This window comes from Hyperoodon ampullatus (assembly GCF_949752795.1).
Source record: "Hyperoodon ampullatus genome assembly, chromosome: 16".
Lineage (NCBI taxonomy): Eukaryota > Metazoa > Chordata > Mammalia > Artiodactyla > Ziphiidae > Hyperoodon > Hyperoodon ampullatus.
This window is the reverse complement of record NC_136929.1, coordinates 73,081,173-73,152,699: the sequence shown is the minus strand read 5'-3', so window position 1 is coordinate 73,152,699 and position 71,527 is coordinate 73,081,173. Positions and strand designations below refer to the sequence as shown.

General features: G+C 49.4%; 2 protein-coding genes across 2 annotated transcripts; one reads left to right on the top strand and one right to left on the bottom strand.

Annotated features, from left to right (window-relative positions):
• Nucleotides 1-15,889: 15,889 nt before the first annotated feature.
• On the top strand, nt 15,890-20,284 carry PDX1 (pancreatic and duodenal homeobox 1; the record flags this gene model as incomplete). The annotated part of the gene is made up of 2 exons (XM_079721693.1): nt 15,890-16,304; nt 19,839-20,284. The coding sequence occupies 2 exons, from the start codon at nt 15,890-15,892 to the stop codon at nt 20,282-20,284; spliced, it is 861 nt and encodes a 286-aa protein (XP_079577819.1).
• Nucleotides 20,285-58,940: 38,656 nt separating this feature from the next.
• On the bottom strand, nt 58,941-64,349 carry CDX2 (caudal type homeobox 2; the record flags this gene model as incomplete). Its single annotated transcript, XM_079721981.1, has 3 exons — nt 58,941-59,171; nt 60,112-60,257; nt 63,812-64,349. The coding sequence occupies 3 exons, from the start codon at nt 64,347-64,349 to the stop codon at nt 58,941-58,943; spliced, it is 915 nt and encodes a 304-aa protein (XP_079578107.1).
• Between the last annotated feature and the right edge of the window lie 7,178 nt (nt 64,350-71,527).

Genomic DNA, 71,527 nt, shown 5'->3' with positions numbered 1-71,527 from the left:
AATTTCTCTTTAAATCCTCACAACAACCCCATGAGGTATTATTATTATTATTATTGTCATTTCATGGGTAAGAAAAATGGTATTTGTCTCTTTTCATTTCCTAGGGCTGCCATCACATATTACCACAGACTGGGTGGCTTAAAACAACAGAAAGTTATTCTCTCACAGTTCGGGAGTGTCAGCAAGGGGTCAGCAGGGTTGCTTCCTTCTGGAGGCTCTCAGGGAGAAACCGTCCCCTGCTTTCTGCTAGCTTCTGGTGGCAGGCAACACTCAGCAGTCCTCGACTTGTAGACACATCACCGTCTGAATAAATCTGTGGTAATCAGCCAACTTTATCTAAAGTTGGAAACATAGCTTCAGCCCACATGTTCTCTTTTTAGCAAATCTTCCATCTTAGCATCACCTCCATGGTCAGCAGCCTTAATTAATTCTTTATCAAGGTCACCAGATTCTGGAGTTTCAAATAATTTCTTCAGGTGTTGGCAGAGCCGTTCACCAGATGTATTATTGCTAATGGCTGACCGTGCAGATGCGATGGTGGAAACTCCAGCTGGATTATACGTCCAAGATGTTCCACACACGTCTGTCTCTAAATCACCGCCTATCTCTCTTTAGATCACAGCCACTAAGTAGCAGGGACAAGTCTGAAATGCAGATCCCCTGGCTCTAGGTGCAAAGCGCCATTTCAGCTTCTCAGTTTTCTTAGGTTTTTCAAGTTCAAGTCCAGTGGCACACTGTGTGTGCTGGTCTGCTATGGACCCATCTTAACCACCCATCCTGGGCTCTAGAAAACAATCAAGTAAGAAATCTGCCAATTCATCACATGGGAGATTGGGATTGACATATATACACTAATATGTATAAAATGGATAACTAATAAGAACCTGCTGCATAAAAAATTAAATAAAATTCAAAAATCCAAAAAATAAAAACCCAATTAAAGCTCCCACCACCACCACCAAAAAAAAAGAAATCTGCCTGTTCACCATCCAGGACTTAAGGACACATCCTAAGGTTCAGAGAATGCAGAGGGCATGTGCCACGTGGACAAAGGCCTGAGCAAAGGATGAGGAGGACAAGTGCTGATCGTGACAAGAGGCAGTTACTCTTCTCAGATGAGAGGACAATGGAAACAGAGAGAAGAGCTCTTCTGCGGACATCAACATCCCAGCAATGAACACAACCTGAGAAACCGAGCAACAAAGTACAAAAAAATAGTGGCTCTCCTTATGCCTTTTTCTTACAATAATCATAATCACATGGATCACAGGTGACTATTCCTCATTTTGAATTCGGATCTAGTAATATTTTCTGCTTCATCACAATGTCCTTTCTATGCTACTTGCCATTTTGTTGGCCTTCGAAGGACAAACGGAAGTTTGCCAGGATGGAGCATGGAAGAGGGCTAATCCCGGCAGTAGCTGGGGGTTTCTCGAGGGCAGGATGCCCCCCAGGAGATGCTGAGAATGGACATCTGATGGAGTGGGTGGTGTCTGGGGAAGTGAGGATTTGTGAGAAAGGCAGCTTGAAGACAGGGTTGGTGCCAAGTCAAAGGACTCACTGGGCTTTGCTAAGGGGTTGACTTTATAGGCACTGGAGAAAACAGATTTTAGATTGAGAAATTATAAAATTCACAGCGTAAGAAAAATAACCCTACTGGTAATGTACACATGCTGGGTGTGAAGAAGCAGCATCAGGGAGCCTGGGTGGACACGTCACAACTGCCCGGTGAGACCCAAGCTTCCCTGAGGCAGTGCCCAGGGCATTAGGGAAAGACCAATGCAAGAGCTAATTAAGAGGAAGAAAGGAGAGAAACTGGGAACCTAGTGAATACGGGTATAAAGCAGAAGTCAAGGACATGAGACACATCATGGTAGTTGCAATGGGATGAGATGGGTGAACTACTCTTAAATGACTTTCCGGAATCAGGATTGACAACCTAGGACCGGCTGTCCTGTCACACTTTTCCATCCTAAAGCACATGTACTATTTTCCTACCAAATAACAGTCCCATGAACCTTCCTTGACTGACTTTACTGATTTCCCTCTCCCTTTCTGCCCCCTAAGTGGGGATATCCTCAAGAATTTATCCATGGCTCTCTTTCCCTTTTACACTCAATCTTTCAGTAAGCCAGTCAACACCTAGGCATCCACACGCCCAGCCCTGTTCTCTTACTTAGTTCATCTCCAAACGCCTGTAAGTCCCTTTCATTTACATTGCCCACCTTCATCCCAAACTCAGCATATTCTAATAAGACTAATCATTATCTTTCCCTGAAAATTGGTCCCCTCTCTCAACGCCCTCTTTTCTGTCCACCGTAAAGTTATTTTTTCAGTGTCCCAAACTAGCAGCCTTGAAGCCACCTTAGCAGTAAAAGAGCATAGGTCTTGAAGTCAGACAGATTCTGGGTGAACATATATGACCCATCCAACTGCTAATCATACAACTTTGGGCAAACCAATCAGACTTTCTGACCTCTGCTTCTTCAATAGTAAAATGGGGGTAATAATATTTAACTCAGAGGAATGTCATAAGATATAAGATGTCCAGGGAATTCCCTGGTGGTCCAGTGGTTAGAACTAGGTGCTTTCACTGCTGGGGCCTGGGTTCGATCCCTGGTTGGGGCATTAAGATCCAGCAAGCCACGTGGTGTGCCCAAATTTAAAAAAAAAAAAAAAAGATGTAAGATGTCTGGATTTTTCCCTTTTTCTCCTTTCCTGTTATGACTCTAGACTACACATTTTCATATCTCAACTAATCTTTAACAGCATCTGAACTGGTCTAACGACTTTAGTCTCTAATATTCTGGTCCATAATCCACGTTGTCATGTTCATATTCCTAAAACACTGCTTTCATCCTGTTAGACACACTTGGCGTGCACAACTGGGTCCTTACGTATGTCTGAGACACGTGTGTACATGTATGCGCACGTGCCTCTTCACTCGTTTTCTTATAACTTACATGAACAGATCTTCCTGCTGCCTTGCGCTCCCCTGGTATCTTCCTACAGAGGTGAGCTCAGGGCTCAGACAGTGAGACTCAGTCAATGCCATTTAGCCCAGTCATTAACAAGCCTGTTCCTAGAACATTGCTCAACTTACAGCCATTTGTTTTCTGGAAGACACAAAGTTCATGAATTCAGGGCACTCCAGAAAACAGCAGTAGCAATGGAAAGAGAAAGGCAGAATTATTTTAGAGGAAAGTCTCCAGCTGGGTGGAAGCCATGATAGGAAACAATATCCCATTGACATTCACTATAATGGCAAACCATTGAGAAATTAACATGATGAAGAACTGGCATGAAAGTTATAAAACCCTGTAAGGTAGTTGCCAGGGACTGGAGGAGGGGGAGGGGGATTGTTGTTTAATGGGTCTAGAGTTTTCAGTTTTGCAAGATGCAAGGAGTTTTGAAGATGGATATGTAACGAGGTGAATACACTTAACACTAGTAGCCTGTACACTCAGAAATGGTTAAGATGGTAAATTTTATGTTACGTGCTTTTTAACACAAGTTTTTAAGTTTCTAAGAAAAACTCTTGAGTAAAATCCTAAAGGAGATGAAGGTGTGCTTCTCAGCTGGGGAATTAATAAAGCAGGAAGGAAAGCTTTAGACTGGGGGACGTGCCCTTGCTGTGGTGCTCCCACCACAGCCTATACTTGTCTCTATCAGAGAGATCATCTCACTGCATTTCAATTTCCTCTCTAGTTGCCCGATTCCCTACTAGACTACAGGTTCTTTAAAGCAGAGACTACTTCTTTACTATGGCATCCCCTGTACTTATTAGCACATGCAGGTGATCCATAAATATTTGTTGAATATGAATGAATGAGAGCTAGACACTCTATTTGTGTGTTCTTTTTGGAATGCTTCTCACATATTTATTATTAACTCACAGGGTACAATTCTCTGTGGTAGGTACTATTGTTATTCCCATTTTACAGAGGGGGAAACTGACACACAGCGAGGTTAAGGCACTTCCTCAAGGTCACACAACTAGTAAGTAGTTACACTGGATTCAAACCAGGACAGTCAGTCCAGTCCAGCTCCAGAGTCCATGCTGTTAACCACCCGCCAAGCTGCCATTCGGTAGATGAGCAATTTGAACCCTGGTCAGCTGAAAGTCCAAAGTCAAACTGTTAGTAGGTGATGGGGCCAGACCATACCCTACCTGCTTTCAGGAAATAACTGAAAACAGGGCCCCACAGGAAAGCCGAGTGTCTCTCCAGGAGTAGTGTGTTCACCAGCTCCCAGTAAAAGGTAGAAGAACCACACTCTCAGGGCATCTGGAGTTCTTTACTGTGTGTGTGTTTATGAGTTTGCTTCCTTCCCAGCACTGGAATCTAAGACTGGATCCCAGGGATCATGTGTTATTCTGCTTTATCCCCAAAGCCTGCCACAGTGCCTGGTACAGAGTAGACATTCAGACAAGAGTCTACTGGAAAGAGGGAAGGAAGAACAATCTTAAGCCCAGCTACCATCTATGACAACAGATCAAGGTCACAGCTCAATGTATCTGTAAGTCTATGAATTCCTGATAAATCTTAGAATTATAAATTCACCTCCTCCAAACTCACCATTTGACCTCATCATGTTTATTATCTTCGTGGAACAGGTGACTACAGTCAGAAAGTTGAGTAATAATTATTTAATGTATATGGGGCTTCCCTGGTGGCAGTGGTTGAAAGTCCGCCTGCCAATGCAGGGGACACGGGTTCATGCCCCGGTCCAGGAGGATCCCACATGCCGCGGAGCGGCTGGGCCCGTGAGCCATGGCTGCTGAGCCTGCGCGTCCGGAGCCTGTGCTCCACAACGGGAGAGGCCACGGCAGTGAGAGGCCCGCGTACCACAAAAATAACTAACTAAATAAATAAAAATTTAAAAAAATAAAAATAATTATTTAATGTATAAGTCCTCTGTACGTAGCATGAGTATTCAGGCAAATAAACAAACAGTGATCATTGTGAATATTTACAAGGAAGCAACGTTTGCAAAGGTCCAGCTAGTGCACTGTACCATCGACCCAAATTCCAGAAATGGGGATAAAAAGCAAAAGTCGGGCATGGACTGGTTCCAAGTAAACCTTGCCTTGTGAAGGATGGCAGTGGACAGGGCTGGGGAAGCAGGGAGTTATGAATTTCCTGAAATCTCATGCAGAATTTTGTGTGCTTACACACTTGTGCCTTCTTCTGGGGAAATGATCTGTGACATTTATTACAACCTCAAAGAGCTACTTGACTAAAGCAACAAAACTGGAACTATAACTTCAGTATCTTTGCTTACTGATTGTAAGTACAATGTTTTCCTTCCAGCCAACAAGTGAGAAAGAACTACAATGACGCCTTGGTATAAACTGAAGAAGTGCTTTAGGGCCCCTTGTGGATGGAGAGGGTGAGAGAATGGAGATGCAATTTGTGAAACATTTAGTAACCTGACAGATGTGAAGGCTGTGTGCAAAAACTGGTGCTAAGGTGCTAATTGCTTCTATTCCCCTAATTAGCGATTTTCTTAAAAGTTGAGCAAAATTGAGTCTTTTCAAGTACATTTCTGAGAAAAAGGAGCTTGAATTAGATGAAGAATGAGAAGCTGGTCTGGCCATGTGCCTATCTACTTGGTTTCGAGACCATTCCTCCGCCCTTTACCCAACATACTGGTCAAAAAAAAAAAAAAAAAAACTCGTTGAAACACCACTCAACTTTGTTAAATTATTTTTTCAGCTGAAATGTAGATAAACCATCTCCAGTTCTTTTCTTTCCTCATGTCAAGCAATAATCAGAACCAAAGTCCTAAAATGTTATAAAGAGTAGATGGAATAAGATCAGTATTCTTTTCAAAAAAGCCCCTGGGGGGCTTCCCTGGTGGCGCAGTGGTTGAGAGTCCGCCTGCCGATGCAAGGGACACGGGTTCGTGCCCCGGTCCGGGAAGATCCCACATGCCGCGGAGCGGCTGGGCCCGTGAGCCACGGCCACTGAGCCTGCGCGTCCGGAGCCTGTGCTCCGCAATGGGAGAGGCCACAACAGTGAGAGGCCTGCGTGGGGCGGGGGAAGAAAAAAAGCCCCTGGGGCTTGAAGGGATGAGGCTCATAAGGAAACCAGCAGGAGAAAAGGGGGAAATTTGAATGTTTCCCAGTAAGTACTTTTCCTTACTGAACTTCTCTAGTTATTATATTTAAGTTTGGCTACTGGTCATATAAATACAAAAAAGGTAAATAGTGTCACTCCAGTCTCTTGAGAAAACTCCAAATTCTGTGTAATTACAGGCCAAGAGACAGATAACCCAGGTTAGGGGCTAGAGACTGTGTTTGCCTTTTTGTTATCACCTGTCACAATTTGCTGGGAAGGTAAGAAAACACTGCTGTTTATCTGGATTCATGGCAATCTCTAACTCCAACTTTTAGAAACTTCAAGGTTTGACTGTGACCATGTTGGCAGAGTCTAATAAATTGCTTTGTAAATGAAGCAGACAACACTGATTGATTATGTTTTACAATACAGCATTAGTAAACACAGAAAAGATTTTCTTCTCCTAAACTGAATTTTAGGTCCATATGTATGTGCCTCTTTCCCAAAAAAACAAATAGAAATTTAGGTCAGTTTATGTATAGGCTGGTCATAAAATCTGACATACACAGATAAAAATTTTTTTTGTATTCATGGAATACAAAATGTCATGTATGGTTGCTTGTGTTCAGACTTTAAGGACACGCTATATAAGGTGTTAGAATGACAGTGAAACGTGAACCAATTGGGTCTGTTCTGAAAGCTTGGCATCCAAGTGACAACTCAGGTGTGAACTGGAGCAGGAAAAACAGACTAACTTGATAATTTAAGCCCCTCAGCTTCTACTCTCCCTTCAACTGTCTGAATGAATCAAGCCAGGAGAATCTCTTTGGCCTGTGTTATCATTAGTTAGTTGCTGTTATGAATGCCTGCATTGTAGGAGAGATGGCTCTCTTCAAACCAAGAAATATTTCTTGACTATTGAGCAGAGTCATAAATATTTACATGCAAAGAAATAAACATGGAACACCCAAATCAAAACAGGCCCACTCCCTGCTGTTTTATTTAGATAGATTGTTCAGCAGAGCATGTCCTGACTGTGAAGACTTGGGTGTGAATTAGGAAAGCTCTCTGAAAAGCACGCGTGCGTGCACGCATACACACACACACACACACACACACACACACACACACACTGGCATGTACTGATGCAGGAACGAAAATCAAGTTGACCAGAGGATTCAGACATTTAAATGAGAATTTCACATTTAAGGTTTTCAAAATTCAAATAATTGTACAACCGTTGATGTTTTATTAAACAAAAAGAAGAAATAATATATATTAGATTTAAAGACCCAAATTCCTTCCCATGTTTTAAAATATCGCGTCTAAATGATTGGAATTTGGCATGGTTCCTACCTTAGGCACTTTCTCTAGAAACCTAATCCATTTAGAAACATTCTGTGAAAAATAATTTACTATCCAGAAAGTTTTCCTGTTTCCAAGATAAGAAAGCCTGTTCTGCCATCCCAGCAGGCAAGGGTTGTTTAAGTTACTAGATAACAAAGTTGTTATTGATTCTATTATTTTTACTCTTCCTGATTCCCTGCAGTCCAAAGGGAGTTTGTCAGACCAAGAATGATTTTATAAAAAGGAGTAGTTGTTATTGTTGTAACTGGCCTCATTGTGACAGATGGGATCCTAGTGTTTTCTCACTGCTCTTTACTCAGGAGCTAGGAGAACAGAAAGCAAACAACCAAGAAACCAACACACTCATAGTAATCTGGATTTCTCAGCGCTGAGCCAGACCACTTGGAAATCAAACACTAGCCACCTCCTGAATGCCCCTTTTAGCCTGTGGTTATTGACCAGCTTAACATTCCCTTATCACATGCTCATGTGGGCAGAATTAAATGGAATTAGCTGCAAATTATATAAAATTCATTTACCTTTAAAGGAAGCTATTTGGTCATGTTCAGTCTAGGGAGCGTATGGCATTAAGACACAAGTTAATGGTACTGCCTGGAGATGGATCCATTTGTTTTGGTTTTATCGTCTCCCTTTATTTGCCCTTATGTGTTAGCTGCTGTGGCTGGAAATGCCCAGCTCAACCTCTCTGAGCCCACGCTGGAGCCACATTAACACCCCAAGGAGAGTGCCACTGTTTCTAAAGAGCTCAGTGGTACGTGAAAAGCTGCTCAGCATCACTAATTATTAGAGAAATGCAAATCAAAACTACAATGAGGGCTTCCCTGGTGGCGCAGTGGTTGAGAATCCGCCTGCCGATGCAGGGGACATGGGTTCGTGCCCTGGTCTAGGAAGATCCCACATGCCGCGGAGCGGCTAGGCCCGTGAGCCATGGCCGCTGAGCCTGTGCGTCCGGAGCCTGTGCTCCGCAACGGGAGAGGCCACAACAGTGAGAGGCCCGCGTACCGCAAAAAAAAAAAAAAAAAAAAAACAAAAAAAACTACAATGAGGTATCACCTCACACTGGTCAGAATGGCCATCATCAAAAAATCTACAAACAATAAATGCTGGAGAGGGCGTGGAGAAGAGGGAACTCTGTTGCACTGTTGGTGGGAATGTAAATTGATACAGCCACTGTGCAGAACAGTATGGAGGTTCCTTAAAAAACTAAAAATAGAACTACCATACGACCCAGCAATCCCACTACTGGGCATATACCCTGAGAAAACCATAACTCAGAAAGACACATGCACCCCAATGTTCACTGCAGCACTATTTACAACAGCTAGGTCATGGAAGCAACCTAAATGCCCACTGATAGACGAGTGGATAAAGAAGATGTGGTACATATATACAATGGAATATTTCTCAGCCATAAAAAGGAACGAAATGGGGTCATTTGTAGAGGCGTGGGGACCTAAAGACTGTCATACACAGTGAAGTAAGTCAGAAAGAGAAAAATACATATCGTATATTAACGCATATACGTGGAATCGAGAAAAATGGTACAGATGAACCTGTCTGCAGGGCAGAAATAGAAACACAGTCATAGAGAACAAACATATGGACACCAAGGGGGGAAGGGGGTGGGATGAACTGGGAGACTGGGACTGACATATACACACTATTACATATAGAATAGGTGGCTAATGAGAACCTGCTGTATAGCACAGGGAGCTCCACTCCACTTCGCTGTACAGTGGAAACTAACACAACATTGTAAAACAGCTATACTCCAATAAAAATAAATAAATATTCTTTTAAAAACCTTATGTGAAATATATGTAAATTCCCATTTATCTCATGAGATTTCGTGCATTTCTTAAGAATAAATTCTTCTGAAATGAAAAAAATAATAAAGAGCTCAGTGGGAGAAAACACGATAATAAAGTAAGAGCATGCCGATTCTTTCTCTTTAGTCACGTAAAGAAAGAACGGATGTGTAAGAGAGAAGGGGAAATCTACAAAGATGTATGGGATTTGCATGTGTGTTGTCCACACAGAGTTTCAAATAACATGCTTTCTGCACTGACTTGGGCATGTTTCCATGCATTTCCTCACTTTAACCTCACAACAATCTTAGGACATAGAGGTATATTGTAGTTTGAATGTCTGTGCTTCATGCTTGTTCTTTAAGAGTATCTATGAGCCTCCATAGAGCAAATAAATTATAGTTTAAGTGTTTGTTGTTGTTGTTCTCAATTCATAGTGTGCATGAGAATGACCTTGGGTGTATTTGTTTTTTATTTATTTATTTATTTTTGGGCTGCATTGGGTCTTCGTTGCTGCGCCGTGGGCTTTTCTCTAGTTGCGGCGAGTGGGGGCTACTCTTCGTTGCGGTGAGCGGGTTTCTCATTGCGGTGGCTTCTCTTGCTGCGGAGCACGGGCTCTAGGCCCACGGGCTTCAGTAGTTGTGGCACGCAGGCTCAGCAGTTGTGGCTCGCAGGCTCTAGAGCGCAAGCTCAGTAGTTGTGGTGCACGGGCTTAGTTGCTCCGCGGCATGCGGGATATTCCCGGACCAGGGCTCGAACCCGTGACCCCTGCATTGGCAGGCAGATTCTTAACCACTGCGCCACCAGGGAAGCCCTTGGGTGTATTTAAAATGCAGAATCCCAAGTCCCACGCCACCCCCCATATGATTATTCAGTTGGTCTGGGACTGGGCTCAGAAATCACATGTTATAAGCAACCCAGTGATTTTGACACATACGGTTCATGAATCACATTTCCAGAAACACTATGAACCCTTGTGATTTCATTGATTGGTAGGAGTCTGTACCTTTGTGGGATTTGCCTAAACATAAATGTGTTGCAATATCTAACTGGATAAAACAAATGTATTCAAATACAGCTTATCTCTGCACGAGGATACACTGATAAGCCAAATCTACCATAGGAAGAATTACCAAGGGGAAAACTCAATGGGGTTGAGACCACAGTCAAATAACGAGCCTTTACTTTATAATCTCTGCAAAAGAAGGCATGGATCCACCACAGAAAACCAAGAGTGAGAGTCTCAGCACTGCCGTTCTGGGTTTGGAGCTGCCTCTCCCACTTCAATCCCCAGAGATTGGTAACTTTAACACTCTTGTATGGGTCTTAGATTTGGGTGACACACAGAGGAAACACTTTGACAAGGGTGTTTCTACACCCTCACAAAGAAGACCAGGGTGGCAATGACCACCCTTGTGACCTGGAAGAGGCAGGAATGGAGCAGGATTCCAGCCCTGCTTCAGCCGGGACAGTAGAATCCTCCTCTCCTGAGCCATATGAGGGTTTCCTCTGAGTCTGTGATGACAGCTTCCTCTCCAACCTGGAAATGGAAGAACCATGGGAAATGCAGTGGGAAGGGTCTCTGGCTACCAAGATGGGCTTATATGCTGCATTCCTCACCTATGGGGGGGCGGGGAGGTCATCCCAGTAAGGATGTGATTGGCTCAGGTCTTTCTTTTGGGCTTTCCTGGATGTAGAGAAGAAGCCCCGGATCTCCCCACCCTTGTTTCTCTCTGTGTGGTGTGGTCAGGGCTGGCTGGAGAGGGTGCCACCCGGCCCTCCCCTCCTCTATCCCCTTTAAGCAGGGCCCCAATTTAGGGGCATATTCCTGTAAAACACAGGCATATATCCACCCAGTGCTTCCTCAGTGTTCCTGAATATTCCTTTCCAGGCCTACCTGTCTGGGAATGTCCTCAGACATGGGCTTATGGTAAGAGCTCTGTGGCTCTTTGGGCTACAGCAATTACCAATAGTTAAATGCTGTAGGTGCATTAAAAGCAATGCCAGGGAAGCAAGGAAAAGATGACCATTTACTGAGTGCCTATGAAGTGCCAGGAACATTGGACATTTTGTCTCATTGAAATATCACAAAAATAATAAAAAATATTTCTTGAGTACTACTATATAGCAAGATAGTATGATGTCATGGCCAAGAGAATGGATTCTAAAACCAGACCTCCTCAGCTTGGATCTAGGCTCTGTCACTTATTGGCTGTGTGATTCCACAGCCAGTAACACCTCTATGCCTCAGTTTCCTCCACAGTCAAATGGGAATAATAGCATCCACCTCCTGGCGTGTTAGTGAGGACTGCCGTATGTAAAATACTTGCAGCAGCATCTGGCTCCACGTGTTTGCTGTTATTACTACCCTATGCGATGGGTGTATTACATGGAGCAGTGCCATTGGTTTCATTTTACAAGTAAGAACAGAGCGGTTTCAGGGACTTGTACAACTTGCCACGGGACACAGCTTGTGCAGCGCAGATTTGGAACACAAGTAGATGCAACTCCTAAGACCTTTCCATCATATACCAAAGCCAAAACAAATCTCTACTACGGCATTTGTGTCATCAAAGACATAGCAGACAGGTACAGTAAGAGCTATATAGGTGTTTGACCAATAAATTGAAAATACTCCTCCTTCAAACCAATAAGCCAAGCGAAATGCAGAACGGCTCAGGAAGGCGGCTGGAGTGACCAGGAAGTGTGGGTCAAGGCTTCTCTGGGCTCCAGCAGGAACCTGGAGGTAAGGAAAGGCCCCCAGGAGAACAAAGGATTAGTCAGGAATCGGTGATGGAAGGGGCGGTGGAGGGCTAAGAAAGGGAACCTCAATGGAAGCAAGAAGCTGGTTATCCAGGACTGAGATGAGAAGGGAAATGACAAGGCCTGGGGTTTCTAGAGACTGCATATCTGGATGACAGGGCACAGATGGGCGCCTGGGTGAGGGCCGGGATGAGCCCAGAGCTGCAAGGGCAGCCACAGGGATGCTGGAGGAGGGGCGAGCTTAGACCCTTTGGAGTCTGGACTTCCGTTCCCACTTTTCCTTTCAGCTGCAAAGTAAACTGAGGGCCTCAGAAGGATTCAACAAAAACAGGAGGAAAGGGTTGGTGTCTGGGGGGCGGGGGCAGGGGAGAAGCACTAAGCCCAGTCCTGGGGTGCAGCCCCCCATGGGCCCCTTCCACTCTTCTTTCACCATAAAGAGAGCCAGTGAGGTAGAGAACAGACAATTGTCCAATTAAATTAGATTTTTAGGCTGCATTTATCTATATGATGGGGGTGCTGAATTACCTGGAAAATAATTTCAACTCTCCACTTAATTTTGCTCGATTATTTTGAACTAGGAATCAATGGAAAGCCTTTGATTCAAAGTCTGAGGTCCTTTTGCCTGAACAAATTAGGTTTTCCTTGGCCTCTCTCAGACCTGGGTACCAGACTCTGAGGAAATCCCGGAGTAAGAAAGATGACTACCCTGGGGGGACTAAAAACCGGGTAATCCACCAAAATTCAAAGTACATTATGGAAGGAGTATTCTCATTCCATACATCACACCGTTACCTTTAGTGCTTCAACTCAGGGTCTAATTTAATTTTTATTTTAAACAGCAAATTAATTATAAAGGACACCCTCTAATAAATTCCACACAAATTCATCACAAACACAGCCTCAGAGTTAAGTGATGTTCACATATTGTTTTCCCTTTATAATGGAATACAATGGCTTAAAAATTCTCATCGCCAAGCCAAACTCAGCCCTTGGCGTGCTTGTGAAACCACCGAGGAAGACTCAGCTACTGACCGAGAACAAGGTACCCTGTGTTCTCCACGGGCAAGCCTCGCCTCGGGGAGGGAAGGGGGAAGAGGGCAGGCGAGGACCTCCAATATCAGCGAGGGCCATCAGGACGTCCTGCTAATAAACGACTTTTTCACTGTCCACACTATAATTGGTTTACAGCCTTTTTTGTTTATTTATCCATAAGAGCTGCTGTTAAATGGCTCGAGAAGGCTCTCGCCTAATGGCTCAGTATCGCTCCCGGGCCTGTGCGAGGCGAGAGGGGCGCAGGCGTCCGCGGGGATTCAGAGCGGAAATGCATTTCACCTGTAATGGACTTGGCGCTTTTATGATACCCTGAGCTATATCCACAGAAGAAACACAACACACGACCTTGCTCGGTGGCGGGTATGTGTATGTACGTTATAATTAGCCAATCCAAAAATCTCCCTACCTTCGTCCCACCTATAAGAACAATAACAAGCGGCTGTTTGGCCGTGGTGTCCTGGGTCACTTTTTTGGGCAGCCAGCCTCAGAAAGTGCTCACTGTGAGGGTGGGGAGGCCTGGGTGGGCCATCTCCAGCCCACACCGCCCCCCCCCCGCGTGTTGTCATGGTTCAGCCCGGGGTTCCCGGATTTTGCCAGCGCGCGCAGGGGGCGGATTTGCTTTCTGCTGAGTGCCTCTTTTCTTTCTGCAGGGCCGAGCAAAAATATTAAATGGGAGCAAATGAAGCATCGAAATGGGAGACCAATTTACAGAAATGTGCAATTAGACGAGAAGTGCAAAGTAAACACTCTGGATCTGGGGGGAGGGGCGGGCGAGGCCACAGCAGCGGAGGGGGAGGAGGGGGCTGCTGGAGCGCCCGAGTAGAGGGACCGCAGAGGAGGCGAGCGAGAGGAAGAGAAGAAAGAGAGGGGGAGGGAGGGAAAAGGTGGCCGATCTTTGTCCCAAGCGGTGCTACCGCCCGCTCATAACCACGTCGCCAAGTCAACCCGCGGCGACTCGGCAGATTATCTCCGAGGGTCAACACGCCGCGGCCCGGCAACCCCCCTCCAGCCCTGCCCTCCTGATCGATGTGGTCGCTCGCGGCCGGTGATAGCGGGTCCTCCGCGGACGCCGCGAACAATGGACTCATTGACGCGGGCGCGGAGAGATTAGGTGCGCGGGTCCCACGGCCTTTCGCTCCCTGGCCCCCTCGGACTGCAGGTGGCCCTTTTCCCTGAAGAAATCGCCGGAACTCCCCCACGCTGCCCAGCCGCTCTCAGCCTGCCCTTTGGCGAGAGCCGGTGCCCCGACGATCCCCCGGAGCTGCGCGCGTCCCCACCGTCGCGGGGACCACTCGGTGCCCAGCGCTCATCCCAACACAGATGTTGACACGGCACCAGCATCTCACAAGACGAGGAATCTGCAGAGAAGTCCAGATTCCCAACTAGCTTTTGCTTTTTAATGAAAACGAGGCGTATTTCAGGGTAGCGCACTCAATCCGTATTCATTCGTATATTTCCACCAGGAGGAAACATTAAATCTACCTCGTAAAGGACTGGATGTAGTTTGCAGTTTAGGAAAGTCAGTGCAGTGATTTCCTCTTGCTGGTTCCTTGTGGTTCACGCTCCCTCTTGCCCAGGCTTTTCTGCTATGGTGTCCAGTTTTTCTAAAACCCTCGTGGCGGTTCGAGGACTGTGGTCACTTCGGCAGGACGCCTAAGGCGAACCGGTCGGCGGCGTTGATCCTGCCTGGGTCCGAGGTTGTGTGCCAACGCGACCCGGAGATAGTCCGTCTGCACCACTGGATCCGAAAAAGCGTCTCTATTCAGTGAGGACCCCAGAGGGCCCAGAAGTTACCGAATCGGTGGGAGCCAAACACTGACATTGTCATAAAAACGCTGCGCTTTTATTTCTTTTCTGAACGCTCCTCTCCCAGGCCTGCCTTGTTTCAGTCGGACGCGGGAATCGACGTTCTGCAGCTGACGGACTCCGGCCAGGTCTCGGGATCCGTGGGGAGCCATCAAGGATCTGGAAACCGGGTGCCAACCCCCTGCCCCCCCCAGACACAAGAGGGGACGCTACTTCTTTTCCCCCTTGCCCCTGTAGGAATCTGCATTCTGAGCTGGCCAAATGAGCCCTAATTTCCCCAAATCAAAAATTAATAATGCCTTTCCCTTTTAAAAAATTTAGAAGCCACTGTGAATGCTTCTGAAGTTATAGTTTACACTCCAGAAATCCCCGGAGCACAGCCACAGGCAAAAACATACTGCGACTCCTGGATCTTTACGTGCCAGTTCACTGACATCACTCGTGGTTGTGTACAAGTCTGATAAATAAAATAGAACCAACTGCTTCCGACCTGTAGAGCTGGGGTCCTCAAATTTTTTGACCTTATTCCCTAACAATTTTTTAAAAGTCTGTGTACAACCGCAACAGATGTATATTTATAAATTATACCAATGAACTAATATGTACATTATGAAACGTACAAGGAAAATAGACTGTTTAACGTATGAGGAAAATATGTTTCTATAAATGAACAGAAGGTCTAATAATCTTATTCGTGCCCCACTTTGGCGGGTATTGCCAACTGCACATACAGGTGTAGTAAACTCGGCTGAGAGAGAAAACTGAAACGTTCAGGCGCTCGTGGGTACCTGGGCCCGGCTTCTTAAGGCAGCCAGCCAGGCCAATAATGGCCTCAGGCTGAGCCACGTGGGGCACAGTGGAGCCTATGGCGCGGCGGCCGCCCGCCCGTCCCGCCGGCACCGGGTCACCTCTCCGAGCGGTGCCGAGCTGTCAAAGCTGCAGGGGTGCCTCCGGGAGTGGGAGCGCCGCACAGCTCCAAGTCCCTGGCTCCAGCCCCCTTCTCCTGGTCCCCAAGGCCGGGCGGCAGCCATGAATGGCGAGGAGCAGTACTACGCGGCCACGCAGCTGTACAAGGACCCTTGCGCGTTCCAGCGGGGCCCGGCGCCAGAGTTCAGCGCCAGTCCCCCGGCGTGCCTGTACATGGGCCGCCAGCCCCCGCCGCCGCCGCCGCCGCCACCGCCTCCATTCCCCGGCGCCCTGGGCGCGCTGGAGCAGGGAAGCCCCCCGGATATCTCCCCGTACGAGGTGCCCCCGCTCGCCGACGACCCCGCGGTGGCGCACCTCCACCACCACCTCCCGGCTCAGCTCGCGCTCCCCCGCCCGCCGGCCGGGCCCTTCCCGGATGGAGCTGAGCCCGGCGCCCTGGAGGAGCCCTGCCGCGTCCAGCTGCCTTTCCCGTGGATGAAGTCTACCAAGGCTCACGCGTGGAAAGGCCAGTGGGCAGGTAAGCCTGGCTCCCGCCCGCTTTGTCCTCACCCTCTCTCCGCCCGGCTGCCCCTACCTCCAAGCGCTTCCCAGGACTCTCTCCCAGTTTGCGTCCCCAGACTCTATGGATAACCTAGAGTCGGACTAAAGCATACAGGGAGCTAACACGGCCATTTTGCAAAGAAGCGCTTTTCTGGTCCAACTTGGAGCGTCTTTCCCACTCGGCTCTCTTCCTGGCAGCCTAAAGTCCTTCCTTCCCTGTCCGCTGAACTCCAGGAGCCCGCGCGCTCCCTGCGAGCCTAGGCCTGGCCGAGCTCAAGGTTTCGGACCCTCCAATCCTGCCCCAGCTGGGGGTCCGCCCGCCCAGGACTCCCGGGAGTGCGCGTCGAGGGAGCCGAGCAGGGCTCTGGGATGCTCCCGGCCCGGCCGGAGCGCGCCTTCGGAGCCCCGGGCCCCTTCTCGCCTTGAGCACCGCCCCCAACCCCCGCGGGCGGCTCCAGTAAAGAAAGCCAGGCCGTCTCAGGGGCACTAAGTAGGTGCAGAAAATCAGGGAAGGAAAGCCGTACCCAAGTGTGCAAAGGTGTCCAGCGGCCGGGGCTGGGGGGTCACAGCAGGGCCGAGGACTGGTCGCTCACCCTCGAAGCCAAGCAGCTGGGAGAGGCGTCTGCGATGCTCATTCACTTTTGAACCAACGGAAGTGTTTGACGGGCTCTCCCCGCGCTGCGTCCCTTTCAGTCCGTTCGAGGAAGGAGATGCCCTCTGGCACAGGCGAAACAGGGGGCCCCGGGCGCCGGCCTGTAACGGAAGGTCTTCCCAGCCCAGAGCCGGCGGCGAGTTCTGGCGCGGCCTGTGCCGCAGCCACACAATCTTATCGCTTCCGTGCCGAAGCCACTTCTAGTCACACCTGCACTGCAAATAGTGGACTTTTCTCTTCCTTCCAACTAACAGTCGGGAGTCAGGGGAGAGAGGCTGGAGGTGCCCGCGCCCCCCGCCCCGGGAATCCTCGGCCCCCGTCTGCCGAGTCTGGCTAGCCTGCCCAACTCTGCCCCTGGCGCAGCCAAGAGGGGCTTGGGGGGATCCGGGCTCGTCCCCGGGGCTCGCCTCTCCCCACTCTCTCGCGAAGGCTGTGTGGGGACCGGGCAGGTCCTGAGGCAGGACAGGGTCCAAACTCGGCCGCGATCTTCCCCACCGCCGGCGAAACTCCGCACGACCCTTACTCAGCCCGCGCGGCCGCGGCCAAAGGCCTCGGAGCCTTGGCAAATGCGGGATTCTTGGGAGGCGGGAGGCCGGCGTCCCCGGGCCGTGGGCGCGGGACTCCCAGTCCGTAGTTTCCTGCCAGGAGCTGCCTCCCGCCCGGGCCCCCTTCCCGCGGCGTGCTGGGGGCGCGCATTTCTCGAATCCCCGGCCCTCCTCGCGGCTTCCCCAGGAAGAATGCGAGGGAGGATCTGAAAAAGCCTTTCCGCGGTGGGGTAACTACCCACCTCCCGGGGGTGTTACAGCTGCTCCGGTGGAGCTTGGACCCGGGCGGACCGAAAGAACCGGAAAGGAAAACCCGAGGGAAAACCGGCAGCCTTGCCGGGGCATGGGGTAGCTTCTGGAAGGGTGACTTCCTCGGGCTGGAGGGTCGCGGTCGGAGGGGCCTTTGCCTGCGCCCTCTGACCCACTGCAGGCTCAGCCCGCCAGGGGCTGGGGGGCGGGAGGCGCCCTCCGGGCAGCTGCCTGCAGGATGCTGCTGCGGCCAGGGCCGTCCTCCCCGGAAACTCTGGAAGGAACCAAACTTCAAGGGTCTGGGAGCCCGCCTGCCCGCTCTTACTGATGTTTCACACCCCTGGAGAGAAAGAAGTAACCAAAGGGCCTTTATACGTAGATCGGATATGCATACTAGTAACAACGGGAACTTCCAAAACGCTCGCCCTAAGAAATGAACGGCGGCTGCCTTGCTGGCGGGCTTGCCCCTATACGCCTCCCCGCTGCGCCTTGGAGAACAGTGCAGACTGGGGGCCCTGACGTCTTCCCCAAACCACCAACAGCCTCCATCCTACGCCTTCGCCCCCTGCCAACTCGTCCTAGGCACAGCACCCCTGGGCTAGTGGGCCTTGAGCAGCCTCTCAGAGCGCTTTGGGGAGGCTGCTGAAAAAGGGCCAAAGCCCCGCGAGGTTGTGGGTTGAACTTACGAACTTCAGAGGACCTTTTTAGATGTTCTTTTAAGGCTCCCTCGTTTCTCTCCCAAGCCAAGGAAGGCCTGAAAGTGTTCAGACTCCGAGAGACGCCCCCAGCAAGCAGGACTCTGCTGACTCGGACAGGAGCCTCTGCCTTGGCTTCTGGGCACCTCCTTTTGGCCTGGAGGGAAACCCCTGGTGGGTTGTATTCCAGAAACACACACACTAGCTTTTGAACTCTAGCCAACAGTCACAGGAGAAATGTCACATACCTCTGCCCTACCTACACGCCGATTTAGGCCTCTTCCCCGTGTTTTGCTGGAACTTAGTGCCCCAGAGTCCACACCCTGGGCGCAGTCGGCATGTCACCCAGAAAGGAAAAGATCAGGGCCTGGAGGTGCACAGCCACAAACACCGGGTGAGCGGTGCTAATCTACCAGGCCGGGCCTGGCTGTCGCTTCCTCACCACCCGGGCTCGGGGCTCCTCTACCCTGCTCGGCTCTCAGCTCCCCAGTGGGGGATCCAGCCCCGAGTCTCCCCTCCCTAGCCTCCCCTCCTGCCTTGGCCAGCATTTGGGGCCCAGGACACAGAGGCTGGGGTTGACCTTCTCCGGGGGCTCAGAATGGTTTCCCTTCTCGTCCAGGGCAGGTGCCCAGCCAAGGTTAGAATTACAATTATAGAGAATTTACCAGTTCTTGAGTTGGGGCTGACTACAACAATATAACTTGATAGAGAGATAATATATGGTCAGATATGACAATATATGTCATATCCTCGGGAACTTTATTAGCTCAAGGTTTTTCAAACTGAAGGTTGCACCCATTAGTCGGTCGTGAAATCCATTTACTGGGTTGAAACCTTGTTTTTAATGAAACAGTAAACAATAGGAGAAATTAGATAGCATCATAGGTGGTAAAGTTTGGTTTAAGGTCCTAAATTTTTTTGTGTGGCAGTTATACATATCAGTGTGTGAACTGGGTGATGATTTGAAATGTATTTGTTACTGTGGGTCATCGTCAGAAAGTTTTTTTTAAGTACTGTATTAAAGACATTTTTTTGCCTTGGTAGAATCCAGTCGGTTTAGATATTATGTGCATTTTAATCAGCACCAACCCAAACAGTGCTTAAGTGAACACATTCTAGAACCACTCGTTGATAGAGCCACGGAAAGAACCCATGCAGCTTTGACCTCCAAGAAAAGACAAACCTTACTAGGGAAGGGCTGCGTGCCCCAGACTGGGCTCTCGGATAGAAGGCCTGAGCTCGGTGGCCGGAGCGGCTGGGAAGGGGCCAGGGCTCCTAGGACTGGGGCAAAAGGGTTGGGCTGCACGGGTGGGGACAGGCAGGAGAAGCCAGGGATCAGGGACCACATTCACGTGCTGTGTCGCCCGCAGGCGGTGCCTACGCAGTGGAGCCGGAGGAGAACAAGCGGACGCGCACCGCTTACACTCGCGCGCAGCTGCTGGAGCTGGAGAAGGAGTTCCTGTTCAACAAATACATCTCCAGGCCGCGCCGGGTGGAGCTGGCCGTCATGCTGAACTTGACCGAGAGACACATCAAGATCTGGTTCCAAAACCGCCGGATGAAGTGGAAAAAGGAGGAGGACAAGAAGCGCAGCGGCGGGACCGTGGCCGTGGGCGGTAGGGACGCGGAGCCCGAGCAGGACTGCGCGGTGACCTCGGGCGAGGAGCTGCTGGCGCTGCCGCCCCCGCCGCCCCCCGGGGGTGCTGTGCCGCCCGCGGTCCCCGCCGCCGCCCGAGAGGGCCGCCTGCCGCCTGGCCTTAGCGCGTCGCCTCAGCCTTCCAGTGTGGCGCCTCTGCGACCGCAAGAATCTCGGTGAGAGATGGGGCTCCTCCCTGCCGGGTGGCATCAGCCACCCGCAAAGGAGGGAGGAGCGGACCCAGGACCCCGGGTGTGACCACCGGTCCAGGCCGTTCGCTGGGGCAGGAGCTGGGCGGCCCACCCCAGACTGGAGGGGAGAGCCCGGGCTCTGAGGCGCCTAGTGGCAACTGGGGCGCGGTGGGGAGACGCTGGCCCACCTTCTGGAAGGAGAAGAGACGTTTTCTGAAATATCCGGGGCCTCTCTGGGTGATACTGTTGGATTGGCAACGCCTGTGCTGCCGTGCAGGTGCCATCACTCCAGAACCGTGGACCTCTTTAGAGAAGCCGGCTCTTCAAAAGACAACAGAAACTATACAAACTGGAACCGTCCCCAACACAGCAGGCAAACTGGATGGAGCGCCTCAACCTGCCCAGGGAACAGAGCCATTTTTACTCCAGCCTCTGCCTTAACGTTTAGAAATAACTGAAAGGAAACATCTGAAGTTTCAAAGACCTAGTGAAATCAATGCCCATGGAATAGAATAATTCCTCCTTCTCCTCTTCTTCTTTTATAATCTTTTTAGCAGAACCACATCCTTCACCAGTGCACATCCTTCAGCCTCCACCTCTTTCCTCTGAAGAAAAGAACATCTTGTAAGCATGGCTAGGTGGTGGCAGGGCTGGGGTGCAGGGGCAGCGGCAGCATTGCTGTACACCCCCGTGTGCCAGAACTCCCAGAGACGGCAAGGGGAGATGGGCCTGGAGCGAAGGTTTTGGGGAAGAAAGACGGCCCCTGAGCAATCACTACACTGAAGATATTTGGAGCTTTCTATTCCGGATGGGGATTTGGTTACTGATCTCAGGGCGGGGAAGACTGTGTGGGGACAATCAGGGTGGCCTGACCCACCTTGGAAACTATCCACAGGGTATGACTTCCTCATCCTTAGAGATGATGAAAATGTATGTGGTTGGGGAATCTGAGGCAAGATGGTTATTTTTATTTAAAGTTTTTAAATTACCTAACAGTTCTTTGCAAACAGGTCTGTGGTTTCCAGGTCAGTTGCTTGTTTCAGGGTCTGAGCCTCGTGTTCAGGTGATGTTTGTGGAAAACGCTTAATAAATACAGATAACGTGGAAAGAGAAGAAAACTGATTCCGCTTGCTTTGTATCAAACCCTTCTTGCAGTGCAATGATTCCAATTCATTTAAAAAATTAAAGCAGCATTTTTTTTTTTTGGCACTAACCAGGGAAAACCTAGACACCACGTTTGGGTTTTAGGTTGGGAAAGAGTATCAGCAGGTGGATTTTCGGGTGTTTTGTTTTGTTTCATTGTAAATTTAGGAGTCACTTCTGAAAATGAATTAATTTCTTAGGCAGTAGAGCCCATAGGCATGGGGGGTTCGGAGTGTGGCGGGCTGTCGATGAATAAGCGCAGAGCCGGAGCTGCCACCCGGCCCCGCACCGAGGGCGGCAGAGAAACGCCCAAAGCGGCCGTCCAGTCGAGGCCTTTTTCGGGGGCTTCTCCGAAGGAAGTGTTGCTCTGGATGAGTTTCCACCCCTGGAGCCTGAGGGCCAAGAGTGTCTTGTGTTAGGGGCACACAGGCCCCGACTTAGTGGGCTTCCAACCTCCGGGCCACCCTGCTCCTCCCCGCGGCCCTTGGACGGGCAGCACAGCCCCAGCGCACGCCTGAAGGCGCCTCCCCAGTGTTTCCACCGGTTCCGAGACAACGGCTCACTCCCAAGAGTCGCCGCTATTATCTTCGTTTGCAAAGAGATGCAGGGTTTGTTTTTGCTGTGTTGGTGGTTTTTGCTTCTGCTTTTTGGGTTTTGTTGTTATTGTTTTTTGTGCGGGTTTTCTTTTCTTTTCTTTTTTTTTTTTTTTTTGCGGTACGCGGGCCTCTCACTGCTGTGGCCTCTCCCGTTGCGGAGCACAGGCTCCGGACGCGCAGGCTCAGCGGCCATGGCTCACGGGCCCAGCTGCTCCGCGGCATGTGGGATCTTCCCGGACCGGGGCACGAACCCGTGCCCCCTGAATCGGCAGGCGAACTCTCAACCACTGCGCCACAAGGGAAGCCCTGTGCGGTTTTCTTGAGAGAGAGAGAGAAATCGAGTCATAACGCCCCTCCGAATAAAAGAAGAAGGTTCTGTGGATCAGAAAGGAGAACTTCCTCATCAGCGAGACGTCTCCCAGCTGCTGAGGGCTGTGAGCCCCTGCAGGCTCTGCACACCCGCCTGGGCTCTGGAGTCTAGCAAGACTGCGTTCAGACCTCGGGTCCCTCAAATACCAGCCGTGACCCTGATAAAATTACTCCACTTCCCCCTGCCTGGGTTTTCTCATCCGTATAGTGAAAGTGGATACCACCTCATAGACTTGTGAGGTTTAAACCAAAGAATACATGTAAAGCGCTTAATTCAGTATCTAGAAATAGTTATCCCTGCACAAATATTGGTTGTTTTATTATCATCATCATTTTCGGAAGCAGCTGGGGAATCGCAGCTGCAGAGGCTTCCCGAGTCTCCTGCAGCCCCTCTCCTTTGACAAACCTCCTCTTGTTCATACAACCACTGATCTTTACTGAGCGCGTCCTGGTTTTAACGCCGCCCTTCCTCATAAACAGACTGCCCACAGCATCCTTCACCAGGAGAGGCTGTCCTCATCTGGCACCAGGGAAGCTGATGCTGTGGGGTGGAGGGAGGACCTACCTGCTGGAGCTCGGCCGCCCGGTTGGTGGAGGTGCGGAGGCTTGTCCTCGGAAGCCAAGGAGGTCTTCAGGGCTCCACGCGGAAGCCGCCGCCCTCTCCGAGGCTCCGGGCCTCCCCGCGCGCCGCGGCCTCCCCGCTGGGGGTTCCAGGGTTCGCCAACCCGAGGAGAAGAGGCGCGGGCCGCCCGGGGCCGGGCTCGGCGGCGGAGGCCGCGGTCTGACTCCGGCCGGCGTGCGGCTCTGCCGCTCTGCTGGGCTGGGGACCCGGCCGCCGGGGCTGGTGCCTCCGCGCAGAAGAGGCCCGGCTTTCGGTCCCCCCACCCCTTAACTACGCGGGCCCTGGAACAAATCCCTGAATTCTGCGTTTCCCTTTCCATAAAATGGTCTCAGCACAAGGACGAAATGAGATGATGTCCTTCAAATGTATTACCGGGCCTGGCGCACAGTCGCCAGGACACGTGGTGGCGGCGGCGAAGTGTAGTTGCCATTAGAGGCCGGTCTCCCAGGGAGACCCAGGGAGGCGGCGGAGAGCGGAGCCCGGCTCGCCAGATGGGCCCGGAAGAGAGGAAAGAGGGCGACCGAGCTCGGGCCGGAGCCACGCGGGGCCTCACCCGAAGCGGGACGGAGCGCGTAGTCCCGACCCCTCCGGCCGCTGGGTCCAGGTCAGGCCCCACCGGGCGACCCGCGTGCGGCTGGACGTGCGCGTCTCCGAGTCTGCTCGGCCACTCTCGGCGGACGGGGCGCTGGGGCGCTCGGACCTGCCAGCTGCGCCCACGCGCGCGGCCCAGACTCTCGAGTGAGGAGTCCTGAACAGTGAGACCTCCCTGGAGCCCGAAACAAATCTGCTAGCCCGGCCTCTTTCGGCCACTCAAGCTACCGCCGGGCGCCGGAACCCGAGGTGACCGCGGTACCCACCTCCGCTGTGGGGCTGCTAGCCTCCGTCTGCTCCTCGGGCACGGCGCGCTCCTCGGCCTCAGCGAACAGACGCACACGGCGAACGCCCGAGAAAGCGGCCTCGGCGCGGAGGGAGACGGGGTTTCGGCCAATGCAGAGCGCAGCCGCAGCGAGCGCGCGCCGGCCCGAGCGCCGCAGCATCCCCGTCTCGCCGCCCGCGCCTCCACGTCCGCCACTCCCCGAAGGGCATCCCCGCTGGACCATGAACCCCACCGTTCCTCCCGGAATCTTCCATCCGCGGTGAGGTACGATCGTGGAGCGCCGCCGGGCGCCGATGGCGCGCGCAGACCACGCGGCTGCAGCACTGTCCGGGCTCAAGCCCACGACTGTAGTCCCGGGCTGCGGAAGATCCCGCGCGGGCTGCGGAAGATCCCGCGCGGCCGCCGCGCCGCGGAAGATCCCGCGCGGCCGCCGCGCCACACACACATCCAACACCAGGAGCCACGGGGAGCCGGAGCCGGGGTCAAGGATCCCGGGCCTCCTCGTGCACAGCGTCGGGTCTCATGGTGTCCGGCCGCAAGAGTGCCCGACAAAGTCCCCCTTTCTTTCGCGATAAAGTCCTTCCTGTTGTTTTGCTTACGGTTACTCGAAGACGTTCTCACCTTAAAAGCCAAATTCATACCACGCAACAACAACGTCTGAGTTGGTGGTGATTTCAGGTCCTGCCTATTGTTTTCAACGGGTTTCGCATCTGCAGTTCACTTGCCCCTTTCGATCCGGGACTGGCGCCTGAATGCATCCAGCAAGGTTTACTGGGCTCTTACTCTCTGTGCCGGCCACCTCTGGAAGCCGTACAGTTGCTTGCCTGATGGTCGTCCCAGTCGGAGATTGGACTGATTATCGGTGAATTGATCAGAGTCCATAGGAGCCACTCAGGTTCCCCAAATTTCTCCTTTTGAACCACAAAGGCTGCTTTGATTTCCCAGGTTAATCTTGGCCCTGCGTCCAGGGCCGTCACTCTCTCCATATCGTCCCCTTCAACTAGTTCCGTTCAATGCATTTAAGTTTGAATGAAATCTAAGTATGGCACTGCCCTTTCAAGTCGGTGAAGTCTGCCTGTTCTTCCATTCCCATTCTCTTCCTCCTTCTCTTTCTCCCCAGATCTGGGTTTCTGTGTAGGTGTGGGTGTGTCTTAGGGTGAGTCTATCTTCGTGTGTCTGGTTTTGTTTGTTGGCCTGTGTGCATTTGTGTGCATGTGTTTAGGGTATGTCTTATGTGGATTGCAGTGGTGACAATGATCAGTGTGTAGGTAGGAACCACGGACACCTTACTATATACTCTTTTTATTTCCCCGCCCAGCGCAGCCATCTCCCAAGGGCCTGATGACATTGCTGCTGATGAAAACTGTCCACTCAGGTAACTGTCTCAATTCTTTGTGTTGACACAGTGTTTGCAGGCAGGAAAAGCTGTCTTTAGAAGAACACAAGTTGGAACTTTGGTAGAAGCTGGCTGATTGCTGAAGTATTGCACGATTGCATAAGGAATTAAAATTGTTTTTCTAAGAAAAAAGTTCACAACTGAGGTCTTTCACACTTCAGCAGCATCACCTAGAAACCCTCCTGAAAATCAAGTACTTAGAAGGGTCAGAAGAGGGAAGTTCTGGGTTAACACTAAATCAAATTTTACTCAAAGCCATTCTGACAAGCTAGATGGGGGAGCAATAAACCTAATGGGAAACTGAGGCAGGGCAGCAGGAAGCAGAAAGGCTTCCCTGAAAAAGAACTGGGAGTGATGAAGCCACTCAGCTGGCAGCCAGCCTTCAGGAAATTGCTACATGTGGACAGCTTGTAGCAGCTTGTGGACAGCTGCGGGGAAAGGATCTGCGGGTGACTCCGAGTAGGAAGAAGAGGTCAAGCTCTACAAATAGTAGCTACCAGTAGATGTTTAGAGAGTGAAAGTAACTGATACAGGTCTTTTAGGCTACCTAGTGATTACCTGCCAATGCCAGGTTCCCATATTAAAGTATGCTACATTTATATATCATGAGATAGAATGGACAATAAAATTTTATTCCTTTTTAACTAAAATTATTTTTCTCTATAAGTGAAATGCTATGGCTTTTGAAAGCATAGATAGCTCTAGCCTTAAGCAATATTTTATAATTCACTTTCAAGTTGAATTGTTTAGTCTTTCCCTAAACACAGAACATATAAATACCTTAAATATATGGTGTTTCATCAGCATACAGTCAAGATTCTTGTCTGCATTAAAGAATACACTGAACTCTCACATCTAGTCATAATTACACATACAAAATTGTAAGTGTTTTTGCTGTAATTTATATCATTTGAATAAATTCTAATATTTTCCTGAATTCTCAATTAGTCTTATGTCCAAGGTAATGAGAGTTTGAAAAATCATTTATCCTACTTATACATGCTCTAAAAAATTCAGAAGTTTCACACATCTGGATATGTCTGGATATACTGCCAATTTGAAATTGCTATATTACATGGAACTATTTCCACTTCAGTAGTTCTAGAAACACAATAAAATGTACAAAATGATCTCCAAGATTTAAAAACAAATCGAAAATACTGTACAATTGAATTTATTGCAATAAATAAATGCAGGTTTATTTTAATTTAATGTTGAAAGTCTAATTTTCTAGACCAGAAGTACAGATTATTTCTCCTCTAGATGAGGAGACACACAAACACGCAGACTTTGTAAAGCACAAGCCAACTTTCATGACGCCTGTTGTCCTGAGATCCAGTGGAGAAGAGAGAGGAGGATCTCTGGACAAATACAGAAATTAACAGTGCTGGTTCTCAGCGCTCTGGGAAGGGTTTAACTTCTCCATCCGCATCCACTATTTATGGCTCTTCTGAACAAGGGCAAATAACTTAATCCCTCTGAGCCTGTCTACTCGCCTGTGAATTACCGGAAATGGGATCTCATGTGATTGAGTGAGGGTTAAATACAATCATGTATGTAAGAGCACATACACGGGTGGGTGGGGCGGTTCCTCCAGAAACTGAGGTCTTTCTCGTCTCGCTAGAGCAAGGATAGCACTTCGCGCAGAAGACCTCAGAGCTGACAACAAGTGACACAAAACTGAGGTCTTTCTCATCTCGCTGGAGCAAGGACAGCACTTAGCTCAGAAGACCTCAGAGCTGACAAGTGACACAAAACTGAGGTCTTTCTCATCTCGCTAGAGCAGGGACAGCACTTCACACAGAAGACCTCAGAGGTGACAACAAGTGACACAAAACTGAGGTCTTTCTCGTCTAGCTAGAGCAGGGACAGCACTTCGCTCAGAAGACCTCAGAGCTGACAACAAGTGACACAAAATGAATGTGTGCCCTTTTGGGTCCTCAGATCCTCCCTCTGATGGGGGTAGCTAGGTATTGTCCTGTATCTTCACAAGAGAGTGTCTGGGCTGAAAAACCACATTGGTGCTGACCTAGCAGGAGCAAAAATAAACTACTAACTCCGTCAAATAAAGAGGCAAAGCCAGTCATGCTGAAGTTACAGTTCAGACAGCACTGATGCCCCAATTCAACTAGCTTTATATGAAAGGTATACATGTTTGAGCTAGTTTAGGGATTGTCTGTTGACCAAAGATAGAAAGTCTCTTTACAAAGTGGAATTTGTTTAGGGGTCCATAGGCTCCCCAAAATAGGTGATTGTCCCTAACCTCCTTAATAAGTCATTTCCTTAGATGTTACTGTGTGGTTAGGTTTGGCTGTGACTACTGGAAACCCCAAATAGCAGAGGCTGAAGAGTGAAGTTAATTTCTCTCCTACACAGAAGTCTGGAGGCAGGTGATTCAGGCCTGGAATACTGCTTCAGAATTGCCTGGGGCCCAGGTTACTTTGACTTCCCTTTCTGCTACCCCTACATTTGCCCCTCATTTCACGGTCCCACAGGGCACTCCAGCTATGACACCCACTTTCTAAGCAGCAGAAGGGAAGAAACAAAGGAAGAAGGGTAGGCCCCTATGATGGGTGGAATACTGATCCCTGAAAGATGTCCACCTCGTAATCCCTTGAACCTGTGGGTATGTTCTGTTATAGGACAAAAATGACTTTACAGATGTAGTTACGTTGGGGACCTTAACTTAATCCTGGATTATCTGGTGGGCCCAATCTAATCATACAAACCCTTAAGAGCAGAAAACTTTCTCCAGCCGGAATCCAAGAGCTCAGCAGAAGGAAAAGTCAGATTCTGTGTGTGAGAGGATTCCAGGTGCCATTACTGGCTCTGGGATGGAGGACCCACATGCCAGGACTGGAGAGAGGCGCCAGGAGCTAAGGGATGCCTCCAGGTGACAGTTGGCAAGGAAGTGGTGACCTCAGTCCTACAGCCACAGGACCTGGATTCTGCCAGCAACCCAAGTTCTTCCCAGAGCCTCCCTAGCAGAGCTCAGCTGGCCAGCAACTTGATTTTGACCTTGTGAAACTCAGAGCAGATAAACCTGCTGAGCCAAAGGGGGGCTCTTGACCTGCAGAAACTGAGAGAGCATACATTTTTGTTATTCTGTGCTGCTGTGTAGTAATTTGTCTTTGCAGCAATAAAAAATGAATACCATCCCCTTTTCTTGAATGACACTTCAAGGAAGTGACACCACACCTGCTTACACTTCATGAACAGTTCTTAGTTACATGAAAACTCGTGGCTGGGTGGCAGGTTGGAAAGTGTAGTCTTTATTCTGGATGGTCGTTTGTCTAATTAAAAATGGGAGGAGTTTTTTTTTTTAATTTAAAAAGGGACTTCCCTGGTGGCACAGTGATTAAGACACTGAGCTCCCAATGCAGGGGGCCCAGGTTCAATCCCTGGTCAGGGAACTAGATCCCACATGCAAGCTGCAACTAAGAGTTCACATGCCACAACTAAGGAGCCGGCAAGCCACAACTAAGGAAGCCTGCAAGCCACAACTAAGGATCCCAAGTGCCGCAACTAAGGAGCTGGCAAGAGCCACAACTAAGGAGCCCGCAAGCTGCAACTAAGACCTGGTGCAACCAAATAAATAAATAAATATATATATATATTTTTAAAAAAACACCATTCTTTAAAAATTGTTTTTTAATTAAAAAAATAAATAAATAGATGCAAAAATCCTCAACAAAATACTAGCAAACAGAATCCAACATCACATTAAAAGGATCATACACCATGATCAAGTGGGGTTTATCCCAGGAATGCAAGGATTCTTCAATATATGCAAATCAATCAATGTGATAAACCATATTAACAAATTGAAGGAGAAAAACCATATGATCATCTCAATAGATGCAGAAAAAGCTTTTGACAAAATTCAACACCAACTTATGATAAAAACCCTCCATTTATGAAAGTAGGCATAGAGGGAACTTACCTCAGCATAACAAAGGCCATATATAATGAACCCACAGCCAACATCATTCTCAATGGTGAAAAGCTGAAACCATTTTCACTAAGATCAGGAACAAGACAAGGTTGCCCACTCTCACCACTATTATTCAACATAGTTTTGGAAGTTTTAGCCACAGCAATCAGAGAAGAAAAGGAAATAAAAGGAATACAAATTGGAAAAGAAGAAGTAAAACTGTCACTGTTTGCAGATGACATGATACTATACATAGAGAATCCTAAAGAGGCTACCAGAAAACTACTAGAGCTAATCAATGAATTTAGTAAAGTAGCAGGATACAAAATTAATGCACAGAAATCTCTTGCATTCCTATATACTAATGATGAAAAATCTGAAAGAGAAATTAAGGAAACACTCCCATTTACCATTGCAACAAAAAGAATAAAATACCTAGGAATAAACCTACCTAGAGAGACAAAAGACCTGTATGCAGAAAACTATAAGACACTGGTGAAAGAAATTAAAGATGATACCCACAGATGGAGAGATATACCATGTTCTTGGATTGAAAGAATCAACGTTGTGAAAATGACTATACTACCCAAAGCAATCTACAGATTCAATGCAATCCCTATCAAATTACCAGTGACATTTTTTACAGAACCAGAACAAAAAATCTTAAAATTTGTATGGAGACACAAAAGACCCCAAATAGCCAAAGCAGTCTTGAGGGAAAAAAATGGAGCTGGAGGAATCAGGCTTCCTGACTTCAGACTATACTACAAAGCTACAGTAATCAAGACAATATGGTACTGGCACAAAAACAGAAACATAGATCAATGGAACAGGATAGAAAGCCCAAAGATAAATCCACGCACCTACGGTCAACTAATCTATGACAAAGGAGGCAAGGATATACAATGGAGAAAAGACAGTCTCTTCAATAAGTGGTGCTGGGAAAACTGGACAGCTACATGTAAAAGAATGAAATTAGAACACTCCCTAACACCATACACAAAAATAAACTCAAAATGGATTAGAGACCTAAATGTAAGACTGGACACTATAAAACTCTTAGAGGAAAACACAGGAAAAACCCACTTTGACATAAATCACAGCAAGATCTTTTTTGATCCACCTCCTAGAGGAATGGAAATAAAAACAAAACTAAACAAATGAGACCTAATGAAACTTAAAAGCTTTTGCAAAGCAAAGGAAACTACAAACAAGATGAAAAGACAACTCTCAGAATGGGAGAAAATATTTGCAAATGAATCAACGGACAATGGATTAATCTCCAAAATATATAAACAGCTCATGCAGCTCAATATTAAAAAAACAAACAACCCAATCCAAAAATGGGCAGAAGACCTAAATAGACATTTCTCCAAAGAAGACATACAGATGACCAAGAAGCACATGAAAAGCTGGCTCAACATCACTAATTATTAGAGAAATGCAAATCAAAACTACAGTGCAAATCAAAACTACTACCTCACACTAGTTAGAATGGGCATCATCAGAAAATATACAAACAACAAATGCTGGAGAGGGTGTGGAGAAAATGGAACCCTCTTGCACTGTTGGTGGGAATGTAAATTGATACAGCCACTATGGAGAACAGTATGGAGGTTCCTTAAAAAACTAAAAATAGAATTACCATATGACCCAGCAATCCCACTACTGGGCATATACCCAGAGAAAAACATAATTCAAAAAGACACATGCCGGCTTCCCTGGTGGCGCAGTGGTTGAGAGTCCACCTGCTGATGCAGGGGACAGGGGTTCGTACCCCAGTCCGGGAAGATCCCACATGCCGCAGAGTGGCTAAGCCCTTGAGCCATGGCCGCTGAGCCTGCGCGTCCGGAGGCTGTGCTCCACAACAGGAGGGGCCACAACAGTGAGAGGCCTGCGTACCGCAAAAAAAAAAAAAAAAAAAAAATGACACATGCATCCCAATGTTCATTGCAGCACTATTTATGATAGCCAGGTCATGGAAGCAACCTAAATGCTCATCGACAGACGAATGGATAAAGAAGATGTGGTACATATATACAATGGAATATTACTCAGCCATAAAAAGGAACAAAACTGGGTCATTTGTAGAGACGTGGATGAATCTAGAGACTGTCATACAGAGTGAAGTAAGTGAGAAAGAGAAAAACAAATATCGTATATTAACGCATATATGTGGAACCTAGAAAAAATGGTACAGATGAACTGGTTTGCAGGGCAGAAACTGAGACACAGATGTAGAGAACAAACCTATGGACACCAAGGGGGGAAAGTGGCGGGGGGGTGGGGGAGATGAACTGGAAGATTGGGATTGACCTATATACACTAATATGTATAAAATGGATAACTAATAAGAACCTGCTGTATAAAAAATAAAATAAAATTCAAAAATTAAAATTTTTTTTAATTAAAAAAATAAATAAAATAATAACTAAAAAAATGTTTTTAATGGGAGGGAACAGCATTAAAGGAGGAAGGGTAGAATGGATATTGGGGACAGCTAGCTGTCTCCACCACTGTTACCAAGAGTCTGTATTTAAAATTTTTTCATCATAAGTTGGTACCTTCTGCAAAAGCCACAGATGAAAACAATACTTATTATTATACATAGCCCACTTGTGGAACCCATGTGCTGAGATTTAGTGCAAGAAGGAAGTTTGTTCCAACAAATGTGCATGCTTACTTTCATCAGACAGTGAACACTGTACAAGGTATTGTTTGCCTTGTCTGCTCAAAAGCTCAAAACTAAACTCAACCGTGTCTCTCAGCCTGGCAAAGCAGACTGAGGAAGACTGAGGTTTTCCATCAGAAAAAGTGGGCTTCCGGGCTTCCCTGGTGGCACAGTGGTTGAGAGTCTGCCTGCCGATGCAGGGGACACGGGTTCGTGCCCTGGTCCGGGAAGATCCCACGTGCCGCAGAGCGGCTGGGCCCGTGAGCCATGGCCGCTGAGCCTGCGCGTCCGGAGCCTGTGCTCCACAATGAGAGAGGCCACAACAGTGAGAGGCCGGCGTACCGTAAAAAAAAAAAAAAAAAAAAAAGCAAAAGTGGGCTTCCATTTCTGCGTTCACCATTCATCACTCTTCTGAACTACATGGCAAATGACTTTGTATCTTTAAGTCTGTTTTCTCATTGGTAAATTGGGAGAAATACCCACCTCACAGGATTGTTGTGAGGGTTAAATAATGTATGTGAAAAGTACTTTTTGGTATGGAAATGGGCCCTCAATGTTATATGTCATTATAAAACATTGTATCTCTTCTTCCTCTAAATCAGCATTTTTAAAAGAGGAGGTTGAAACGTATTAGCCATTGATGATGTCAGTGTCCTGGGTTGTTATCAAATTTTTTTAAATTAAATAAAATGAAATAGAAAATATAAGAGTACATTATGGAGCTTCCCTGGTGGTGCAGTGGTTAAGAATCCTCCTGCCAATGCAGAGGTCATGGGTTCGAGCCCTGGCCTGGGAAGATCCCACATGCCGCAGAGCAACTAAGCCCGTGCGCCACAACTACTGAGCCTGCACTCTAGAGCCTGCAAGCCACAACTGCTGAGCCCACGTGCCGCAACTACTGAGCCCACGTGCCACAACTACTGAAGCCTGCGCGCCTAGAGCCCGTGCTCCGCAACAAGAGAGGCCACGACAATGAGAAGCCTGCGCACGGCAACGAAGAGTAGCCCCCGCTCGCCACAACTAGAGAAAGCCCGCGCGCAGCAATGAAGACCCAACACATCCAAAATATAAATAAATAAATAAATAAATAAATTTATAACAAAATAAAATAGAAAATATAAGAGTGCATTATGCATAGTGAGGATAAGGATTGCTTCATGAAACTTTTTCAGTTATGTGTGTATATGTCTAATAAATCATAGTGTAAAATATATTTCTACTTTGATTGCCATACAAAGTTTGGAAAACTGTTCTGAATTGGTGTTTGGTGTTTCTTATCTCTTTTAAGCCTTTTTTTTTTAATGTCCTATTAAGTATGTGCCTGTATTGGAAAGTGACTCAAATTCTCTTTGGAGGGAGAAAGTTGGGCTAAAAATGAAAGAGGAGGGAGAGCAGGGCGGTGGGGTAGGGCTCATGTCAAATATTCTTCACTCCAGATACAGTGGTTAGGCTCTTACTTCTCGTCCTCAAACCCACCCTTCCATACTCTGCCTAGTGATGCAGGAGGTGAGCCAACACAGGAAAAGTGCTTTTCTCCCTCGGCATCTGCCTGTTGGTTCAGGTCTGCCAGTCAGGAGGAGGTGCTGCAGGGAGGCTTGAGGGCTGAAGGCAGGACTTGTTTCCTCCTTTCTGCTTCCTGTTCACCTCCTGAGAGCCAGGCCAGGCGTCTTCTGATGGTGGCGGTTTATTCCATGAGCAGCGGCGTAATCCAGTTTGCACTTTTCCCAGTGTCAGCATCCCCTCAAGGCATCAACCACCTCACAAAGGCGTCACCTCTGTTGGCAGGCAGTCCCCCCTCAGAGATGTGAGTCTCAGCTCCAGGGGCCGCCTCCTTCAGGTTTCTAAGGTTTTTTAATTTACAACCTCTATTGTGTCGCCCCAGCCCCAGGGTGGTAGCTGGGTTTTGCAGTTACTACGTCCTGGACACCTTAGTGGCCCTTCCTACCTCTTCAGTTTTCATGGACCTGATTCCTCTCCCTGCTGAGTCACTGGATTCTCTTCTGTCTCCTGACTAGATCTTGGACCAGGAGGCAAGTCAATGTGTTTTAAGGGTAAGGCTGAACCGTGGAGGGGGAAATTGTGCGGTTTACATTCGTCTTTTCCAAAAGTTTCGCTGAGCATCCCTTCTTGGCTCCCTGGAGACCCCATATAGACTTAAAGTTTATCTACATGGAAATATCCGACTACTTGGCTTATCCAATTAAGGCCTGGACTTTGAGTTTGAATTGTTATTGAAGTTATGTTTTTATACTGCTTTGGTGAGATGGGATCCCTGTGAAGAAAGATAGGGTATCTTTTGTCTCCAAAGACATGTTATTAAGGAATGAGATGGGGGGAAATCTGCATCATTAATTTAAAACATTAAAATGTTACACAAAGTTCACATTTTGTTTTACTTCAGAAGCATTGGGAATGTACTATTTCTTATGTTGTGTTTATTTTTAAATCATATATATATGATATATATGTATCATACATATACACACATACATGTGTATGTTTATATAATGTATTATTTTATAATAAAAATATACAGAGGGAGGGCTTCCCTGGTGGCGCAGTGGTTGGGAGTCCGCCTGCTGATGCAGGGGACATGGGTTCGTGCCCCGGTCTCGGAAGATCCCACATGCCGCGGAGCGGCTGGGCCCGTGAGCCATGGCCGCTGAGCCTGCGTGTCCAGAGCCTGTGCTCCGCAACGGGAGAGGCCACAGCAGTGAGAGGCCCGCGTACCGCAAAAAAAAAAAAAACAAAAAAAAACACCATATATATATATATATATATACACACACACACACACACACACACACACACACACACACACACACACGGAAATGCCCCCTATTAAGATAAATGTCCTCATATGTATTCAAATCCTCTTAGTCACACCATAAATCATAGAATAGTGTGTCTGTTCATTGTCCCCTCCAGGACCGTCTCCAGTCTATTTCTGCCTCTGCTTCCCCACCACCATGGTTTCCTCACACCCGCCTCCTTTCTCACCAGCCCCACTGCGGGAGCCTCACTGGTCACACTATCTCCCGCTCCATTTTCCCCCGTCCACCCCTTCGCTTCGCTCAGGCCAGAGGGATCCTTCTAATATGGGGATGTGGTTGTGCCCCTCCATTACCCAGAGCTACTCAGTAGCCTCCACCATCTGAAGGGTCACGTCCAAGTCCCCCAGCCTGGACCCTCAGGGACCTCCATTCTCTGAGCCCATGAGTATATGTGCAGGTCCTTCACCCACTGGGCTGCCTCTAAACCAGAAGGGCTACCGACTTACCCTTTCTGTGCCTGCCTGCCTTCCCTCTGTTCCTCCAGCCTTCCCCACATTGAGGTTTATTGAGTGATATCTCTGCTGGGCTCTGGACCAGGCCCTGGGTCCTCTCTCAAGTCTGCTAGCTCATCAGCCACTGGACGTTCTCCATGAACCTTCCCCAGCTTCCAGAGTGTCCCTCTGTGATGGCTAGCTAGTTTCTGAGATGGCCCCCATAAATCATGCCTCTTGGTCTCTGAATCTTGGAGTAGTCCCTGCCCACTACACCTGGGCTGGGTCTATGACTCAAACCAGAAAACTGCAGCAAAATGGATGCTACGCCAGTTCTGGGCCTAAAGGAAGGCCTGACTTGTGTGTGCTTTTGGGAGCTACCTTGCTGGCGAGACTACATGAAGAGGCTGTGTGGAGAGGAGAAGCCCTGGGAGATGTGGAGACGGAGGGAGGACCTGGCATCGCAGTGTCTCCGTGGAGCCTCTGGAAAACCCCAGTCCCAGCCACCATCTGACTGCAACTGCATAAGGCCAGCGGAACTGCCCAGCCAAGTCCGGTTCTCAATCCAGAGAACTGTGAGAGGCATGGACCCCTACGTTTGCTGTGCAGTAATAGACACCTAGGACACCCCTTCACCAGGCCCTGCTCTCACTCTATACTCCCATAATACCTGTTGCATTCATACCTTTATTATCTCCCTAATCATCTTGCATTGTCTCTCCCCTCTAATAGATGGTAAGTTTCTTAAGGGCAATCCTACTTATTTCTTTCATCTGAAAAGATTCAGTATGAAAATAGAAACCACTTGAGGTATTTCAAGCAAATGGTGATTCAGCATTTACAAAGTCATTGGAGTATAAGCTACCATTAGACCTTTGGCTTCAGGGTCATTTTACCATGGTTGTAATCAGAGGTCTGGAAACTGCTGATCTTTCCACAGCTGCCCCACATCCAAGAAGAGGATGGCCAAACAGTGGAATGTGGAGTTTGGCCATGGAAATACTCACATCTGCCAGAATCAGTCAGCCACGACTATCACAGGAAGAATGACTTCTGCCTTCTTTCTGTCTTCCAGACATTACGTGACTGCAGAACCTTAACTGCACCCGGAAGTCTTGCTGCTAAGACTTCTGGGAAATGTAGGTTTCCGCTTCCAGCTGATGCTAAACAGGGGAGACTCACAAGGTTAGAGGTGGGTGATGAAGGCCAATGGACCTCACGTGTGCATTTCCCAGCCCCTAACACAATGCCCTGGCAAGTGGAAAGTCCTCAGGATAGGCTTGTTGAATGAATGGATGAAAATAAAATACAAATTAACTATTGTATCAATCATTCAGTCTAGCCTACAATTATAGGCCTGTTATGGACCCTTTCCTGCATTAGATGCTGGGAAGGAAACGGTAAATATATGGTTAAAAAAAAAAATTTCCCAAGAGCAAAATCTGAGCGTAGAACTGAGCCCTGGCAAGGGTGGAACACGAGAGTGACTTTTGTAAGGTTGTCACTGTTGTTCGTTGTGGAGTCTGTATCTTCTGCCCTGTTATGAAAGTAAATAGACAAATACAGAATCCATTTCAGATGTTAACTTTTCAAACTGTTTTGTAAACCAATTTCTCCTGGAAGTAAGGAGGTTGCTTTTCCAAGGCCAGCCTTGTAGCTGATTCTGGAAACATAAAGCATGTTTAAAGAAAATAAATCAGCCACAAAGGCCAGATTCTTGAAAATAGTCAAAACTAGGCCCATGTTGACAGGTAAACTCTATGGCTTCACCTTGAACTTTATTTAACCCTGGAGGTTAAATAAAAGCACTTCACATGTACTATTTATTTATCCAGGCTGTCACTTACGGTGCCACGTAGCTGTCAGTTCCTCAGGGATGAGGAACAGAGACCAGAAATAGAAACTCAAGACTCCAGGTTTCTTTACTTAGTTCAGCCAGTAACTAGTAAAGGCAGGTTAAGAGCTCGTTTTCAGCTGTGCTATTTTCACCATTTATAAAATGCAGGTATTCGATGGGTAACCAAACACATATTGCGATAGTCCTCCTCAATCCTGTACACTGAGTATCTGAGAGGGTTTGAGAGACCATACGGCTCATGTACAATTACAAGTACGTCTGCCACTAGAGTAGTTTAGCCATTTGTAAAAACAAGACTAAGATTTTTTTTTTAAAGAAATGGAATTCATCTTAGTAGGTTTTGTGGAATTTTTATTATTTGTTTATAATACTGTTGCTTTTTTTTTTTGAGTTGCTTTATATATATATTTTTTAAGGCTAGACAAAAGTACAACCAAATATTCATAGTAGTTAACTCTGGGGAGTGGAAGTGGGTATTCTTTTACATTTCACTTTATGTTCTTCTTCATTCTATATATTAATTAGCAATGTACTCATTCTAACATTAATAATACTATTTTTAATGTTATTAATGATTAACTGTGGGTAGAGAGATTACAGATGATTTTTAAATCTTTTTCTTACTTGAACCTTACTTTATGTCTAGAAGAAATGGGCATGATTTAAAAGAACATTGACTAAATTGTTGCTTTTCCTACAGAAAGTGCAACAGATGTATCAAGTTACAGCTGGGGCAGCTCTCAGAAGCCCTAAACACTTCTCCACCTCCTTCATCATTGGCTGAGCTCTTAGCCTCAACAACCAGTATAGGCTGGGGTCAGAGTGCACAGCACTGGGGAAGCTGTGGGACTTAGGATGCCTCAGACAGGTCAAGGTCAGACTGCCTGGGGAGGGAAGGGGACGGCTCCAGGGGTGTGAGGCTGTGGGGACAGGAAGACACAGTCCCACTCTTTTGTGTCTGTAGACCCTGGCCAGAGAATCCCAGGACTGTGGAGCGAATCACCTTTATTATGGGACTTCGTATGGTGTGATTCCTTATTGCAGTTTTCTGTTTAATTGTTGGTTTTTATTCCATAAACTTGGATGAACTGCTTACAGTTTTACCAGACCCTGCGCCAATTACTGGGGATAGAAAAAGGCAAAATATAGGATCCCCACTCTCAAGAAATCCAACATCAAATCAAAAGCAAGAATCAGACTAGTGAAAGGGCACATTATAATACAGTGTGATTAGTGCTTGAACACAGATTTACGCGAAGTGTTCAAGGAGTACAGAGGAAGGGGACACCAAGCCTGGGGAATTCCGGGGAATCTTAGCAGAGTTTGAAGAAGGCGAGCCGGAGAGAGGGGACCAAGGGAGGGAGTTCTCTGCAGAGAGAAGAGCCAGGAAGAAGAACTGGAGGCCAGAAAGAGCACAGAGAAAAGACGCACGGGTGGCTCCTATCGCTGCCGTCAAATTACTACAAACTTAGTGGCTTTGAACGACACAAGTTTATCGTCTTACACTTCTAAGGTCGAAGTCTCAACTGTCGGCAGGGCCTGCACTCCTTGGTTCCTGCCCTTCCACCCATCACAGCAACCTCTGCTTCCACAGGCATCACATATGTGATGCCAAATCTCCCTCTTCCCCCCACGTATAAGCACTCTCGTGATGACACTGGGCCCACCGGATGAGCCAGGATGAACTTCCCCACCTGCAAAGTCCCTTCGCCCTGCAGGGCAACATCCACAGGTTCCAGGATTAGGACCTGGCGATGTTTAGGGCCATTGGTCAGCCTGCTACTGTCCCCCTAAGGCTTCACATGAATTCTTCTGCCCGGACAGCTCTTCCTCCTTGGGTCTGCTCCAGTGGCTCCTTCCCAGTTGCTGTGTAAACTTGGGCCGTTTACTTCACCTCTTGCACTTCGGTCTCCTCATCTGGAAAATGGAGATAATAATAGACCCAGCCTAATCCGTTTTTTGTGAAGCTACAGAGTTAGTGTATGGAAAGCACTCACAGCAGCACCTTCCGCAAAAACTGGCCTTTTATTGTTGTCATTGTTATTGCTCCTTTTGTCACCGAGGTCTCTATTCCAATGTCACCTCTGCAAAAACATCTCTCCTGGCCACCCTACCTAAAGTAGGCCCCCTAGTAAACCTTTGCATGTCTCTTCCTTCCTCCCTCCCTCCGTTCTTCCTTCCTTTCTTTCTTTCTCTTCCTTTCCCCTTCCTTCCTTCCTTCCTTCCTCTCTCTCTCTCCCCCTCCCTCTCTCTCTCTTTTGTTCTCCTTTTTTCATAGCAATGATCGCAATCACATGACTTCCCTGTGGTGTGTACTTCTTGATTTATTTACTGCTTTTCCTCTGCTTCCTCCCCTAGAGTGTGAGCCCTGTGTTTCGTTCACCACTGATTCCCCCGCACCAAGCATGACGCACGACACATAGTGGGCCCACAGTCAACATCTGTGAATGAACAACTCAAACTCCGTAGCCCGCATTGTCCAGTAGAGTAGCCACTGGCTGCACACGGCTGCTGAGCACTTGAAATCTGGCTAATCCAAACTGATATGTGCTGGAGGTGCAAAATGCACATTAAATTTAGATTTCGTGTGAAACAGCGTTAAATATCTCATTAATAATTTTCATATTGTTTGCATGTTAAAATGATAGTAATTTGGATATATTGAGTTAAACAAAATATGTTAACATCAATTCCAGCTGTTTCTTTTTAATATGGCTACTAAAAATTTTACATTGCATATGAGATTTGGATTCTCTTTCTATTGGATACCACTTCTCTAGAAAGCCCTTATGGCATGTGTTCTAAAAGCTGCACTGTCTGGGTTTGAATCCTTGGTCCACCATTTACTGGCTGTGTGACCTGAGGCAAATTATTTAGCTTCTTTCCATAAATGTTAGCTGTCATTAGCTAGTTTCCAAGGAGGAAATTATTCTGTGTCAAGAAGTTCAGAAATTTATGTTTGCAAGTAGAGAAAAAGAATAATATGAATCTAGAAAAATTTAGTAGACACTAGTGGTTTGGGTGGCTTCACTTTTAATAATTTATGTTTCTGATGGTTTGTATTTTTCACAATAACTGTGTCACATTTGGGTGGAAAAAAATAGATATATTTTAAAAATAAATTAATAAAGTTTGCAAAAATTTCTTAAATTTGTTCATTGCAAATGTCAGTTTTCAAGTCCTAAAACTGAAGGCTCTGCCTCTGAGGGTTGCCAGGCATGGATGTCACACCTCTCATATCAACCCTGACAAAGGTCCATCATCTGAGAAAGCCAACTGCATCCCAATTCCTCTGACCTAATTCTGGGACATGCTAAGCCAAACAAATATCCAGGAAACTATATAAAGAGTTTCCATGTTTCTTTTCCACATACTTCCTTTTTCCATTTTGACTTTCCTCTAATAGTTTTATGAGTGCTATAATACATAAAATATAGCCCTGTGCTGGACAGGTGCTCAGTAAATAGGGAATGACTCATTGAAGGAATGAATGCATCAATGAACTCAGTGCAACTAGCATCTCCCTTCTTCCCATCCTGTCCTTCATGCCTCTTACTGGTTTTTCTTTTTCTTTTTTTTTATTTTTATTTTTATTATTTTTTAAATTTTATTTATTTATTTATTTATTTTTGGCTGTGTTGGGTCTTCATTGCTGCACGCAGGCTTTCTCTAGCTGTGGCTAGCGGGGGCTACTCTTCGTTGCGGTGTGCGGGCTTCTCATTGCAGTGGCTTCTCTCATTGTGGAGCACGGGTTCTAGGCACACAGGCTTCAGTAGTTGCAGCACGCGGGCTCAGTAGTTGTGGCTCACGGGCTCTAGAGCACAGGCTCAGTAGTTGTGGCACACGAGCTTAGTTGCTCCACGGCATGTGGGATCTTCCCGGACCAGGGATCGAACCCGTGTCCCCTGCATTGGCAGGCGGATTCTCAACCACTGTGCCACCAGGGAAGCCCTGGTTTTTCATTGTTAGATTATAATTTCCCAATGCACTTGATTCCTTTTTTCTTTTCCCTCCCCTGATGCCAACATCCTCCATGGATTTCTTTTTTTTTTTTTTTTTTTGCGGTAGGCGGGCCTCTCACTGTTGCGGCCTCTCCCCTTGCGGAGCACAGGCTCCGGAGCACAGGCTCCGGAGCACAGGCTCAGCGGCCATGGCTCACGGGCCCAGCCGCTCCGCGGCATGCGGGATCCTCCCAGACCGGGGCACGAACCCATGTCCCCTGCATCGGCAGGCGGACTCCCAACCACTGCGCCACCAAGGGAAGCCCCATGGATTTCTTTATACTTTTCATTTAATTGACCACTTCTATGCTCTGGTCCTCTTTAATACAATTTCTGGTGAAATTTCAGGAGACCTCTTTGGATTCCTCCTTTCAGCCACAGTTACAATCATGTTTTCAAAATAACTCTTTATGTGTATAGTATACATCCATTTATCATTTATCTCAGAAAGGGAGAATATACTTATATATTTATGAATATGAGTATATACTGTGATGATATAATCAACAAACCAGAATATAGACTTCTCCATGGGACAAATAAACCTGTTTTCTTTTTTTTTTAATATTTATTTATTTGTTTTTATTTGGTTGAGCCAGGTTTTAGTTGTGGCACGCAGGCTCCTTAGTTGCGGCGTGCAAACTCTTAGTTGTGGCATGTATGTGGGATCTAGTTCCCTGATCAGGGATGGAACCTGGGCTCTCTGCATTGGCAGCACAGAGTCTTAACCACTGCACCACCAGGGAAGTCCCCTAAACCTGTGTTTTTCAACAACTAAATTGTAAGATTAAAAAAACCCAAGAGACTGAAGAGTTAATCTCTACTATAGATTAATGAAGCCGTAAGAGATATAGCAATGGATCATAATTTGTGAACCTTTTTGTACCTCATTTTTAAAAAACAAAACTATAAAATAAAAACATTCACAGGACATTTGTGTCATTTATGAGACAATTGTAACTTTGAACACAGACTAATTTTTTTTAATAAATGTATTTATTTATTTTTGGCTGAATTGGGTCTTCATTGCTGTGCCCAGGCTTTCTTTAGTTGCGGCGAGTGAGGGCTACTCTTCGTTGCGGTGCGCAGGCTTCTCATTGCGGTGGCTTCTCTTGTTGTGGATCATGGGCTCTAGGCACGTGGGCTTCAGTAGTTGTGGCTCCCGGGCTCTAGAGCACAGGCTCAGTAGTTGTGGCTCACGGGCTTAGCTGCTCCACGGCACATGGGATGTTCCCGGACCAGGGCTTGCGTCCATGTGCCCTGCATTGGCAGGCAGATTCTCAACCACTGCACCACCAGGGAAGCCCCAGACTAGATATTCGATGATATTAAAGAAGAACTGCTGTTTTTAAAATTGAGGTATAATTGAAATAACATTGTATCAGCTTCAGGTGTACAACACGATAATTCAATGTTTGTATATATTGCAAAATGATCACCACAATAAGTCTAATTAACACCCATCTCCGTACGCAGTTATAAAAAATGTTTTTCTTGTAATGAGATCTTTCAGGATCCACTCTCCCAGCTACTTTCAGATATGCAGTGTTATTAACTGTAATCAGCACACTGTACATTACATCCCCATGACATTCAGTTTATAGCTGGAAATTTGTATCTTTTGACTCCTTTCACCCATTTTGTCACCCCACCCCCACTTCAGGCAACCACCAATCTGCTCTCTGTACCTGTGAGCTCTGTTTTGTTTTTTGTTCTTTTTTATTTATTTATTTATTTATTTATTTGCGCTATGCGGGCCTCTCACTGTTGTGGCCTCTCCCGTTGCGGAGCACAGGCTCCGGACGCGCAGGCTCAGCGGCCATGGCTCACGGGCCCAGCCGCTCCGCGGCATGTGGGATCTTCCCGGACCGGGGCACGAACCCATGTCCCCTGCATCGGCAGGCGGACTCTCAACCACTGCGCCACCAGGGAAGCCCTGTTCTTTTTTATTTTTGATTCCACATGTAAGACAGATCATGCAGTATTTGTCTTTTTCTGTCTGACTTATTTCACTTAGCATAATGCCTCAAGGTCCAGCCATGTTGTCACAAATGGCAATATTTCATTCTTTTTATGGCTAAATAATATTCCATTATATATATACCATATTTTCTTTATTCATTCATCCATTGATGGACTCTTAGGTTGCTCCTATATCTTGGAAATTGTAAATAATGCTGCAGTGAGCATGGGGGTGCATGTATCTTTTCAAGGTAGTATTTTTTATTTCTTTGGCTAAATACCCAGAAGTGGAATTGCTGGATCATGTGGTAGTTCTATTTTTAATTTTTTGAGGAACCTCCATACTGTTTTCCACAGTGGCTGCACCAATTCACATTCCCACCAACAGTGTACGGGGGTTCCCATTTCTCCATACCCTCAACAACACTTGTTATTTCTTGTCTTCTTGATAACAGCCATTCTAACAGGTGTGAGGTGATTATCTCGTGGTTTGGGTTTCCTTAATGATTAATGACATAGAGCATCTTTTCTTGTACCTGTTGGCCATCTGCATGTCTTCTCTGGAAAAATATGTATTCAGATCCTCTGCCTAATTTTTAAAATCAGATTGTATGGGGTTTTTTGCTATTGAGTTGTATATTATATTTTTTGGATATTAACCCCTTATCAGATATATGATTTGCAAATCTTTCCTCCCACTCAGTAGGTTGCCTTTTCATCTTGCTGATGGATTCCTTTGCTGTGCAGAAGTGCTATTTTTAAGGTATGATAAAGATAAAAGTATTCATATTTTTTAAAGATATATTCTAAAAATTTAGAGATGCATTTATATATTTTGCATTTTCTTCAGAATATTGGGGAGATGTGAACGAAGCAAAATTGGCTATGAGTTGATCATTATTAAAACTGGGTGATGGGAGTTTCTTATACTATGTTTCTTTTTCATGTTCTTGAAATTTGTTATAATAAAAAAGTAAAACATAAAATAATTGCTTATTACAAAATAAATATAATTATAGAAAATCTGAAAAATACAGAAGAGTCTAAGAAAAAGGAAAAAACAAAAACAAAATTGCTCCTAACACCACAGCAGTGGTCTTAATCACTCATATTTTGGTACGATTCCTTTCAGTCTGTAGTCTGTGCACATATATATATAAACACGGGTGTGTGCATGTGGCTATTCTAAAGCATGACCACATTTTCACAGTCTTCCCATCAAGAAGTGGAATATATGTCCTCCCTCCTTGAATCCGGATGGGCTTGTGGCTGCTTTGACCAATACAATATAATATGGAGGAAGTCACTCCATGTGGTTGGGTCACGACAGGCCATGTGGCCTCTACACTGTTTGCTGGGAACACATGCTCTTGGAGGCCTGAGCCACCACGTAAGATGTCTGATGACCTTGAGGCTGTCAAGCTGTGAGGAGGCCCAAGCCACATGCAGAGGTTCCAGTTAACAGTTCCAGCTGAGCCATGTCAAATGAGGTGCCAGATATGTAAATAAAGAAGCCCCCAGCCATTCAAGACTGCCCAGCTGAGGCTCCAGGCAGTGGAGAAAAGACAGCTCCTGTGCCCCAGAGAATCCATGAACATATTGAAATAGTTGTTGTTTGAGGTCGTTTGCTACACAGTAATAGATGACAGGACAGAATTTGGTACCTGGAAATGGGTTGTTGCCATCAAAATGCCTAAAATGTGGTGTTTGTTTGGGAACTGGCTGGCAGGGAGAAGTCAGGCAGGCATTGGGAAAGCTGATGGTGAGGGTTTGAACAAAGTGAGGAAAATGTTATTGGATGCTGAAGGAAAGGAGATACATGTTAGGTATCGGCAGAACGTTTGGCAACGCTGTCACCTGGGAAACCGGGGAAAATAGGAAATGTACTTAATAAGCTCAGTCATCTGGCTGCTGAGGTTTCTGGATGGGATATTAAAGGGGCCACCAACTTGTTCTAGCTGCCTATAGAGGATGTGAAAGGGTGAAGAGAAAGAATGCACCATTCAGGTATCAGTGAGGATTAAGAGGAAATGCAGCTGGAACGTAGCCAGCAAAGGATTCTCTGAGCAAAGAGCAAATCCAGGACACAGGAAAAAGAAAAAAGAAAAAAAAGTGTTTTCAGAATAAAAATGAAGCCAAGGGCAGGACTTTAAAGCCCTCTGTTAGCACCTAAGAAAGGTACAGGTGCTGCTTCATAGACTCGACTAGACAAAAGGCCTTGTCAGGATGGAAAATGTTTTTCCTCTTAGGCTCAGTACCTGGGAGGCTTCCAATTTAACTGACAAAAGACAGGTGAACAGGAGAAAAAGAACACACATTTTATTAATATTTTACCTGCATGGGAGTTCACAGAAAAGAAGTGAAACTCAAAGAAGTAACTAGACTCAAGGCCTTGTATACCATGTAAACAAAGGAAAGGAGGTTTGGGCTTTGAGAAATGATACATGTGGGAGGCGGCTAGGAAATATATGAGGCAAACGGAAGGCCACTGACGGTCACTTTAGTAAAAGATGTGTCTGTGCAGGCTCATCATAGCACTGACTCCCCACCTCTAGTGAGAGAAGTCGCTCTCCACTTCCCGGTACAGGAGAAGGAGGACACCTTCACAAAGGGAATTCTATGCCCTACTTTTAGGCAGGAAAGGGAAGGACAGAGAACTCTCCCTGGATCTGCTGACGCTCAACTGCCTACGGCCCAAGCCAAAGTGGCACATGTTGAGATGGCACATTCTGGACCTCTTCTGCCTTCTAAGAATTTCAGGGAAAACCTTACAAGCAATCTCTGTTAAACAGTAGGCCTTCTAAAGATCTAAAGGCGCTGCTACACGACAGCCATATGGGGGCTCAAGATAGACAAGGAATCTCAGAGGTTTGTGGACGACTTTATCTAACGGAGCAGGTTTTTTATAAATTGCGATATGAGAAATCCACAGAGATTTTGAGGGAATTGTATCAGCTTGAACAGAGAGGAACAGAGGTGGTACAAACTGAAATGAGGGACTTCCCTGGTGATCCAGTGGCTGACTCTGTGCTCCCAATGCAAGGGGCCTGGGTTTGATCCTTGGTCAGGGAACTAGATCCCACATGCGTGCTGCAACTAAGAGTTCGCATGCCACAACTAAAGATTCCACATGCCACAACTAAAAGATCCTGCATGCCACAACGAAGGTCCCACACGCAGTAACGAAGATCCCACATGCCGCAACTAAGACCCGGCACAGCCAAATAAATAAACTAATAAATAAATATTTTAAAAAACAAAACAAACAAAAAAATGAAATGAGGCCTTTGGCTGCCCAAACTTAGGCAGAAGGCAGACTGAAAAAAATTACAATCATTGGCTACTTTTTATGGGGGAAGGGAGGATGATTCAGAGAATGGGAACAAAGACCCACAGGACAGAGGGGAAAGTCCCAGACAGTCCCTCCCAGGGAGCAGAACAGAGTTCTAATCAATAAGCGAACATCACATACTGGGATGGATTTCAAAATTAATATAAACCAATGACTGCTGTGCATTTCTGTTTTCTCCACTTTGGAACAGGAGTATCTTAGCAGTTATCCTACACTCGTCCTACTGCTGTATGTTGGGTTTATTTGAGGGAGGAGTGGCAGAAAACTCGTCTCTTGAATTCATCAGTTTACAGATCAAGCAGGACCATATACCCAAAGAGCTTAAGTCAGGTGCCTGACATCCACCTGGACCTGGTTTATATTAGGAGACCTGTCACCTAAGCCTAAGCCCAATGCCTTAGTAAGTAACATAAAACTTTAGGAGGTGAGAACTTGGACATGGAGAATGTAAATAATTTGTGGGCATGGAACTAACTGTGGCAGCTTTAAAATATGGCTGCAAATTCTTTGACATTCCTCCCATAGAGGGGTGGATTTATTCCCTTCCTCTTGAATCTGAGAGGGTTTGTAAATGCTTCAATCAATAGATTAAAAGTGGTGGTGGGCTTCACTGGTGGCGCAGTGGTTGAGAGTCCGCCTGCCGATGCAGGGGACACGGGTTCGTGCCCCGGTCCGGGAAGATCCCACATGCCGCGGAGCGGCTGGGCCCGTGAGCCATGGCCGCTGAGCCTGCGCGTCTGGAGCCTGTGCTCCACAAGAGTGAGAGGCCCGCGTACCGCAAAAAAAAAAAAAAAAAGTGGTGGTAAAAATGACACTGTGACTTCTGAAGGTAGATCATAATAGGCCATAGAGCTTCCCGCCTGCTCACTGGGAACACAAATTTTCAGAGCTCTGAACCACAATGTAAAAAGTCTGACAAGTCTCTCCATGCTGGGAGCAGGCTCAAGCCACACGGAAGAGGGGCTCTGGTTAACAATCCACAATGATCCCAACTTTGGGGTCCTTTCAGCCTATGCACCAAATACGTGAATAAAAAAACCTCTAGGGAACTCCCTGGCGGTCCAGTGGCTAGGACTTGGCACTTTCACTGCCTTGGCCCAGGTTCAATCTCTGGTCGGGGAACTAAGATCCCACAAGCTGTGCGGTGCAGCCAAAAAAATAAATAAAACTTTAAAATTAAAATTTTAAAAAAAAGAAGCGTCTAGATGATTTCTGCCCTGGCCACTCAAGTCTTCCTGAGGGTCCAGACATTGTGGAGTGGACACAAGTCATTCTTATTGTACCCTGTCCAGGTTCCTGACCCACAGAATCCATGGACATAACGACGTGCTTGTTGTATGACACTGAGTGTGGAGTTGTTGTACAGCAATAGAAACACCACCATATTAGTTTCCTGTGAGCGCTGTAACCAATTATCACAAATTTGCTGGCTTAAAACAATAAATTCATTCTCTCACAGTTTTCAGGCCAGAGTCCAAAACTGGGCTGAATTCAGTATGTGAGCAGAGCCACACTGGAGACTGTGGGAGAATATCTCATCCTAGATTCTTCCAGCTTCTGGTGGCTGCTGGCATTTCTTGGCTTGTGGCTGCATCACTCCAGCCAACATCAAATCTCTCACTGCTCCTTCGTATCACTTTCGTGTGTGTGTGTGTGTGTGTGTGTGTGTGTGTGTGTGAAATCTACCTCTGCCTCTGTCTTATTTATTTTATTTATTTATTAATTTATTTTTTGCGGTACGCGGGCCTCTCACCGTTGCGGCCTCTCCCGTTGCGGAGCATAGGCTCTGGACGCGCAGGCTCAGCGGCCATGGCTCACGGGCCCAGCCGCTCCGTGGCATGTGGGATCTTCCCGGACCGGGGCACGAACCCGTGTCCCCCGCATCGGCAGGCGGACTCTCAACCACGGCGCCACCAGGGAAGCCCGCCCTCTCTCTTATAAAGACACTTGTGGTGGCATTTAGGGCCTACGTGAATAATCCAGGGTAATCTCTCCATTTCAAGATCCTTAATTTAATCGTATCTGTAACAACTGGTTGGGGTGGGATTGTTGCTTTTCTGCTTTTTGGTGTTTTGGTTTGGTTTTGATTTTGATGTCCCTTTTTTGGCTTGTTTGGTTTTTTTGCCATGCAAGGTAACAGTCACAGCTTCCAGGAATTAGGCTATAGATGTCTTTCAGAGGGCCATTTTTCAGCCTAGATACATAAATACATAGATACATAGATGCAAAAGATCATACTGTACGTGTATATTCTTTTGCATCATACTGTATACATTCTTTATGAGACAAAAGGAATAAGTATTCCTCAGATCATTAAACACTCTGAAAACAGCAGCTTTAATGGTTATGTAATATTCTACTGAATGGGTATACCATAATTTAGTTACCCAAAATATTAATATCAGACACTTATTTCCAACTCCCTACTTCTGATTATTTCCTTAGACTAGTTCTAGGTGTGAAATTACTAAACTTAATGAGTGTATTTTAAGACTTCTAAAATACTGCCAAATTGCCATTCAAAAATATATTAATTTACAGTCTCATCAGTATAGGAGGTGCCTGTTTATCGTACCATCACCAGATTGAGTATTGGATTTTTTTTAATGTTATGTTATTTGATGATATTTCATTGGAAGTCTGGTATTTGTCTTGTCATTTTGCACTGAATTTTTTATATATTAAGGAAAATAATCCTCTGACATTTTTTGTAGCAAAGGCTTTTTTGTCATTTTTAATTTGCTTTTAAATTTTGAAGATGACGGTTCTGACAGCTACTATTCTCCTTATAATTCTTACTTTGCCTTTATACTTAGAAAGTCTACCACATTCAGAGGGCAGACTCAACCATGGTTGAAATAGCATGGTGTTCGACATCAGAAAGGCATGGGTCATAATCTATCTCATAGGGTTAGGTATTGGTTTTTGCAAAGATTAAATGAAATAAGTTAAAGAATCAAGCACAAGGCCTGGGATGTGTAAACCCTCTGTTTCCTTTCCTTCTGTTTACTAGAAAATAATAGACTCAAGCAGATCACAAAAAATGCAAACGCCAAAAAAATATGAAAATATGCTCAACCTGCTTAGTAAACCATGGAACATAAAATTGTTAGTTACCATTTTCTGTCCATCAGATTAACAAAAATTTAAGCAATAACCTCTAGTGCAAAGAGGCCATGGAGAAAGGGGAACTCATTTATAGGCACCTGTGCGGTACTGTGAATTGCTAAACCTTTTTGGAAAGCAATGCCTATATTTATTAAAGTTTAAAGGTGAAAAAAAGTTTTAAATTGAGCATTTTCTTTGACCTAGGATTTCCTATTTGAGTTATCTATCCTTTAAAAATACAAAGATACAAAAGGATATATGTAAAACGATGCTTACCTTTGGACCACTTATGATAGCAAAATGCTGACAGCAACGTGAAAATCCATCGGTGGTAGAAAAGCAGTTGAATAAATGTGTTTCTTTTCGGTCTCTACCCACTAAAATGTAAGCTTCCCAAGAACGAGGATTTTTATCTGTGATCTTAATGCTGTTTTCCCAGCACCTAGAACATAATAAACATTTAAAGAAATTGTTGAGTAAATGAATAAAATTCTGGTATACCCAAATTTATAAAATGCAGTGGCCATTAAAAAGTCAGTTGGGTTTATATGGAATGACCTGGGGAAATGGCCATGATATATTATTAACCGATAAAAGCAAGTCACAACGAAAAGTATGACTTCATTCTTTTTTAAGGAGAGACAAAAGGAAAAAACAAGATAAGTGCTACACATTTGTCTAAGCACAAAAAATTCTTGGGATGATATGGACCGGGGTGTTAACACTGGTACCCCAGAGGGATGGGACTGAAAGAAGGGGCAAATTTTTAACTTTTTCCACCCCTCTGCATTGTTCAAACTTGTTGGAAGGAATTGTTCCGTGGAAGGCCTCAACGTGCGTTCATAAAAACTTAAACCAGACTAGGCTTTGCTATGGGAAGGACAACCTCTTTGAGTCCTTTGCCCCCGCGTTAGGAAAACAGGTCCTTGGCAACAGGTCCCTGGCGTTACTAGGTATTCTTTTTTTTTTTTTTTTTTTTTTGTGGTATGCGGGCCTCTCACTGTTGTGGCCTCTCCCGTTGCGGAGCACAGGCTCCGGATGCGCAGGCTCAGCAGCCATGGCTCACGGGCCCAGCCGCTCCGCGGCATATGGGATCCTCCCAGACCGGGGCACGAACCCGTATCCCCTGCATCGGCAGGCGGACTCTCAACCACTGCGCCACCAGGGAGGCCCTAGGTATTCTTTTTACAGTATTGGTTTGTTGCTTTTTTGACTTTTGTGCCCCTCCCCCCAACACAACCCCCCCCCTCCCGCGAGTTTGCTCAGCCCGTCCCCTTCCTGCGGGTATCTTTCCTGTCCAACCTGCCGACTCCCCCTGCGCGCTTATCTGACCCCGTGCTCTGCAGCGGCACCCGCGCACCGTGTGCACGCCCGACCTTTACCACCTTCCGCGCTCACGGCAACTGCAGGAGGATGTGGTTTACAGAACACGTGGACCGAGGCTTCTCACTCCAGCGCCCTGATTTCCGAAATGGTCCCTCCAAGCGCAAGGCCCATCTCCAATATTCAAAGGAAACCCAGAGGAGGGGGCCGGGCTTGGAGGAGGACGGGGGCGCGGACGAGAGGGGGAGATGAGGTGTGGAGCAGCACCTGCCGGCGCCTCCACCACTATTAATATTAACTTTTATTAAGACTTGGCCCTTCTCTCCCTGGGGCTTCACAAAGCAGGAAGCCAAGGGCAGGGGTGCAGGGAAGGGAATTGGCAGGAAGAGAAAACCTTGAGTAAATTATTTAGCCGTGAGGCGAGATTAAGAGTGATTCCGCCCTCTCCCCTCCCCCACCCGCAAAGCGGGCCCAGGCTGGGGATCAGCCCTCAAACCGCCACTAATCGTTTCAGCTGGACGACATCTGGAGTCTGATGAGGGGCAGGTCAGGGAGATGTCTGTCGGCGACACGAGGTGCGAGGGCGGCGGGCACCCACCGGGCCCCCGGCTCCGGGGGACGTGGCCTCTCCTCAGGGCAGGCCGCGCCTGTTGGCGATGGAGGGAGGCGGCTGAGGTCGAAAGTGCCAGAGCGCGGCCGGGAGAGGCGCAAAGGGGTGGGCTTGTTCGCACCCGCTGGGCCAGGCGACACCTCCTGCCGTGGACCCCGGTCCTTCGCCCTCGGCGGGGAAGAGGGAGAAGCAGCCGAGGGCCGCGGGCTCTCCCTGGGGCCGCTCCTGCGGCGCCTCCGTCGGCTGCCCCCGCCGCTCCCCGCCCTCCGCCTCGCTGGTTCCGGCTCTCCAGTCCTCGGACAGTCGGGGACCCGGCCGCTCCGCCGGAGCAGCAGCGCCGCCTGCCGGGCACCTCGCGCAAGCTCGGCCGCGGGAGGGGCGGCAGGGAGTGGGGCTGAGCGCGCAGACCTCCCGCTTCCCCTTCAAAGTCAAGTCCCTCCCTCCCGCCCGGCCGCCGCCGCCAACGCCCGCGGCGCTCAAGCCCGACGTGGAAGCCGCCGCCGCGCTCCTCGCCGGGGCTCGTGGGCGCCCGGGGCCCGGTTCCCGGCACCTCCGCTGCCCATAGCGGGGCACGCCGTTGAAAAAGTCAGAGTACGTTTAACCGTGATGACAAAAAGAAGCTGTAGAAACCAAGCTGCTCCGAAGAGGAAAAGGAACGTGCCCGGGATCTCGAGGCGCGACTTCCGGGGCGTCAGACGGCGGCGGCCCCCCCGGGCTTCCCGCCAGGTTGGCGCGGCTGCCACGGGGGCCTCGCTGCGCTCCCACCTCGGGAGGCGCCAGGCTGCCCGGAGACGAGCGCGGCCTTTCCCCGTCGGGCGAGGAGCCGGCGCGGCGTCCGAGGCCGGGCGAGACGCGACCCCTGCGCCCCGGCGCCCGCGGCGCGCTCCTGCGGCTCGTGGCGCTTGGGCGGTGGGCCCTGAGGGCCGTGGGCCCTGAGGGCCGTGGCGAGAGTCCGGTCCTTTGATCCGTGGGCCAGGCCGCAGGGGGAGGGGCGAGGCCGCTGCCACCTGAGCGGCATCTTCGCTGCAGGCTGGGGCCGCGCACAGACGCCTCGATACCAGGCCGAGTGCCCTCCCCCCAGCCCTGTTGTAGACAACCGGCCTGTCTGGACATGAGCAAAGCATGCTTTCATTTCTTCTGTCTAAAACATTCAAAGACTCGAATCCAGGCAGTAGTTTCTCCGAGATAGAGGTGTGAGGTGGCGGCAAACTAAAAGTTCCCGCCAAGGGAGCAGCTTGCTGCCTGTCTGTTTTGTCTGGCTTTACACTTGAGAACGTAGCGCCCAGCTTTGTGCAGCAATCCAAGCCCATCTAAAAACCTGCTCCCTGAACAGCTTGTGACGGCCCGATTGTGTGGTCATTTGGCCTTGTGGTTCTCCGTCCTGGCCACGTGTCCACCCAAGAGCAGCCATCATAACACTGTAGGTGCATTTCAAGACTCTAACCCTAGAAATGAGGAATAAATGTTGCTTGTTGGTTTTCTGTGGGCTGAAGATCATGACCAAGAACTGTCACTCTGAAACAGGGTCTGTTGTTTTTAACAATATATCACTAGCAGATGTCTAAAAGTATAAAGATGGTTATATGAAATTCATAGACACGATGAAAATTATAACAGGAACACATGAAAATAACTAGAGGAATTTGGATTTCTGAAATTTGCATTATTTCAATAAAGTGATTTGAGGGGGAACATTATTTTTTTTTTAATATGTGTGGATTCCTTACGACCAGTCTCTCTTTTTGTCCTTCCTGCATGCTTCTATATTGCTATTTATTGGACAATGGTCCCTGGTTCTGGCTTAGGTATGTCTTTCTTCTGTTTGCTTCTGGCAATGCACATACACCCTACCATAGCTGTGCCTAGAAAATGGAGGGAGGGCTGAAAATAGAATCTAGATCCACTGAGTTTTGTTGTGGTTGTTGTTTTTAATATATTAGATACACAAAGTGAAAGAACATATACTGTATCTTTCATGAATAAAAGACAGAGCCTGGCGACACCATTTTTAACAACTCCTAATCTGTGGTTTAGGTACTTAATCTTTGTCACTGATTCTACTAATTGTCAGTGAGTTAAAATTATTTAAGTGCCACCCAACAAGCCATTGTATGCTTACACTACAGTGACTTTAGCTCCTACTTTGTTTTTCATTATTTGCTTTCCTGAGGTTGGAGAAGAATTTATCAACTACCACTTGTATAAAACCTATTATTGTCATACTGCAGATACAAAGTGTTATGAGAGCAGGTGAAAGTTCTGAGATAACAAATGAACAATTAGAAAATAATTTCTTTCCTAGAAATTAAAACACAAATATTAAAAGACATGAAATAAAAAAAAAAGATGTGCTGATACTGATTGTGAAAAAAAGGGTGGGGGGGCCATGAAATGCCTAGGTTCCTACTTACCAATAAAATTATTTGAGGCATAGACCCAATACGTGACCTGAATATTATTTTTAAGTACGTGTGTGTGTGTGTTTGTGTAAAAGGACAGTTTGGTCATCACTGAATCCCAGGGAACTCTTCTTCATGGATCAAAACTGGTTGTGTTTTGGTTTATGGATTAGATCTCTAGCACAGAATCACCAAGATCCTGGAGAAAGAACAAACTGGTCATTAACTCTGGGCCTCTGGCAACTTAGTTGATATTATCCATATAAACTGAAGTTAGTGACAAATTCCAATTTGAAAGAGCTGTTGTTAAAACAAATGTTTGGGTACTAGAGACACAGACCCAAAAGGTCACCTACACACTTGCCCCCAGCTTTTCTAAACTGATACCTCCAAGAAGAATGTCAAGGTAAATGTTGCTATAATCTCTGGAATTGACAGATTCTACTTTCCTTATTTGGAATTTGAGGGGGTTTTCCTAGATCTAATTTCATAACCTTCAAGAAATGAATGATATAAGAAGTATATATTCCCTCTGGTTTGTAGCTAAGTAAAGAAAATATTTAGTGATTGTTCTGGCCCAGTATCACTGGGCTTGTCCCAGTTATCAGTAAAACCTGCTTGGTTTCCTAAAATCATAGTCATCTCTTGAAGAAGAGGAGGAGGCAAAAAGAGAAAGAAAAAAATAGACTAAATGTGAGAATTACGGGGGTTGGGAGATTGTATAGTCTAAATGGGATTCAAGAATATACTTTAAATGTTAATTTAAAATATTTCCAGGTAACCTACGTTATTTAGGTATGTTTTCCTTATCCTCCAAAGCAAAACTAATTTAACACAAGATCTGCTGCTATAGTTTTAATGTAAGGGAAGAATTATGGGGGCTAGAAGAAAATGCTTGCCTTAAAATGACTTCGAGGGAAGAGTCAGCCTTGAAGAATTCAATCCGCAGCAGCTTTTTGGGGCGGCTCCCGGAAGAGTACGGAATTGAGGTGTTGAAATGGAAATTGCTTCAAAATAAAGAACCTCGTAATACCATCTAGGTAGAGTATCTGCCTCTCTGCCTCCTTTGGGTTAAAGGATCCTGATGGATAGTGAGGTTCCCAACTACAACCTCAACTAATCTGAGTCTCCTAAATACAACTGGAAGTGTTCGGGGATACAGTATCTTTCCTGGGAGATAAAAGGGCAGGTAAGCTATGCAGAGCAGTAACTCATCTTCTCTGGAATGTTAGGGCTTTGCCACTTGAGATTTTGTGCAGACACCTAGGCACTGGAAATCAGAAGACAACAGACTTGAGGCTATTTTGACAAAGTAAGCAGAGCTGAATACATTAGAAAAACTTCAGGAAGGAGTTATTCTCTAATGATTTGAGAAATCATCCTCGTTCAAAAATTCACTTTAAGCACCCTTGAGCCCTTCAGAGACGATGATTCATCGTTAAAAGGAGGAGTTCATGTCATTATTGGGGTCTCATCGTAAGTGTACACTGTAACTTGCATTTGCTTACATTACCTCATTTGATCCCCATATTACAGATGAGGAAGTTGTGGCTGCGAGGTTGTGATCTCCCCAAGGTCCTTAAACTAACAAACAGCAGCCTATTTCTAAAACAAGGTGCAAATAGTGCCCTTAAAAACATATAAGCTCTTCTTAAGATTCTGTAGCTGAGATTTCTTTATTTCTGCTTGTTGCCTTATCTTTTCCTGGGTGGTTGTGAATAACAACAGCCAGAATACTGCTGTTTATATATTTAGATTTCTATTTAAGATTAGTGTTCTTGACTAGATACTTGACTATCTAGTAAGAGGCCTTCTAGTCGGAGGCCTCTTACTAGATAGTATCAGAAAGAAGTGAAACTCATTGAAACTGTCATTGCTTCCACTAGCAGTCCATCTTGTTAACTTTATTAGATGGATATGATAAAGTTATGAATTGTTTACAGGAAAAAAAAAAGACCAGGCCTGTTTTCTCTCCATATATCCCTTTTCTTGACATGAGTTCCACAATACTGGTACATTCTTTCCTTATATTAATATCGTACCCATATTTCTGCAATTTTTTAAAAGAAACGTCTTGTGCAAAAAGACCCCCCTTTTTTTCGGGGGCGCCCTGCCGCGTGCGGGATCTTGTTCCCAGACCAGGGCTCGAACCCGCGCTCCCTGCAGTGGAAGCGCGGGGTCTTAACCATTGGATGGCCAGGGAAATCCCCAAAAAGACTCCTAGTGGATAGCTCCCCTCCCCCAAATTTGTTTTTCTTAAACATTCACCAGATCCAAGAATCTTCTGCACCTGACCTAGTTTGTACTTAGTTTCAACAGGTCCGGGACCGTGGCGGGGAAGGCTCGCCGCGTGGGTCTGGGAGCAGCGGAGTCGGAGACTCCCTGGAGTTTGCACCTCGCAGCTGGGTCACAACTGCGTCCCTTTCCTCCAGAGGCGGCGAGCAGCGCGCGCGCGCGCCCCCTGGCGGCCCGAACCCGGGACAGGGCACCGGGAGGCCCGAGGGGTTGGGGCCCCTTGACCCCCGGCACGGTGCGGGCGGCGCTCGGAGCCGCTAGGTCTTGTCGTTAAAAATAAACACGGGTGTCCGGCGCCGACCTCCCTAAGCCTCTCCAGGCTGCGCCGCCCGCTCGCGCCCTGTCCCCGCGTTCCCCCGGGCTTGCTCCAGGGGTGGTGCCTTGGTGTCGGAGGCGCGGTGGCCTCACTTGCCGGCGGGGGCCCTCATTCCTGGCCTTTTCCGCGGCCTGGTGGCCGGCGGCCCGGTGGCCGGCGGCCCGCTCGCCGCCCACAGCAGGGTGCTGGCAGGCTCGAGAGCAGCCAAGCGAACCTCCGCGCCCAGATGCGCGCCGCGCGCGGGCGTCAGCGCTCTCGGGCCGAGCCCCGGGAAGGGGAAGAACTTGTAATCGCTTGCAGCGGGACAATGCCGACTTTTGAACCTCTAACCACTAAGCAAACAACCCTTGTGCTCTCGCTCCACTGTCCAAACAGGGTTTATTGACAGGCGTTTCACAGCAACGCATAGCAACCGTGGCGGCGGCCCGGGGTCGGGCACGCGGGCGCGGCCGGGCGCGGGGTCCGCGCCGCCCTCCCCGCGCCGGGCGCCGGGGGACCCCACGGTGCTCCGCGGACCCAGGTGCGGCTCCCGCCTTGGCCGGGCCGCCTCCTGCCCAAGAGGCGGGCCAGGCCCGCTCCCTCTGACCTCGGGGGCCGCGGGCCCAGCCCCGGAGCCCTTTCCCAATCCCGGAGTGAAAGGCGCCACCCGGAAGGGCCGCGGAATCGGGGAGATGCTCCAGGGGCCATTTCTGTCTCGCAGCTCCGCTCATCCTGCCCAACCCTCGGGGCACCCCTTCCCTCGGTGGAGGCGCTGATTAGGACTCCAGGCTGCCTGTGGGAAAGACCGCAACGGAGGGCAAAGCCCTTCTCCCCAGGCCCCGCCGAGAGCGCCCAGGTCGGCGGCTTCCAGGACCAGAAACCTCAAGGGCAGCAGCCCGGTCCCCAGCGGATCAGCCAGATAACAAGCAACCATCACTTAAAAGGATCTTCTTTTGCTGGGTCTCGAATTCTTGTCTGTGGGGGGAGGTGGAGGGAGGAGCGGGGAAGGGAAACAGCGCGGGACAAGGCAAGGGGTGGAGTCAGAAAGGCCTCACGGAAACCGATATACTGGAGACTACATTCGTGGAAACGTTGCCTTGGGGAAATCGAAAATCGAAAATCGAAAATTTGTACTTGCATGCTTGTGTTTACCTGGATGGGGGAGGCATCCTGGGGAGAAGGGACTCACCGATGAAGGGAGTGTGCGCGACTGCCTCAGTGTGGACTCGACGCGACGCTGTGAGCGGGCTCTCTCACCCTCACTCCCCATCATTCCCCCAGCTGAGAAGCAGCTGAGCGCTCAGCTGTGCATTTTGCCCACAGGCACCCCCAGGAGAACCACACATTCCACAATCCGAGGCTGGGCTCGGGCTTGGGGGCAGGGTAGGTCTCAGAACCTGCTCCCTCAGGCTTCTGCCGCTCTGGGGTAAAATGAGGTTGTCTAGATAACCTTCTCCACGCCCCTCCTTGATTTTCCTAATTCTAGTTGGCAAGTAGAGAGGATATTTCATTACTTAAACTACTACTACTAATAATAATTGCAGACAAAATCTGAAGGTGATAAAGACAGAATCTGAAATCTGGAAAGCTCCTTTATCTCTTTTTTTCTTTTTAGAAAAAAAAAATTCAACTGTGTTCAAATACCACCCCCCCCAACTTCCCTTCACCGTATCACTTCTCTCCGCATGGATCCAGAAGGCTTTTAAAATGCTGGCTTGGATGTCACACAGACCAATAACCCAAACAGCAGCAACAACAACAAAAACTCCCCTTTTTCATCAGCCCCAAGATTGTGAAAATCACAGGAAGTCCAGGTTGGCTCTGGCATTTATAGCACTGACATACATTCAGCCCAGAGAAGCTCTGGTGACAGGCTTTCTAAACAAGGCCCTGTCTCGGGCCCCCTCGTCAGGCCTGGAGTCCAGTAACCTCCCCCTCACACCATACACTGCACATGCACCAGCCAAGCCTTTCCTGGCCTGGGAAGGGAAGAGAAGAAAGACAAAGACCTGGGGGTTCTGCACTCTTCAGTGGGTCCAGGTTTCCATTTCAGCTGCCTCTGGCTTCTGCGGTCTGAACCTTGCCTGCCCTTGAGGCAAGAGGGGCCAGCGGGTCCTTGGAGGGCAGCCAGTGGACAGCAGCCAGTGGACAGCAGCCATCTTGGCTCCATCCCTGGCGGTGCCCTGAGCCCTCCTCCCTCCTCAGCTCCAACCGGAGAGGCATCCTGCAGATTTGGGAGGCAAAGAGCTGAGGAAGGGGTTGAAAGGCAGGTCTGTTTAGCCAGTCCAGGCAGTGTTTCTGCCAGTACTAAAGGAAGCCCCGGTGGTCATTTCCCATCTCCTCAGTGGCAGAAAGAGACCGGAAAAAGTCAAAATCTGGGAGAACGTCTTCCTTGAGGCCTCCAACCACACTTGTCTTTCCCCCAGGCCCCCATTTTTCCTTGGAGGGCTAGGTCGGTTGGTGAACGGTCGTGGGTGGGAGGGGAGGGGTCTTTCCTGAGGATTCTAGCAGAGTCCATGCTCCTCATGGCTCAGCCTGGAATTGCTCTGCTACCGCAGGCCACTGTGGGTCACTGGGTGACAGTGGGGTTTAACACCCCCCCAGTCGGCCCCAGAACCCCAGGGACAGGGCCAGGCACCGAGCCCTGCAGGGAAGACACGGGACTCAGGGGCTCCGGGACGCTTCTCAGGGGACCTGGCTGCGGCTGGGGAGCCTGTGGCTGGGACGGCGGCGGCTGCTGCAGCTTCTTCTTGTTGATTTTCCTTTCCTTCGCTCTGCGGTTCTGAAACCAAATTTTAACCTGGAAATGGAAAGGCGGAGAAAAACAGAAGGTGGTGAAGCGGCTGCGAAAGAAAAAAGGGACAGTGTACGGCACGAACACCAGCGTCACCTTCTCCGGCCAAAGAAGTGCCCTCTGGACCTGAAGGAGCCCAGCCCTTCGCACAGCTTTTCATGGACTATCCCGTAATGGCCCGGTGCTGGAGTGCTTGTGGGAGCCCTTCCCAAGCCCAATTCAGCCTCGAGAGAGAAGAGCCTCCCCCTCCCTCCTCTTTCCCCGGGTTTCTTTCCAAAGCAACCTTTATCTACAACTTCACTGGAAAAGTTCAGAGTCTCAGAAGCAAGGAAAACAGAAACTGCCAGGTCCTTTTCACACCAAGCAAGAGGAGGCCAGGGCTGGATGTACTTCAAAATAACAACCTTTGGCCTCTCAAAGCTAAACTGAAATGTAATATTCCTCACCTTGGGGCTGAGAATGAGTTTTAATGTGGGGTTTCCTGACTGCGAATTTGACCTTTTTTTTTTTTTTTTCTTTCCTCCCAGACCACACAGAGTGTTCAGGAGCCAAGCCTCAACCCTCTAGTTTTTATGGGCAGGGATTGGGGTCTTATATTAATTCTTTTGCCCAGGTACCATGCTGGGTACAGAGAGAGTAAGCCTTTACGTCTTTATTGACCCAAATAGAATTCTGGATTAGACTATACTCAGTTTTTTCTTGTACCTCCCAGGTCCCCCAAAATAGAAAAAAAAATTCAACTATATATATATATATATATATATATATATATATAAAGGAGACAACTAGAGGGGGAAGAAGTCTTTATAAAAAGCATCTGGAAGGAAAATGCTCTCCATCTTCTTGCTTTAATCTGCCCACAGAACTAGGTGGATCCTGGGGCCTGGCTTCTAACCCTCCTCACTGGACTCCCTCAGGCAGTGACCAGGCCCTGGAGGGTTCCCACCTGCCTCTCGGAGAGCCCCAGCGTGGCGGCCAGCTCGGCTTTCCGCCGGATGGTGATGTAGCGACTGTAGTGAAACTCCTTCTCCAGCTCCAAACGCTGGTGGTCCGTGTACACGACTCGGTATTTGTCTTTCGTCCTGGTTTTCACTGTGGAGGAAGGCGAAGTTAGCACTGAGAACGGCAAGGCAGCTCATCAGTCATGGGTAATGACAAACCTCCCTAACCCAAGAGCCATTTCTCTTCCTCCACCGCCCTGGGGGGCCACGGTTTGGCTGGTTCCTGCTGAGTCTGACAAGACCCCCCCAGAGGGTCCTGGGGGGAGGGTATGGGGCTATTCGGGACAACTAAACTGGTCTTGGGATTAAACAGTTTTTGAAAATTAAGAAAAATGTAAAATTCATACACGCAGAAGATAGCAGAACCCCACCACCGGTTTTGTAAACCAAATACAGTACCTGAGCTGGTGAGGCCCAAAGGAAAAGAGGGCAGGGCAGAGGCACCAGAGTCCTGGGAATACTCTGATTTTCAGGCCTACCAGAGATAGAAGCCTACCCTAAAAACAGCTGGGATTGTGGATATGCGTTGTTCGTGGTGGTGGTGGGGTGTTACTTTCTGTTTGTTCTATTAGAAGTGGGAAGGGGGTGCAGTAGCTGACGTGTTCCCTCAAGTCACCAGAAACACACACACACACACACACACACACACACACGCCCCAGCCCTATCTGTCGGGTGGAAGGAATTCTGAGCCGGGGTCTGGCAGGCAGATAATCCCTCTCTCTGGGGACACTCTATACCTGGCCGAACCTGGTTTGGCATTTGGCACTCTTTCTTTTTTAATCCTCCATTTATTTCTGCTGCAGACCCTGCCAGAGCTATCCTGACCAGTGATCTATGCTCATTGGATTGAGTCAACATATTAAACCTTGGATTGATTGTTTTACTGAAGGGCCTTGACAAACAGCGCGACCAAGTCGTAGCAGGCCGGAGCCTGGTGTCTCCACCAGGTCTGTCCCACGTCAGCCCTCGGCGGAGCCCCGCTCGGGAGCTGTTCTCTCCCACTCGGCCCCAGGTCGGGGTCTTCTCCCAGCAGAACAGGTTCAATCGCCCTGTGCCCGGTGCTACAGTTAGATCTAAAGGGTCTGGGAGTTGCTCGGAGGTGTTTAATGCCCCGCAGGCCGACTTTGTTCAGGTAAAACCCTTTGCAAACCACAACAAAAGCGCCCTGGGAAGATACAGGCCGGATCAGAGGGAGCTCCCCCAAGCCGCTGAAAGGAGAACACAGCCCCAAACAATGCAGGACAAGGCGATCTTATCAAAGAAAAGCTCTTTCAATGCCTTAATAACAACCGCATTCTGTTTGAATTACCACTACTGAGCAAATGGCGGCGGGGCTTTCATCCCCCTCCCCGCCAGGCGCATTAACATCAACACGGCCAGCAGAAGCATTTGAATGCGCGCAGCGGCCCCGACCCTGCGCCCGCGAAGGAATTAAAGGGAACTGACACGTCCTGGGAGCCTGCGCTGCAGCCTCCAACCCACTCGAGCTGTCAGCGGTAGTGGCCCCTTCGTACAGATGAGCAAACTGAGAATCAGACTAGGTCACGCAGATAGTATAACGCGGGGCTGGCACCGGAGCCAGGCTGGAGCCACAGAGGACAACCTCCAGGGCAGGAGAGCCGGGCGCAAAGTTCTCCCAGCCGAACTCTCCAGCGGCGATAGTGGCCTTGAGGTACTTGGGAGCGGCTCTGGCTCGGGGGCTGCCCTTTCCGTATCCCAGAGGGACCGGGGGACGCGGTGACCAGGACCCCTGTGCGCCCCGCGGCCAGCGCCCCAAGGGCCTTGGAGGCGCCCCGCACCCCCTGGGAACCAAGGCGGGGACTAGAAGAGGGGAGAGATGAGAGGGACTTGTCAGAATTCATTATTGACTGCGAAAGTCACCACCCTCTTTCCGGGCCCTAAAAGAGACAATGGCAGGGCTGGGAAGGTGTATATCAAAGCGGGCCGGGCGGAGTACCACCCCCCCCCGCCCCTTGACAGATGACACTCCGCAGAGGAGTCGGGCTCCGGCCCGCGGGCCGCGGTCTCCCCACATTAACATCACAAGGGCGCCCGGCGCCGACTGCGGCCTTGCCACCTCGGCGCGGGACTTCACAGCGGCCTCTCATCTGCTGACCCCGCGGCCTGGGCTCCTGCGGCTCCCCTCCCTCTCCACCCCCGCCCCCCCCCCCGCCCCTGCTCCGCGGTCACTCTCCCGGGACTGGCCAAGGGTCTCCCTTAGGCCGCCCCAGCCCCGCCGGCTGCGCCCCAGGCAGATTCTGTGGCAAAGAGCCTTCCTTGGAGCGCGCTCTGTGCAGGCGAGGGTGCCTCCTCTTGGGGAAGGGACCCAGCCGAGGTTCCAGGTCGGCCCTGAGGCCTTCTCCCCGGGCCGCCGCATTTCCCACCTGGTCGGTCCCGGCGTGTGCCCAGTGACGCAAAAACCTAGGCCCAGAGACAGCCTCCAACGGCTGCTCTGATTTATACGGCTGTAATTGGCTATAAACCTCTGCAAAGTGTCCATAACCTGCATGCGGGCCGGGCTGGGCCAGAAAGGAGGGAAGAGAAAAAAGCGGAAGTGCAGAAGGCTGGGAAAGACTTCGTGGAGTAAAAGGGACCCAACAGGACTCTCTCACCACACCTACTGAACTTCCTTCCCACCTTGACACACATTCCGACACCAGAAGGGGCAGACCCGGAACCTACGAGCCAACACAGTCCGGCAAACCTAGGATCTTTGCAGAGACATCTCTGGAGCAAGCTTCTTGAACGTCTGCACGCCTACACACACCTACACACACACACACACACACACACACACCCCACACCCCCCACACACAGGAGACCCTGGAAAGGAGGGTTCCAGAGAAATGATCCGTGTCTGGAGCAGCGGCTGAATCTGCACCACGACTTCCTCTCCTTCTCCCTCTGCAGAAACGAGGGGAGTCCCGGGGTGTCTTGTCCCAGCCCTCCCGCTTTTGATTGAAATAACCCCTTTGCAGATCAAAGGTTCAAAGACCCGGGCGCCCCCCTCCCTTCCCTACTTAGCTCCTGGGGCCAACACCTTCTTTCCAGCTTCAGCAGCTTTGCCGGGTCTCCCTACGCGCTGGAGCTCCGATGCCCAGAGTTGGCCCGAATGGCCAAATCTGGTCGCACGCTCAGCCTCGCCGCCCTCCTGGTCCCCAGACCACCACTCATCCCGAGTGGCCCGGACGGGCAAGGACGACGTGCACAGACGGTCTAGAGCCCGGCCCGGGGGCGGTCCAGGGAAGCCGCGCACCGAGCGAGTGCGAGCGGCCGCAAGTGAGGAGGGCGATACCGCTCCCGCGCAGCCGCGCTCCGCCGACCTTCGCCGGATTCTCCCAAGAGTCTAAGGACGTTATGAATGAGGGACGGAAGGAAAGAGGAAGCGTCCCCTCTGCCCGACACTGAACACGGCTCGCGAGACCACAGTAGTCACTCCCGACCCCAGCCAGCCCAGACGCAAGGGCCGGGGGCGGGGGGGGGGGCCGGAGCCCCCAGACGTTGTCGCCCCGCCCCGCCCCCCTGGCGCGGAGTCCCCAGACCGCCCCGGACGCCGGTCCGCACCGGGCACTCGCCGCCCCGCAGCCGGAGGCCGAGGCCGCGCCTTCCCCGGCCGCCCGCCGGCAGGGCGCCGCCGCGCTTACCTTGGCTGCCGAGCGACGGCTGCGCGGGCTTCCGCATCCACTCGCACAGGTTCCGCCGCTGGCCGCCCGGGGACAGCTGCTCGGCGGCGGCGGTGACGGCGGGCCCGGGGGGGCCGGGGTTGAGCGTCTGCAGCAAGCCCGAGGCGCAGGAGGGCGCGGCGGCCGGGTGGTGCGGGTGGTGGTGCGGGTGGTGGTGCGGGTGGTAGTCGGCGGGGCTGCTGTAGCCCATGGCGGCGGCCGGGGAGCCCCCGTTGAGGCCGTGGGCCACGGCGTTGGCGGCGGCCGCCGCGCCCCCTGGCGCGTAGCCGTTCCAGTCCTCGCGGAGCGGGGCGCCGTACGCGGGCGGCCAGGACGGCCCCGGGGACTGCGCGCTGTCCAAGTTCGCGGCGGCGGCGGCGGCCGCCACATGGTAGCCGCCGTAGTCCGGGTACTGCGGGGGGCTGACGAAGTTCTGCGGGGCCAGGTTGAGGCCGCCAGAGTGGCGCACGGAGCTGGGATACATGCTCACGTCCTTGTCCAGGAGGTAGCTCACGTACATGGTGGCGAGGGCCCGACGGCAAACCTCACCATGCTGCCCGGGAACGGACGCGGGAGGCTGCCGGGGGCCGCGCTGGGGAAGGGGCGAGGGCGCGTAGGAGCGGCGGGTGGCTGCGCCCCGGCCTGCGGTGCTCCGCCGGCTCCTCGCGGCGCTTCTGCCTCTGCGGCGGTCCCTCCCTCTGGCCTGTCTCCTCCTCCCTCCCTCCCTCCCTCCCTCCGTCTCTTTCTTCCTTCTTTCCTCCCACCTCCTTCCCACTAGGCTGCACAGGAGGCGAAGACCCGCCACAGGCTGGCGTGCGGAGCCCCGGGCCGGCGGCCTTACGTGATTAACGAGTGTTTACAAGACTCTATTAGTAATGACACAGACACCAATGGCTGGAGACGTCGAGGCGCAGCGCGCACCCGGCGCACAACCCCCCGAAACACGATTTGCATTTTAAAAGATAAGGGGCGGGGGGAAGCTCGCGAGAGGGCAGCGACCCATCACAGCTAAATATTCAAACCTTTATTGTTAAGAGCTTCCTCCTTCCAACCTGGTGCACTTTAACCTCCAATCACAGGTTCAAAGAATGAAATCAAGAGACTTGCAAAAGAGAGGGGGAAAGAGCTATCTTGGTGGGTATCTGGGTTTAGAGACTAAGGAGTCGTGTTTCTGCATTTGCAGGGGGGGGGTGGGTGGGTGGTGGTCAAGAAGCTCCTTCCATCCCAAAGAGAAAAGAAAAGGGAAGCCATTGCTTTGATGACAACGTTTCTGGCCAACGCGGGTGGTGACGAGGCGAGCCAGGAGAAATGGGCCGGTTCCTTTCCGCTCTGTGCCCCTGGCCAGAACGACTGCGCGCCCCGAACGACTGTCACCTCTGATCATTTATTTTCTTCCCCAAGGAAACCGCTGGCCCTCCACACGAGATAAATTAAAACCCTAGCTGCAGGTTGCATCTCCGAGCTCGTCTCACATTTGGGATTCAAGTTAAAGCAATTAAAAATGTTTTTAGATTTCTGTTGTTGTTGTTGATGTGGACCATCTTTAAAGTCTTTATTGAACTTGCTACAATACCGCTTCTGTCCCATGTCCTGGTCTCTTGGCCGCGAGGCAGGTGGGATTCTCAGCTCCCTGACCAGGGATCGAACCCACCCACCCCCACTGGAAGGGGAATTCTCAGCCACTGGACCGCCAGGGAAGTTCTTAAAGCAATTAGAAATTTTTTAAAGCATTTACACTCAAGATTCGAAAGTCTTAACTGCAAACCAAGAAAGGGGTGGTAGAAGTCAGGCTAGTGGAGGGCGGTAATGCAGGGGAGCCGGAGGGTTTTTGCTAGAGATCTGGTTGGTAACGTTCTGTTTCTTGAGCAGGATGCGGGTGTGTTTGTTGTTTGTGAAAATTAAGCAAGTTACAGTTATATGTTTATATAGTTAAATACGTGGTTAAAAATCAAGGAACAGGGAGTCTAGAATTTCTGTTAATATGTACCTAGGTATTTGTGTCATACATCATACCTATGGCTTAAAATCACTTTCTCATTTGCAAAATAAAACATTTCTCCGGAGAAAATTTTTCTTCATCTTCAGGGGATGGGAAGGGAACCCCGGGCCATCACTAACGATTGCTCCTGAAAAGCCCCGAGTGGGGAAGGTTTGACAAAGGATCCTCCTTGGTTTTTGAAGCGCTGTGTCCCAGGGGCAGGGGCTGGAAGTGGTGGCTCTGGGGACCTGTACTGCGCGGCCTGGCTCGGGGCCTGCCACGACGGATAGGAGCGCAGGGCAACCGGACTTGCTCCCTCAGGCGCCCATCTCGGTTTGGCGACCTCGGGGAGTGGGCCGGCGGTCCCCGTCTGCCTTCTCTCCGAGCCCAGACGGTGCTGCCAGACTCGGATTTGAGAGTCGCAGCAGCCGGGGCGGCGGGCTGGGCAGGCTGGCTGGGCGGCTTTGAGCGCTCTGGGAACCAGCAGGGCGCAGCCCCTCTCCTGCAGACCTGCCCTGTCGCTTCTCACCGCCGAGAGTTCTCCGGCATTTGTCACTTCCTCTTGTCATTTCTGGAGCTCTTTCCAGTGTCCTTTATGTCCCTAGACCCTCTCACCTCCCTGGATCGGGAATAAAGCGGGCGTAGTCATGTTCTCCATTTTACAGATGACACCCACCCCGCCACAGTGTGCAGAGAAGCCAGGCCCAAGCAGGATCAGGCCCTGGGATCTCCTACTTGCTGGTGTCCCCCATCCTCTGTGTTTCCTAAGGAAGAAGGTTAAAATTGGGGCGGGGGGGAGCGAACTGGCCACTCAGCTGATGGAGACTGGAGCACATCATCCCTGTGGGCCCCCGGGGCCCAGCCCGGGCAGCTGGGTGTCATCAGACCTCTTGAGAAATAACATAGGAAACAAATTGCAAACCCCAATACAGAATCCAAATCACTGAATGGGGAGGAGGGATGCAAGGGGGGTGGGCGTCTGCAGTCCTGATGGGGCGGGGATATGGGAGGTTAAGTGGTGGGCACTGCAGACTTTTGATCTAGCAAACATCTTCCTCCTCTTCCTGGGAGACACAATCCCTCTTTCCGCCCCTCACAACCCCCTCCCAAGCCTCCAGCTCTGGAAGCCAAGGCCCAGGCTTGAGCCTGTGTCTTCGGAATGTGGGCATTCTTTGGAACAATCACTTTATTGGGGACAGCCATCCCCTCCGCCCTGCGGTGGCCGCTTCCTGCGTTTTTATGGCCCGGCCGCCGGCCGCTGGCTAATTGTCCCGGTTTTCCAGCTGTGTCTCTGTGCTCTGCCCTGGAGAAAGGGCTCTGGCCGGCCTGCCCAAATGCTTTGGGAGCGGCCAGGGTTGATCTGTCCCCAGGGGTCACGCCAGGCCCTGGAGCTGGTCAGATCTCAGTGAGGCCCACACTCACTTGGGGGTGCGGGGTGTGAGGGCTGGAGAAAGGACACTGATTGGTTTCCTTCATGGAAAAATGGGCCCCCATGGCAGTAGCACGGTCCCACCCATGGTCCTGGGCCCTGGGCTGTGGGTGAGGGAAAAGGAGCCAACAACAATGTCTTTGGACAAGCTCCTTGGAGTGGAAATGTCCTCTCACCTCTGGGTTGCCCTCTCAGCCAGGAGAGGACCCATCTAGGTCCCTGCAGAGGCAGGGTGGTGGGAGCAGTCAGAGAGGGGTGGAAGGTGGCTGACGGAAAGGCAGCCAGGGTGTCTTTTCATCCCCACGGCTTAGCCTCTGACAGCTCTTTGTGACCTGCCTATCCTCTGGAAACCTGCTCTAGATGGGGGAGGGGAGGCAGCTCCTCCAGCCTCGGGGTGCAGGGGTGGGGGCCTGGAAGGATGCAGGTGCCACCGGCAGCAGGGCCCCCAGTGGAGACCCAAGGAGCGTGGTAGCTTTCCCAGAGCCTTTCGGCCCTGGCCCGAGCTGAGAACCACCTTGGACATTCGTCCCCAACTCCACTGCTCAGGGCTCTGTTCCAGCCCGTACCTCCGTCTCCAGGGCAGCTTCAGTGAATTGCTCTGGAGAGAGGCAAACTTATTTGGGACGCTTGGGGGTGGGGTTGAGCTGGGGCTGAAGCTGTGACCCCATGGAGCCAGAGCCTGAGCAGGCTATTTAGGGCAGGAGAGGGTGGGGAGAAAGAGACCCAGGTAAATAAAGGGTCCGGAAGACTCCAGGGACAGCCACGACTCGGGTTATCAAGAGGCCGCCTCTTTGTTACTGGCAGTGTAGCGGCCCCTCCACATTCCTCGGAGAGGGTCGGAGCTTCCAGGACCCCGGCCGCTGGCAAGGGCAGGGGCACAGCGGGGGGGGGGCGGGGGCAGGAGGCACCGGAAGGGGCGGGCTGCTCCTCCAGGCAGATGAGACACTCCTTGAATCCACAGATCATTGACAGGGCTCCCTCCCTGCTCAAAGGTCCCCAGTGTTTGCTCCAGCTTGGGGGACCCTGCTTTTCCCCATATTTGTGGTTCCTGGAACGGGGGCACCCGTGACCCTTGTAACCCTGATAGGGCAGGCTGTCTGTATCCACCTTAGCATGCAAGCCTAGTTTCTGAAGCCCCTTTTAGGTCAAAGAAATTATCCAAATAACGCAGCCCTTGCAGACTGCCTCTCCTCCCCTGCACAGGAAGCCTTCACCCTGCATTGACCTGAATTCCCAGGATAATTAAGGAAGGGTGAGAAGGAAGAGAGTGTTGTCTGATAAAATTGTTCACCTTGGCAGTCTACACTGATGTGGAAAAACCACTCAATCTCTACTTAATTTGGAGTCAGGGAGTTCTTGGGCCACCGCACTCAGTCGGCAACCCCCTCACACAAAGGAAGGCTCTATAATGGGTGGTTTGACCCCAACACACCCTGCCCTGCCACGCCACAGCCCGCTCGGCTCACATCTCTGGGAAGGAAATCCATCACAGTGTCCTTTCTGTGGGCCTCCCCAGAGTCCACTGTCTGCTCAGCCCCATCAGGTCACAAAGGAGCCAAACATGTCCATCCTGAACAGCAGGGAGGGGCCGCAGCTGCCCACAGCTGTCCAGGCTTCGTTCACAGGAGCAGATGTGTTCCCACCCAGTGGAGTCAAGAATGTTTTCCCCCAAGCAAACTGAGTCTCTGGGCCTCTCTACTGGAGGAAAAGTCCCTGGAATTGTGGCAGGTCATTGGTGGACTAGAGTTTTAACACTCAGCGTGCAGGAGAGAGGAGAAAACAGCAAGCTTTCTCATGCAGAGCAAGGAACACACTTTTTTTTCCTCCCCACAAAGCCAGGAGGTCTAGGAAAATAAAAAGCCTCAGGAAAGGGGCTGATATTTGGGTGCAGAGATCTGGTTTTGCTCACTGGCTGAAAGTTATGTGAATACATGGTGGTTGCACATTTTCTTCCTTTTTTTTTTCTTTCCCCCCCTAAAATCAGTCTCTGGACACAGTGTGGCTGTCGTATAACACACTCTAGTGCTGTGTGATGCATGAGCACAGAGCATGATTTAGAGCCCTGAGACGGAGCACTTGGGATCTCACCCCAGAGGGAAACCCTGAAGCTGGGGAGGAGAGGCCCCCAGGCCAGCAACACCTAAATGTTCTCACGTGGCTTTGACGTGGAGTTACCGTTTGTTCACTCCCCAATGTCTCGTGCCTAGAGTGACCTTTGTTTGTCATATGAAAATATGTTCCTAGGAACCCCTACGCAGTAGGCTTTATGTGGCGGAAGGAAGTGGCTCAGATAAAGGTTCAGCTCTCCTTGAGTCACTGAGCCCGTTGGGAAGTTACTCTCCCAAGAGGGGGCACAGAGGACTTAGTGTCTGTAGCCCTTCCATTTTACAAAGGAGAACTCTGAGGCCCAGAGAGGTTGGGTGACGTTCCCAAGGTCACACAGCTGGCTGTCCCAGTCACGGCCCTTAAGTGAGCTACTATAGGGGCACTGTTTGTAACTCAGAGCACTCTGTAAAGATGTAAATTACTACAGGGCTGCTGGTGCCGCCCTAGAAACACTGCCTCCTCAACCCCAAACCAACTGGCATCCTTGCCGGAACCCAAACTCCCCACCACTCACACCAAAGAGTCGCAGAACAACCAGATTCAGCTGTTGTGACACTTCTGACTGCTTTCGGCGTCCCATTTATTTCTCCCTTTCACAGGCACCTGCTAACTGTGCTTTATTAGTTTATTGAATGGTGAGTTTTCCATTGATTCCATCCAGATTTTTCTCCAACTGCCAACGAAGGTATCCATCCACCCCTGTCCCACAGAAAATACTTTCTGAAAAAGAGCTCGTCTTTATTTTTGAATCGGAACTCGTATCCTGTGGCTGAACTCTGGCAATGTGTCAAATTTAAAATGACGAAAGGTTATACCAAGAACTGGGTTGTCTTTCTTCCCTCACCCGTGTCCGTGCACATCTTTGGACACCCAGACCCTAAAGCGTACCTGTCGGGGTGACGAAAAGGAGGCCCCCATTCAGTTACCCGGTAACATAGGTGAGTGGGACTGGGCTCGGGAATTCCCAGGGGGCACGCTCTGGGCGGGGGGGGGGTGCTCTCCAGCTGGCCTTGGACATTTTAAGGGGGAGTGAAAGTCGGCGAAGCAGCCCCCCACCTCGGAAGGCAGCGTGCGTGGAGGAGTTGAAAGGAGCTGAAATCAGCTTCTTGCTCTCCACCTTTTCTTAGAGTTGCCATCGTGCTTTCATAACGAATTAGTAAGTAAAAGTATTAATTATTCACCCTGGAATCCACACCACCGCTTCTGCGCCCCTCCCCCGACATCTCTGGGCGCGCTCCGGGCCACCCCGCCGCCCAGGCTGGCGCGCACGCTGAGGTCCGAGTTCGCGGTCGCGGTCCCCGCTCGTCGGGGTTTGTCTCCCGCGTCCTGCGCACCGGAGCGCGGAAACCAGAAGACATCTCCGAGGCCGGCACAAGCCCAGGACGAGTCACTGTTTGAGCAAAGATGTGGCAGGAAACAAACTTCCCTGCCAGACCTCGGCAGCCTCAGGTTACCCGCCTGCAGGAGGGCAGGCCTGGCCTCTCTGCTCCTACCGAGAAGAAAGCAGCAGCCCCCGGGGGCTTTTGCCGGGGTCTTCCCCGCCGGCGCCCACGTCTGCGTCCCGCGCCCTCCCGCCCGCGCGGCTGCGAGCGCCCGGGGCTTTGGAAGAGGCACTCCCCCTTCTCCCCCAGCTCCTTTGAAGGGGCGGATCTAGCGTCTTCCCCCACCCGGATCCCCTCCTGCAGAAATAAACAATTTCACCGACAAGCTTTGAGCCCTTGAAAGGTAACTGTAACTGGAGACACAGATCGTGCTTGAGAGGGCCAGATCGCATCCCCTCTGGTTCTAAAAATACGGCTGAGAATCTTGCCTTGGGGAGCCCTGCCTATCTTAGCTTGAGCATATTTACGTAAAGAGCTCAGACTCTGCATTTTGGGCTCCATCTGTCTAAGAGCTGGACTCACCCCAGGGCTGGGCAAGGTACCTTCAATGTAGTGTATTATTCTCAGTCTCAGGCCCAGCCCTTGGCGCTTGTATCCTGGACCAGAAAACCCTCTTCGCCAAGCAGCAGGTTTCTTGCATGTGTCAGGAAAGCCCCCAAGTCACCCTGGCTGGAGGGAGGTCGGCGTCTAGCCCCAGGCCCAAGGGCCCCAACTTTGCATCCGGGTCCTTTGTGATGTGCACCTGGTGCTCCTACATCCAGAGCAGGCTCTGGCACCCGCCTGCCCTTGGCCGGGGAGGCCCC